Source organism: Balaenoptera musculus, chromosome 12, assembly GCF_009873245.2.
Source record: "Balaenoptera musculus isolate JJ_BM4_2016_0621 chromosome 12, mBalMus1.pri.v3, whole genome shotgun sequence".
Lineage (NCBI taxonomy): Eukaryota > Metazoa > Chordata > Mammalia > Artiodactyla > Balaenopteridae > Balaenoptera > Balaenoptera musculus.
Genome location: NC_045796.1, coordinates 739,886 through 803,330, shown reverse-complemented (window position 1 = coordinate 803,330; position 63,445 = coordinate 739,886). Strand labels below are relative to the sequence as shown.

Genomic DNA, 63,445 nt, shown 5'->3' with positions numbered 1-63,445 from the left:
CCACAGCTGCTGAGCCTGCGCGTCTGGAGCCTGTGCTCCGCAACAAGAGAGGCCGCGGCGGTGGGAGGCACGCGCACCGCGATGAGGAGTGGCCCCCGCTCGCCGCGGCTGGAGAAGGCCCTCGCGCAGAAGCGAAGACCCAACACAGCCATAAATAAATAAATAAATAAATAAATTTATTAAAAAAAAAAAAAAAAAACAACTGAAAACTCCCTTACTGACAATTATACACATATACAGAATTTTTTTCAATGTAAAACTTATATTTAGTACACTGTAATTTGAAACATGACAAACATTGAGAATTAGTATTTTCTTTTAAAAACTTTACCAAGAGTAATTTAAATTGTGCTTGCCTTTTTCTCATCCTGTAACTTATCTTTCCTATGCCTTGATAAATTGTCATACTTCTTTCGAAGTTTGGATGGCTTCCAGCATTTTATCTTTTGCATTTTCAATGTTGTAAGTAATCTCCCAGAGTCTCTTTAATGTGAAGTCTTATTAGCCTCCTTTCCTCTGGACATCTCCATCCTTTTCTCACAACCACTGTCTGTAACTAACCTGTGAAATCTGGGTGCATATTTCACAGCAGATTCACCAGATAGGTCGACATGAATCAGTTCATGTCGACGCCTAAAATGATGGAACCAGCCTTTACTGGCAGAAAAAGGTTGTTTTTCTGTCTCTTTGTAATTACAGTTTTCTTTCAACAGAGTAACTAACTTCAACGCTTTGGCCTGAATGCTAGCCAAACTGATTGAGATTTTTTTAAAATTATTATTACAGTTGATACTTGAACTGTGCAGGTCCACTTACACAGATTGTTTTCACTAAATATATCTACACTACTACACCATCTGCCGTTGGTTAAATCCACGGATGTGGAACAGCAGATACCGTACAGTTTTCTATCCAAAGTAGAAGAAAGTCTTTCACAACCACAAGTGGCTTTCTGTTCCTGGACAATTTAAGCTAAAAGATGTTGATGCAATTTCACCTTACTTTTCTTACTTATTGGACTTTCTCCCCATGATTCCTGCAGTACTTCCATGCGGGCTTAGGTCTCATCCTGTCTTGGTTTTGCTGTTGTCATGTTCAAATTTCCTAACCAATTTCATTTCTAGCATCATCACTTCTTACTTCTTTGATGCACTTTCACCTTTTTTTGCCCAATTTCCTCTTTTGGTGGTCCATTTTTGTAAAACATCATGTGCTTTTGTCACTGGGAGACAAGGAGGCAACACAACTACATGCTTTGCTGTCTTGTGACCTGAAGAGCTGAATACCAGAAGTGCAGTGACCAGTGACTGACGGACTTTGACGAAGGCTCATGACGCCCACCTGCTATTTACGTAGTGACTTGAGGACTGAAGAGCTGGCTGGGGAGTTTGTACCTTATGAAGTTACTCACGGTTAATATACTGTGGTCCCTGAAATGTGAACCATGTTGTTGGGGGACTGGTGTGATTCAACTAAGCTGTAGTAACTACAACTTGTGCAAAGCGAGAGCTGCCTTATTGGATGATTATCTACGTGGATATTGAAGTCACAAAGAATGACAGCAGGAGTTGAGTGGAGATGAAGCTTGCAATCCAGTAGCTCAGGTTTTCAAGAAATGAGAAGGAACAGGCCAGGGGACTAGTAGGCAACAATGACACACAGAATTGAAGAACTGTACATCCGGATTGCATAAATTTCCAGGAGCCAGAGCTTTTTTACAGTCAGTGGGGTTGCCTACCTAGCTCCTGGCTCTGAGGCATTAGCGATGAGGGATGAGAGAAAAAACAGCTTTTACTTGAGAGGGCTGCAGTGGGACTCTTCCTCAGGGAAAAGTCAGGTCCTTGTTAAGGAAAGAAACTCAAAATGCATCTGGAGGAGAGGGTCGGATGAGAGAGGAGTTCTGTGAACCATGTAAACGACGGTCAATAACCTGCTATAAAGCTTTGAGAAGCAGGAAATCAGATTAGGGGGTGTTCAGATTTCTGTGGTGACATATGTTGAACAAAACAATTAACACATGAATAAATAAAAGAAGGACTATCAAAACAGTTGTGAGAGAGTGAGGACCCAGGCAAGAGATATCACAGCAGGTTTTGTTTGTTTGTTTGCTTTTTTTTTGAGGTGGACCATTTTTTAAAGTCTTTATTGAATTTGTTACAATATTGCTTCTGTTTTATGTTTTGGTTTTTTGGCCACGGGGCATGTGGGATCTTAGCTCCCCCACCAGGGATAGAATCCTCACCCCCTGCATTGGAAGGGGGAGTCTTAACCACTGGACCCCCCCGGGGAAGTCCCGAGGGGATGATTTTGAGTCACTTCAAAAAAACAGAATCCATAGAATTTAACAATTAAGTACGAATGGGGGTTGGGACAAGGGCAAGAGAAAGCAGAACTGAAGGTAATTCTGAGCTGTCAAACTGAATGATAACAGGTAACATTTCAGGATTTGGTATGCTCCAGGGTTATGCTAAGTGCTGGGCATAAGTGCCTGACTATATATATTACCTCACTTAATTCACAAACCAACCCTAGGAGGAAGGCATAATTCTCACTTTACAAAGTCACGTTTATAAGCGTCTGCTCAGTACCAGGAAGTGTGTTTATCCTGATGAGGTCATCAGGAAGGAACATTGCTTAACAGAAGCCCTTCTTAGGTTTGTTATTACTGATTTTTCTGTGACCAAAGTTAGCAAACAATAAATCCTGTTTTAAAGATTCTTTGGGCTACAACTATCATGTCTATGCTGTGTAGTATGGAACTGCCAGTCCTGGATTATCCAACGCATTAAAACACACAAGTGAAAAGAAAGCTCTCCTCTTTCTGTTTTCCTGTTTATAGATTATTCAACTAATCAGTATTTTTACTGTCCATTAAGTTTGGCATGTGTTTTCAAGTTCTGACTATAACTTGAAAATAGCATAAATTATCACAGACATTACTGCTTGGCTCCACCAAGCCCCACCCCCTGCCTCCTTGCAGGAGAAGCCCTGATTGACAGTGGTGTCCACTCTCCACATGGCCGTGTGCTTCAGGGAAGGTGAGCTCCAGCCCAGCTCAAGGAGTGAATCATGATGATAAAGCCATGAGAATGTGGTTAAATTCTACCAAGTTAAACTCGTGTACATAGAATCTGAGGGGAGAGCAGGAAGACAGAAAGAACCCGGATCCTTGATCAAATGCCTGGGAAATACAATTTTCCTCTTTTTAAAAAATAATTATGTTAGGTTTTTCGGTTCTTGCAGCTAAAAAGAGCTTAACTAATGGACTAACAAATAGAAAGACTGCACACTTGGAAGTGTTTTGATTGGAGGGAGAGGTGTTAGTTAGGGAAGTATTAAATATATCAACATCTTTCTTTCAAACTTGGTAACTTCTTTCAAAAGAATGCATGTAGGGCTTCCCTGGTGGCACAGTGGTTGAGAATCTGCCTGCCAATGCAGGGGACACGGGTTCGAGCCCTGGTCTGGGAAGACCCCACATGCCGCGGAGCGACTAGGCCCGTGAGCCACAACTACTGAGCCTGCGCGTCTGGAGCCTGTGCTCCGCAACAAGAGAGGCCGCGATAATGAGAGGCCCGTGCACCGCGATGAAGAGTGGCCCCCATTTGCCACAACTAGAGGAAGCCCTCACACAGAAACGAAGACCCAACACAGCCGTAAATAAATAAATAAAATTAAAAACAAAAAAACAAAAAAAACACTAATTCATTTAAAAAAAAAAAAAGAATGCATGTAGTATATTAAGATACCATTCAAAATATCTGCCTTTGGAAGTTTTCCAAAAATCTATCTTAACATTTACTTAATTTGACATTTTACAAGTTTGCATCATAATATCCTGTAGCAAATTCTAATTTTCTTAAATCTAACTAGGATGATAAATAATTCCCCCATATTATAATCCATCATAAGCATTCATGTATTCGTATATATATATGAAAAAGGCATATACATATACCTCTTATACTTTTATACTTTGGGGTAATACAATGTTAATAAATATGATAACTAGTAAGTATAAAGGTAAAAATCCAGCTTTAACTTTGTTGTTAAAAGAATACAATTAAGCTTCAATTGGAGATATAAAAATATAGCTAATCAAAACTACTATGAGGTTCACAAATATAAATTTCATGTATTTTTGAAAAGTTGAGAAGTAAACACTCTTTAGTACATGTAACAAGCTATTCACAGTAAAGAGCAAATACTAAGGCCAATGCCACATAAGTTTCAGTTTCATGTTTCGCAGCAACCCAAGTGTCCCACGCAATATCCCAGATCCATCTGCTGGCAATCTATGAGAGAAATGTTTAGAAGACCCACTTTAGATCGAACATGTTAAGTAGTAATTTTTAAATCTATACAAATTTGATACTGTTTAGAAGATGCATCACTATCTCAGAAAGTTATACTTTAAAAGTAATTTGTCCAATCTTCCCTTTGCTGAAAAGACTTGACAGTGATGCTTCCTGGGTCCATCTTTTCTTTTACTGGAGCTGGTAAATTATCTAACACAGAAAGACGCTCCCTTAGCAGAGCGTGTGGGGGGCAGGAACAGGAGGCACTCTGTAATCTGGGTCTAGTAGTTCTGCGTGCGGTACTACTCTGCGGTGTTATAGTCCATAATAAGGAATTATTCTTCCCACCCTTAAAAGATTTTCGACCGGAAGTTTGTCTTGAAATTAAAAAATGGTATTGACTCTGTGAGCAGGCTGTTAAAAGAGAAACCCTAATTCCTTGTTTCACCTGCAAAGCCACACATCATCTTTTTCTGTGGTGGCTCTAAAATGGTCAAAAATCCTCTGTGGCATCTCCCATCAAGAGGCTGTCTATTTTTCCACCCTGTGAATATGAATTGGCCTAGGGACTTGCTCTGAGCAAAAGAATGTAACACTGTGCAACTTCCAAGAAAGGCCTTAAGAGGTCTTCTGCTCTCACCTCCTGGAATGCTGTGAGGAGCCCCACATGTAAGGAAGCCCGTTCGGTCCACTGGAGGAGGATGGCTCCTGTGCAGGGGGACCCAGGTGCCCCAGCCAACAGCCAGCACCAACTGTCACACCTGTGAGTGAGGCCGCGGTGGAACTCTAGGTCCAGCTGAGTCACTGGATGGCTGCAAGCGCATCCGTGAGACCGGCCGAAAATCCAAACAGCTAATCCAGGCCAAGCTGACCCACAGAATGATGAGCAAATAAATGGCTGGTGTCTTAGGCTGCTAAATTCTGGGGTGGGGCTACCTAAATACACCACAGCCTCTCTGGTTATTAGTCAAGCACAGCGAGTTCGCCCCGCCTTAGCGTCTCTGCGCTCCATGTTTTCCCTGCTTGGACATTCTCCCTGATCTTTGGCACGGCTGGTTCTTTCTTGTCATTCAGACATCAGAGGCCCTTCCCCGTCTCCAGACAATCCCAGGTAGTCACTCCGTCCATGGAGCACTTGTCACCATCTAGAAGCGTCTCGTTCCCCGAGCGTGCACGTAGGCTGTGGTGTAATTCTGTCCTCCCGGGAGCCTTGCTGACCGCCGTGTGGGCGGCAGCCTTCGGCCCAGCCAAATCCTCCCGCCGGGCTTCCTCAGGGGCCCCTCAGACTGTCCCGCCCCGCACAGTTGGCGCTCAACTCGCTAGAAACGCACACAGCTCTCGGGGTATAGCACTCTTACTTGTAAGTAATAGTAATAAGCCTTTCTCATGTAGGAATTGCTCAATAAATATTTATTGAAGTAATAAAAAAAAAAATAAGCCTTTCTGTTTATTGAGGACTCTGGGCTGGGCACTCTGTTAAGGATTTTAATACGGATAATCTCATTAAATCTTCACGTTAACTCTAGCAAGTAGGTTTTATCAGCCCCATTTTACAGAAGAAAAAACTATGTCCAGGCCAGAGGCAGTGTGTGTTGCTGCCAGGATTCATATCCAGGTCAACTGCACGCTAAAACCTAGGCTATTACATTCTCTGCATCATTTTATTTTCTTACACTCAAAATTGTGTTGCTTTATTTTCTTGACTGGAGTAAAAACTCCTTGGCATTCATGGTCCATGTCATATAATTTTCTGTATTTTCCTCAGTACCTATACCCATTATTTAGTGCCCTAAATAAATTTACTGGTTAATCAATTATTAAATGACATTAAATTGTCAAAACTGTTATGGTCAAGGAACAGAATACCCATGCAATTTAATAAATTATTAACAGAAAATTACCATTTCTAGCTTAGTATTTTTCAAATAATTCAAAGTGAAAGAAAATATAGTTCACATAATTATCCTTTCAGTCAAGATGCACCTCAAATGTGCCTTTGAGACATTGCAATAAATATCAAGTCACTTAGAGGGGAGACCTCATAGTTGAACTTGGTAGATGCTGATCAGTGAGGTACTTACATTGATTGCCTGACCCGTCTTTTGAATAAATAATACTTTTATAATGAACTTATAACGGTGGAACCCAAATTCTTTGACTGCTAGCAATATGCGATCTGCTAATTCAAGCGACAAATGAGAGAAGACTTTGTCATCATATTTGACATCTTTAAGATTTTCCTTTAAAAAAATTAAGAAAAATATTTTAATTTTCAAACCAAATATTTTCTAAACAAAAATTGAAGTAGAATATGTGTCTGATTAATACATATAACTTTTTGAAAAATATACATATTTCTAACCAAATAATATTAAATGGTTGATATGTTTACCAATTTATTTCAATAATAATTTTGAAGAAAATTTAGTTTTATTTCTTTATTTATTTTTTAATATTTGGCTGCATTGGGTCTTTGTTGCTGCACGGGCTTGCTCTAGTTGCAGGGAGCAGGGGCTACTCTTCGTTGTGGTGCTCGGGCCTCTCATTGCAGTGGCTTCTCTTGTTGCAGAGCACGGGCTCTAGGCATGCGGGCTTCAGTAGTTGTGGCACGCGGGCTCAGTAATTATGGCTCACGGGCTCAAGAGCACAGGCTCAGTAGTTGTGGCGCATGGGCTTAATTGCTCCGCAGCATGTGGAATCTTCCCAGACCAGGACTCGAACCCGTGTCCCCTGAATTGGCAGGTGGATTCTTAAGCACTGTGCCACCAGGGAGGCCCTAGTTTGGTGTTTTTTTTTTTTTTTTTTTTATGAAAGCTTCTTTCTTTCTTTCTTTCTTTCTTTTTGTCTGTGTTGGGTCTTTGTTTCTGTGCGAGGGCTTTCTCTAGTTGCGGCAAGCGGGGACCACTCTTCATCGCGGTGCGCAGGCCTCTCACTGTCGCAGCCTCTCTTGTTGCGGGGTACGAGCTCCAGACGCGCAGGCTCAGTAGTTGTGGCTCATGGGCCTAATTGCTCCATGGCATGTGGGATCTTCCCAGACCAGGGCTCGAACCCATGTCCCCTGCATTGGCAGGCAGATTCTCAACCACTGCGCCACCAGGGAAGCCTCCTAGTTTGGTTTTTAAATTATGTTCAATTGCCCTTCATTAGCAACCCTTAAGCTTAAGTTTTCCTTTACTAGATTACTGTGCCAAACAGTTATTAGGGAGACACAAGAGGAATTTTAAAACAAAGCTTCTGGGAATTCTTAGGTAGAGAATCTTAAATCTTTTTCAAATTTATATATTTGCTAAAATTCAGGAGCAGAGCCTGCATTATGTTATTCCTGTCTCTTTTTTTGGCCACGTGGCATGTGGGATCTCAGTTCCCCGACCAGGGATTGAACCCACACCCCCTGCATTGGAAGGGTAGAGTCTTAACCACTGGACAACCAGGGAAGTCCCTATTCCTGTCTTCTTGTCTCCACAAATTAAAGGCCACTGCTTTCTAATCCTGTTTCTATGGCTTCTCACTCTACTGCTTTTTTCTGTGGCCTTCAGGAGAGTATCAAGGAAATCAAAGATTTCTCATGTTTCTTACTAAATTAATATATAGCTGGGGGCAGGTGGGGAGACAGATGTGGGCCATGAAGGACTACATTTTCCTACAAACCGTAAGCAGACCTGAACCAGCTGGTGAGCAGGTGGCACCTGGCTTTGATTAACTGACTCAGACCAATGATAAATTAACCAATGTTCTGAGTTCTAATGACAACAAATGGATGCCTACCTGGTAATTTTATAGGCAAGTAAAACCAAATAAATTACCCATTTTTTGGTTTTGGTTCCCTTCTAGAATGCTTCTGGGTCTAAACTGGGTCTAGAAGCATTTAGTTCCCTCAGGCAATTGGCTCAATCTTTTGGACACTTAGCAACATCCATTCTCCCTTCTGAATCTGCCTAAGAGATCCCAGGCTTTATCTACATAAGTGTTCATTTTTAATAATAAAGAGCATGTGCTATAGGAAGATACCTATAAGCTCCATCAGTATATACTGTTTCCGTGTCTAGAACTGTGTTCAATTTTCCCTAAACGCAAAGGAAAATCCCCGGCCTCTCTATGACCCCTAGCCTTCCACCTATATTTCCAATAAGCTGTTCCAGGCCCCATCATGCTCAATGCAATTCTATAAGCTATCATATGCAAATACAATGTGAAATTCTACTATATTCAATAAACTTGAACTCAGTCTATGTGGTAGGGCTGAGTGAGAGACACACCAAAATGTATACTCAATCACAAATGCTTGCTATTAGTGTTTAGATCAGAGAATTAATAATTATTTTATTGTATTGAATTGAATTTATTTCCTGAAGTTATGAGCCATAATATCTTTACCAAATATTATCTGATAATTATTAATTCAGCTTAGAAATGTATCTATGTCTATGGTGGTGGAGGGAGGTTGGAGGGTAGGTTTCCTAAATATTCTTCTGCATTAATAAAGGTTAATTCATTTAAGAATTAACTTTGATACAATTAAAGGGACATTAATCATTTATACAGAATAAACTAAACATATGCTTTCTTCCCAATAGCTAGCTTACACCAGTTATTACTAAAGGAGTGCGTCTTGTAAATTAGAGGTGGGAGAGGGAGATTAGGCTGGGTAGAGTCCCACAAAGGGAATCTGGTCATCAGAAAAATCCTGGGTGCCTGGTGCCCAAAGGTGAAAAGGGGATTCAGAAAGAGTGGTCCCTTAAACAAACATTCTATAATTTAAAAGTTTTTAATTTGGCCCTTTATTAGGAAAGATGGTCAAGGGAATTCTTTCCATCTGAACCATGTAGTCTTCAGATACCAACAGTAGTATAATTAATATTGGTATTAGTATTACAGTATTAATTTTGTAAAATTGAAGAAGCTTTGTTGGACTAGCCTGAAAACATGTGTCTGAGTTTCGAACTGTCTTAAATGAACTTTAGATTCCAGCTGGGAAGAAAACCCATGCATAAATTGGGGATTGCCTGTTCTTAAGATGTTTCAGTGTTGTCATGAATCAATTTTTCACACATATTCAATATGGGTTTTTTTAATTCATTCCTCCAAATATGGGAGACACATGGAACCTGGAGGATAAATAATTTATGGATAATTAAGAGTTAAATGAAATAGCAAAAGAATATTCCTTTTGGTCTAGCTTTAATCATAGCATCAACATGAAGATTATTGTGTATGACTACAAAGTACTTTCATGTTTTCAGAGATAAAAGCTACAAAAAAATCAATCAGGGTAACTATACTGCCATAAATCTTAATACAGTTTATCAAACCCCCAAAGCTAAGATATTGTTATCATATATATCTATCAACCTACCTTTAATATCTGCTGGACTTTCGTTTCTACTGAATGAGCCTGGAATTTTTTCAGTGGCTCCATTCTATATGAATTAGCAAACTTTAGTTTTGCCAGGGCACTCTTCCATTCTTTACCTGTATCAGCAATTGAGTCATCAAATGGTGGCTCTACGTACTGAACATCATGAATTGATTCTCTCAGTCTTTCTCTTAAAATCTGTGCATACTGAAAGGAGGAAGAGAGAGACAGAGAGAGAGAGATTACTTTTTTAATTGTAAAATGAAATTTCGGTTTTAAGAACCCTGGTGCAATGGGACAGGACTGACACAAAGCTTGTAAATCCATTATAAGACTTCTATGATTATGTGGTTGCTAAATCCTAGATTCACTCCTGGCTATCAATTTGGTAAAAGAAGAAAAAAGAATATAGCTATCATCTATCTATTTATCTATAAACACAAATACACACAAACACAAATTTGAATGCATATATTTAGAACATCCATGGAAGATGCAAAAGAACTAGAAACAAGAGTGGCCCCTGAGAGGGCAACTGAGTGGCTAGAAGACTGGTATGTAAGGAAAACCTTTCATGTTCCCTGCCCTGACATTATGAAAATATTATCCTTTATTGTCTTCTTATAATTTTAATTATTTTATCTTTGAATAATACAATTATTTACATAACACATTTGTCTTAAATTGAAAAGATAACAAAAGTGTATTGATTTGGTATATACATCTTTCTGTGCTTTTTACATTCAACATTTATTGTATGACATTCAACCTGTCTTAAAGAACTACTGATTTAGTGGCTACTATGGTTCAGTTAAGTACTCTAGGCTCTGAAGTTACAGCGGTGAACTTCATTATAATAACCAGGAATTAATTGTTTTACTTGTATTAACTCATAATCAAGGACTCTGCACTCATGGAGTTATCCTTCTAGTGGGGAGGAGGACTGATAGACAATAAAAACATATATAGGGAAATGAATAAGCCACTTTAAATAGTGGTAATTGCTATACAAAGAAAATCACATGACTTGATAGAAACTCATCATGAGGGCCTAATTTGGACTGAATAATTGGAGAAGTCCCTTCAGTCTGGTTTGGGCTGAAGTCTAAAAGGAACAGGAAATAGGAAGGACAAAGAACATGTTCTGAGAATAGACGTGTGTTTGGTTGTCTGGATCGTTTAGAGTGAGGAAAATAGTAGTAACAGAATAAGGTTAAAAAGGTATCATGGGGCTTCTCTGGTGGCGCTGTGGTTAAGAATCCACCTGCCACAGGGGAGACGGGTTCGAGCCCTGGTCTGGGAAGATCCCACTTGCCGCGTAGCAACTAAACTCATGAGCCACAACTACTGAGCCCGCGCACCTAGAGCCCGTGCTCCGCAACAAGAGAAGCCACCGCAATGAGAAGCCCGCGCGCCGCAACTAGAGAAAGCCCGCGCACAGCAACGAAGACCCAATGCAGCCAAATATAAATAAAATAAATACATTAAAAACAAAAAGGTATCATGTAGGACTAAGTAGAATTTGAAAAGGAATTTGAAATTTATTCTCAGAACAATGAGGAGCCATTGGAAGGATTTAAACGGGCAAGTGATATTTTCTAATTTACAGTTTTAAAAGACTATTGTGGCTGCTGTATGGTGAATAGGTTATAAGGAGATCAGGGCCTGAGGTAATAATTTATAGTTTAAAATACTTGTTTACAAATAATGTTAATGATAAATAACTTTGTAACTGTACAATAGCTTTTCTTTTTTTTTTTTAATTTGTAATTTATTATTTATTATTTTTATTTTTGGCTGTGTTGGGTCTTCATTTCTGTGCAAGGGCTTTCTCCAGTTGCGGCAAGTGGGGGCCACTCTTCATCGCGGCGCGCGGGCCTCTCACTATCGCGGCCTCTCTTGTTGTGGAGCAGAGGATCCAGACGCTCAGGCTCAGTAGCTGTGGCTCACGGGCCCAGTTGCTCTGCGGCATGTGGGATCTTCCCAGACCAGGGCTCGAACCCGTGTCCCCTGCATTGGCAGGCAGATTCTCAACCACTGTGCCACCAGGGAAGCCCCTACAATAGCTTTTCAAACCAGGAACATGGTTTGCTTCTGCATTTACAGAAGAACTTTTATTTACAATTAATTTTTTATGTTACAAAAATTTCTTTCAATTTATTCTGAAGCATTAATTCCTTTGATATTCTTTCAATGTCCCATTTAAGGTGATTTAAAAACACATTTTATGTTTTTAGCAGTTGTATAACATAAAAATACCATTGTTCCCTACTAAAATTTTATTAATTTTAATGTTTATTACATCTTGATTTTCCTACAGTTCTACGTATTTCTATCACTCCTCTTCATTTTTCACACCTTACTTCATAGACCAGTAGTTTAAAATGTATATATTAAAAATCATATTCCCAGGAATACTATGGGAAAATATTTATTCTCTACCATTGATGTTTCTATGTGGCAGAAACTGTTATTGGAGCAATACTTCCCCTTCTTTGCCCTCTCATTTGTTCCTCTCTGAGGGAGTTTATGTGATAAGCAAGTTAGGGAGAGGAAGAGCATGTTTAGTGCAGAATCTCCCCAGCTCGCCTCTTGACATCTGATTATAAGAAGTACATATTTTCTGTTCCACCACTGCATATGCTTTACAGAGATAGGACATCATCTTAGATATAGGTCATCATCCAGATAGACCCATGACTAGGTGAGCTGCTTTAATTTAGGTAGAAATGTTACCAATTTCCATCCTATTTTTCATCCCTAATGGTTTGTTAATATGGTGAGTTACATTGATTTTTGAATGTTAAACCAACCTTGCATTCCTGGAATAAACCACACTTGAGCATATTATTATTTTACTGAAGTTTGTACCTTTTAACCCCCTTCACCCATTTTGCCCACCCTCCAGCCCTTTCCGCACACCCCCAACCTCTGGCAACCACCAATCTGTTCTGTGCATCTGTGAGCTTCCACATATAAGAGAGATCATATGGCATTTGTCTTTCTCTGACATTTCATTTAACGTAATGCACTTGAGACACATCCATGTTTTTGCAAATGGCAAGATTTCACTCTTTTTTGTATATATACACCATATCTTCTTTATTCATTCATTCATCAATGGACATTCAGGTCATTTCCATATCTTGGCTATTGAAAATAATGCTGCAATGAACATGGGGGTGCATATACCTTTTTGAATTAGTGTTTTTGTTTTCTTCAGATAAATACCCAGAAGTGGAATTACTGGATCACATGATAGTCCTATTTTTAACTTTTTGAGGAACCTCCCTACTGTTTTCCATAGTGGCTGCATGAATTTACATTCCCACCAACAGTGCACAAATGTTCTCTTTTCTCTACATCCTCACCAACACTTATCTCTTGTCTTTTTGATAACAGCCATTCTAACAGTTGTGAGTTTTGATATGAAACTTTCCTGATTAGTAATGTTGAGCATCTTTTCATGTATCTGTTGGCCGTCTGTATGTTTTCTTTGGAAAAATATCTATTCAGATCTTCTGCCCACTTTTTTCATCAGATTTTTTTTGGAATTGGAATTGGAATAGGGATTGGAATTTCAAAAGGGATTGTATTATATTAAATCTGTAGGTCCTTTTGATACTATGGAAATTTTAACAATATTAATTCTTCCAATCCATGAGCATGAAATATATTTCTATTATGTCTTCAATTTTTTCATCAATGTCTTACAGTTTTCAGTGGAGAGGTCTTTCATCTCCTTGGTTAAATTTATTTCTAAGTATTTTATTCTTTTTGATGCAATTGTAAATGAGATTGTTTTCTCTTTCTGTTAGTTCATTATTAGTACATAGAAACTCAACAGAATTTCTTATATTGATTTTGTATCCTGCCACTATACTGGATTTGTTTTTTAATTCTAATAGTTTTTTTTTTTTTGGCAGAGTCTTTAGGATTTTCTATATATAATATCATGTCATATACAAAAAGCAACAATTTTGCTTCTTCCTTTCCAATTTGAATGCCTTCAATTTCTTTTTCTTACCTAACTGTTCTATCTAGAAATTCCAGGACTATGTGAATAAAAACAGCAAAAGTGGGCATCCTTGTCTTTTTCCTGATCTTGCAGGAAAAGCTTAGTTTTTCACTACTGAGTATAATGTTAGCTGTAGGCTTTTGATATACAGCCTTTATTATGTTGAGGTACATTCCCTCTATAACCACCTTGTTGAGAGTTTTTTAAAAAAACCATAAATGGGTGTTAATTTTTGTCAAAGCTTTTTCTGCATCTATTCGAATTATCATGAGATTTTTTTTTTTGATCATGAGATTTTTATCCTTCATTTTGTTAATGTGGTGTATCACACTGATTGATTTGCATATGTTGAACCATCCTTGCATCCCTGGAATAAAATCCCTTTGATCATGGTGTATTATCTCTTTAATGTGCTATTGAATTCAGTTTGCTAATATTTTGTTGAGGATTTTTCCATCTATGTTCATCAGGAATACTGGCCTATAATTTTTTCTTGTGGTGTCCTTGGCTGGTTTTGGTATTAGGGTAATGCTGGCCTTGAAAATGAGTTTGGAAGTGTTCCCTCCTCTTCTATTTTTTTGGAAGAGTTTGAGAAGGACTGGTATTAATTCTTATTTTAATATTTGGTAGAATCCACCAGTGAGGCCATCTGATCCTGGACTTTTGTTTTAGGTAGGTTTTTGATTACTGATTCACTCTCCTCACTAGTAATCAGTCAATTCAGATTTTTTCTTTCTTCATGACTCAGTCTTGGAAGGTTGTATGTTTCTAGGAGTTTATCCATTTCTTCTAGGTTGTCCAACTAGTTGGCATAGTGATCTCTTATGATGTTTTGTATTTCGGTGGTATCAATTTTAATTTCTTCTCTTTAATTTCTGATTTTATTTATTTGAGTTTTCTCTCAAGTCTTGGTCAGTTTGTCCCCTCTCCTCACTTGGGGATCCAAAGATAATAAAAGTTTTGCCTGAAATTTTCCCATAGCTCATTTCAGATTTTCTATTGCTGTCTCTAAATTCACTAAGCCTGCTCTGCAGTGTCAAATCTGCTGTTAATTCCACTCAGTTTATTTTACATTTCCAACATTATATTTTTCATCTGTAGAGGTTTGACCTGGATTTACCACGCTTAATCTTTTCTGATTTTTTAAAAAAAAATTTATTTATTTATTTGGCTGTGCCCAAGTCTTAGTTGCAGCAGGTGGGATCTTTGTTGCCGCAGGCGGGATCTTAGTTGCCACATGCAGGATCTTCAATGAGGCATGCAGAATCCTTAGTTGCAGCTTGCAGGATCCTTAGTTGCGGCATGTGGGATCTAGTTCCCCGATCAGGGATCAAACCCAGGCCCCCTGCATTGGGAGCATGGAGTCTTAACCACTGGACCACCAGGGAAGTCCCTCTCCTCATTCTTGAACAGAACATAATATTAACTCTTTTATAATATCAGTATTTTATAACTGCTTTAATGTGATGAAAACTAATATAACACAATAACTGTTTTATAATAACCACTTTAGTGTCCTTTTACACTATTTCTATCTTTTTATCATTTCTGGGTGTTTTGTTTCTTCTCTCCATTTTGAGTTGTACTTTTCTGCTTCTTAGAAGGTATGCTAATTAAACACCAGATATTGTGAATTTTACCTTCTGTTTTAGCTGTATATTTTTGTATTCCCACATGCATTCTTGAGCTTTCTTCTAGAATGCAGTAACTTGGAAACACTGTAATCCTCTCGAGGCATGTCTTTAAGCTCTGATAGGCCAAACTAGAGAAAACCCTAAGTCTAGGGCTTTTTTCCCCCAATACTGAGACAATACACTTCTTAGCACTCTAACCAATGCCCTATGATTTACATGGTTTTCCACTCTTACTGGTGGGAAAAAAAAAATCTATTTTGTGTGAGTCCAAGGATTTTTTTCTGTTTCTTTTGGGTGGTTCTTTCTCTAGCCACACCTGACTTCCTCACCAGATGCATTGATGTACTAAGCGGAAGACTTGAGGAAAATCCTCTGCAGATCTTGGGAACTGTTTGTACAGCTCCCTCCTCTCTAATACTCTGCTCTTATATCACCCTGACCTACCCTGACTCCCAAATCATTCTCAACTAAGGGAGACACCTCCATAAGGTATGGGCTGGAAGCCCTCACCAGGCAGTACATTAGGGGAAATCTTGGGGCTCACCTTTCTTGTGTCTCATCTCTCAAAGATCACAATCCTGTCTTACCTTACATCCAGCCAGTGGAAATAAGTACTTCATACATTTTGTGTAATTTTCTGTAGTTTCTGGTAGGAGTTACTCCATGTTGGCTTCTAGTAGAAGTCCTTAATCAGAAATACACCTGCTGTTTTAATCATCTGTCAGACTGCTTTATGTTTTAGTTGGGGAAGAAAGGCATTATAGCTCTCCAAACCTCTTAAAAATGAAATTTTTATTTTGTTCTTTTCCATTAATAGAATGCTTCTCCAGGGTACTGCCATCTTCTTTTCCTCTCACAATACACCCAACGGATACAACTATATTATATCATTAACAGTGGCTCTCAACTGCAATGAATTCCTTGGGGATAGGGCATGCATTTGTGGTTTAAAAATAACAATCAGAGATTCTAACATGCTGAAAACTCACATCTCTGCCATTTCTTCCATATATATATATATATTGGCTTTCTGATTTAGTATTCTCTTTATTAAGAGTATTTTATCTCTTAATTAAGGAAGAATCTTTGTAGTCACTTCCAAAAATTAGAAATAGGTTTTAAATATGAAGAACTTTTTGGTATCTGAGTTTAATTATTTAACCTGAGTTAAATCTGAGTTTAATTATTTAACCTATTGATATGGCATTTCCTTATGTTGAGCCTACAATCCTAGAAATAAAAGAGCATGGTCATGAGATGCCATTACATTAAAGTATTTCTAAAAGCTGTTTGCTAGTATTAAAGATTTTCAAATGTACGTAGACAAGTGAGACTAACCAAGTTTTCAATTTTCAGTAATTTGTTTAAGGTTTTGGAATCTTTGGTTGCAAACAATAAGCACGGAATCTTGTTAACCATATACATAACTAATTGGAAAGATATGGAGTAGCTCACAGAATGGAAGAGAAGCCTAAAGAGTCAGACACTTGAGACAGGTCAGTATGCCGCCTTCAATTTAAATTAATCTCAACCATTTTCTTTAATTATTACAGGAAGAGTTCATCTAATCAGCCTAGTTTTGGTCTCATCCTCACCACAAAGTTAAGGAAGGTGACTGACAGTCCCACCAAAACTCTATCCAATAGGGAATTACTTAATTCTCCAAAGGAAAATTGAGTTCCTACTAGTAGAAGAAAATAAATGGATGCAGGAGAGAAAAAATCAAAAGACATTTATAACAATTAAATTGTGTGTCCTAATCTTTCTTATGCTCGGGATCATGAGAATAATCAGCTACCTGAAAGTCAGGAATAACTAATTAGTGACTCACTGCCCTCAGGCACATTTAGTGAGCATTTGTGAAATCTTTTCTCAGTCTCTTCCCAATTCAATTTTCTTACCTGTAGAAGCCCAGATTTTAAAGACAGCTATGGTTAATCACATTCATAGCAAATAAGCAAGAACTGCCTTGGTCCATGTCCCCCTTTCTCCAGATTCTGGCCTATATACCAAGTGAACCTATCTGTCGTCCCCTCCTTTTGGATTCAGACTTCCTCACTTTTCAAGACTTCAGATCTTCAGTAGACAGTAAGTTTATAAAAGGCACCTCAAAATACAAATATTTTTCATTACTGCAGGCGACCTATCTGTTTCTCAGACTTATTACGAGGCAATACAACAAAGTTTCTGGGAGCATGAATTTAAAATCCAATATATTAAGGTTTCTAGCCTTACTGTGCTTTTTCTTGGTTCTGCGAACTTGCCCTATTTATTTTTCCTCCTTTTGTTTCTTTTTCCTCTGTAAAATGCAGACACCAAAGAGCAGTCATTAGAACCTGAAATGCTGCCAGGACTTTTTTTTTGCGGGGGCAGTGGGAAGGATTCTGTTATTTGAAATAAGGATCTTCAAAAATTAGTGTTTTGCCTATTATCTCTCCTTCATCCTGTTGATTATGGGTCCCACGAAGTAGGTATGAAAAGAAACAATTATAGGCAAGTGGACCAGAAGTCCCAGCTCTACCATTACAGTTTTGTACCCTTGGACAAATTATTCTCTCTCTCAAAGTCTCAATAAAAGATGGAGTGTCCATCACAGTAATGGTTTTCACACTATGCTCATACAGAAATCCTGGTGTTATACCACCAATAAAATTGAATATCATTTTGCATTAATTTCAGACAGTAAGTTAATGGACAGAATTATTTTCAATTTAACTTCCTCTCTCGTATGTTCTTCAAATACTGAGGCTGCTGCTGTTTACAAAAACTCAAAACATCTCATTGTTCTGCTTGGTATATCCAATCCAAATATTATTATTATTATTATTATTATTATTTTGAAGCACAGCACACATACACCTACTTCTGGCTAGTAAAGCTGCGGTTTGTGTGGTGGCACTAAACACACTAAAATTACGTTATTTCTGGGGAAAGCGCCTCTTAGGAAACCTGAGCTGAACAAATCTGAAGAGAACTGAAGAAGCTGTTTCAGTCAGTTAGCGCGGTGGTCTAGGGTCTACACCACAAAAGCCGGAGCTCTGCAGCCTAGGGGTTGGCCCTCGTCCCGAGTCTCCTCACTCACTGCCTCCTTCTCGAACATGCTAGGCCTCCTCTCTTTCCGAGGCGTCATCGGCGGCTGCAAAGGCGCCGCAGTAGACGGCAGCTTCCCACCCCGTCCCCGCTTCTCCATCGCCCAGGCTCTCGCGGACGATTCCCGCGAGAGGGTCTGGCTCGCGCCTGCGCCGCGGAAGCCGGAAGTGCGCCGCAGGGAGGGCCGTGACGTGACGTGACGTGGCGTGGCGTGGCTTGCGTCATCCCTCGGCGCCGCGGCCGGGAGCCGTAAGTCATGGAGGTAAAGTTGGTGTCACCGGTACGCCTGAGCGCGCCCCTCGGGGTGCGGCGCGGGAAGCGCCGTCCGGGCCGCAGCGGGTGCCGCGGCGGAGGAGGGCGGCCGTGCCTGCGCTGGGTGGGCGCCTGCTGGACCCGTCCCGCCCGCCCTCCTGCCTCTTGGCGCCGTCCGACCCCACGTCGTTCCTGGGGCCCGAGGTCCCGGCGGCAGTCCGCGAGGACGTGGTGTGGGGGCCGAGGGGATGCCCTGCGCGCGTGTGGAGGCTCTGTTCACCGGGGCCGGGGGCGTGCTCGCACAACGCGCCGTTGGTTATAGTTTCTGTTCTGAGTGGCCTTCGCCCCTAAGGGAGGTTTTCAGTAGGTGGTACCCTGAGCAGTGTGGGAAGTATGTGTAGGAATACTCGCCTCTGGCTCACATTTGCAAGTCAGAATTACATTGGACATTTTTAGGCCATTTTGATAACGTAAAACTAAATCACAAGGGTCTCATTAACTGACCGTAGATCGGATTCAGTGGGGTTGCCTCAAAATAAGGATTTTACTTACATTCCTGTCTCAGGGAGTTCAATGTCAGTCATCTATCAGCAGTTTTAGCACTAGCTGCTACTTTCTGAGTAGTATGTGCTAGGTGCTTTTCAAGTATTATCTCTAATTACTGCAACCAGAGAAGGTGATAATATTTTGCACCGTTTTACAGTTCAAAGCCTCAGGTATGTTAAGTAACGTTTTCAAGGCAAGAGCTAAAGAGTCTGAGGAAGGATTCAAACTCAGATCATTCCAGCTCTCAAGCACAGGCCGTTTGCACTACCGCATGCTGCTCTGGACAAGACACTGAAGTATCAAAAATGGCGTGGGAGGTGCACATACATGCACACAAACATGCAGGGTTTCTGGCTTCTAGTGGGGGACAGGCATGTTCTTGAGTGTAATACACAGGATGATGTATTTATTGTCATGAGTGACAGAGCATTGCAGCATCTAATGTTTGTTGATTTGAGGTTGGATTTTATTGCCTAACAGAGTATGGGCTTAAAAGTTAACATGGAAGCCACCTTGTAGAATTGTATGTGTGTTGGTAGGGATAGAATATAGCCATTCCTCAAATCTGAAGGTCTTGGAGACTTGGAGGGGTGTATTGCAGCTCAGGGTAGGAGGAGCCAATCATTCATGTAACTCTTATTTTTCATTTATTGTGTGCCAGGGTCTATGCTGTATCCTGGGGATACAATGTTGTATAAGACGTGGTCTCTGTGCTCTAAGATCTTACTGTTTGGTTGAGTCTGAGGGACAACTGTGTTGATCCAGTGTCTACAACCAAAAGAGCCCCTTTTTACAACTTCAGGTGCCAAATCCAGGGCCCACTTTGCTAGTGGAGTAGATGGGCTTTTGTGCAGAAATATCATTTCTGCCTGACATCTGTCACTCCAGAACTACAGCTCATTCCTTTAGAGTTCGAATCCTTTTTAAAAATGCAAGGAGTCCCTTTTGATGCGAATGTGACCTTTTAGAGTTATATTTCTGTGTTAGTCCAGAGACAAACCACACTAGTTTTTGCACTAAGATAATTTGATATAAAGAGTTAACTAGGTAAAAATTGTTAACTCGTTATCTGAAAGGATAAAAAGAGATCTCTGCAAGTAGTATTGTGGACACGGCAGCTGCGGGAAGCAGTCACTCCCCCTAGGACTGAGGGAGCTAAGGGAAGTGGTCGGAATTTTAAAGCTTAGAAACTTAGAGGAGGGCCCCTGCATGGCTGAAACTCAGGGGTCTAAGGAGGAAACTGAGCTGCCCAGCTACGTGTAAGGGCCTGGCAAGTCTGGGAAGCAGAGTTCTGAAGGGAAGGCACTGATGCATGGTGTTGTGTCTGTGGTGGGCGTTTGGTGGTAAAGCTGGGCCTACAGGTGTCGGGAAGACTGCAGACTGAGTTCAGCTGCCGCTGCAGGGCAGTGCTCAAAGGAATAGGAAGCGCACAGGAAGCCCCAGGCTGCAGGCGGCGGGAGCAAGTCCCCTCTCCCCCCGCCGTCCCGCAGTGCTGCTAGGGTGTGCACCGACTGGCTGAGCAGGTGTCCCAGAGGACCACTGAATGTTCCACACGAGTCTCTCGGGCAGCACCTCACCTGCTAGGGCCTGAAAGGATTGCTTGACAGCCAGGCCTGAGAGGGGGAAGTGAAGCCTCTGGGGACAGGATGACAGGGTGACGCTGACCAGGATGGAGGAACCGAGGCTGGCTGGCTTCCAGATCAGGGAGCCGCCAGCACGTACTGATGTTAGAACACAGAGACCCCTGAACTTGATACATCACAGAAAGACCCCAGGTCAGTTTCAGACCTAGAATGTGATCTCTTTGCAGGTTTATAAGATGAGCTTCGTGTAATGTCGGGAAAATTTGGTTTTATTTAATCCTTCATGGAAAAGCAGTGTGGTTTGCTGCTTTTTACACCATGTAGGGAGTCAGAGTTGTGCTTTTTGCTTCTCTTTTAACTCATTATGCTTGATTTTCTGTTTTCCCACCCCTCATTAAAAATACTTATTTTGATAACTTTGGGATAGCAAAGGAATGCTGAAAGGAATAAGGCACTATCCATAAAATATATTGAGCTTCTGTAAATTCTTAAATACTATGATTAATAAAGTAATTTAAAATCTTTAAACATTTATTTGGAAATATTTGCATAAGTAATCTTTAGTTAACATTTAATCACAATGTTTTAATCGTATAGTTCTCATGGCATTCGGAAAGCGTGTTAACACAGTAGCTATACCTGAGTATATTCTATACTCAGAATAGAATATACTCAGAACAGACAGAATAGAATTTTCATGTGACTTAAATACATACTAAAATTAATTTTTACTTCCTGTTAAACAGTGTGTTTTATGTTTTATATTTCAGATATTAATAGAGGATCCTATTACCACATGTCTTTCTCCTTCAGTGTATGATATGATTTGTAAACTCGGGTTTGAAGCCAGAGAAAATTGCGATATCAGTAGTATTGTAACTCAAAATGGTGAAGTATGCTGGACAACAATTACAGACTGTATGGTTTATACAGAATCAGGTTTGTACTTTCTCTGAAGCCCAAACGCCCGTCAATACTGTTGCATTTAAAATGTCTTGACCTGTAAAATTTCTCTCTCTGCTCATTGCTTTTTGGGTTAGGAGATGTTATAGTACAGGCTTAATTTGAAAGAGAAAAGGAATCAGTGTGGAAAGAGGGAATGAGGCCAGAGAAGCATAGGAGAGTTAAGGGAAAGCTGGGCTCTGAAAACCAGGTGTGAGAAGGAAGGGGTCGGGAGGCAGTGAGGGCTGAGGGGCTCTCAGCTCACGGCCCGTGATCCAGGTGGAAGAGGGAAGAAGATAGAAGTCATATGAATTAAGGGTATAGAATGACCAGTGATATATGCAATTATTTTAAATGTCTTCCAGGCATTCTTGTATGTCTTTTGAAGTAGGGATGTGGGTTGGGAAAAATAATAATAATTGTAAAAATTATAAGCGAATGTGCTGTGGCCCAGCAATTCCATCCAGGAACATACAAGACAGGCCCAGTCACAGGTATGAACGTGTGTTTGTGCCAAGTTACTGCAGCATTCTGTAATAGAATAGAAAGAAAGAAAGAAAGAAAAAACATTGGAAATAGCCAAATGTCAAACAGTAGTGGATTGATTAAGTAAATTATGGAAAAAAAAAAAATATGCCTGCAAGGGAATATTATGCAGTGGTGAAAAAGAATGAGGAGGCCCATCTTTCTGATCCAGAAATCTCTGAGCTGTATGGCTGAGTGAAAATATAGGAGGAGCCCATATTTGTATTATTTGCTTGTGTATGTATAAATATTTCTAAATACACCCAAGGAATTTATAACAGTAGCTGCTATAGGAAGGAGAACTGGTGGCAGGAGGGAGACTTTCACCCTTTTATATTTTTTGGTCGTGAACCATGTGAATGTTCAACCAAAACTTATCAAAAAAACAAAACCAAAAATTCATATTCTAAATACGTTCCAAAATAATTAATAATAATTATTATTAATAATGTCATTGGAAATCTCATAGTCTAATAATGTTACATTAAAAAGTCAGGTTAAAATATTTTACATAACAACACGAAGCTGATCTTGTACAAACTTATATACAGATAAAGAGATTGAGAAAATGAAAAAATATTTGTTTTCTTCTTTGAACCTTTCTGTATTTTTCAAACTCGCTAATGAGAGTTTTTCTTTTATAATCAGATGAACACTATGTAACTTATTTTCAACAACATGAGTATCTTTATTGTAAGTTCAATTATAAACTGGTTGCCAACTTTATGGAAATTTCATAATTAAAACCCTTTTTCTTTGATGATTTAGGCATTTGCATCACACGATGTGGAGCTGTGGTACTAACTTGCTTTCTTATCCTTGAAGCCCAGGGTCTGGATTACGGGGGAAGCGTGAGGCTGCTGGGCCCTGTGTGCCAGGCTGTCCACTTACATTTGTCGTCTCTGACCAAGGGGCAGTTTGAAACGCGATATTCACCGGGGCTCCAGTGGACAGGTGTTCCAGAGGTTCGGCTTTTGAACAGTCTTCAGAAATAAAAGACTGCAGATTCCACTTAGAGGCCCTTATTACTTGCTGATTTTAAAGGGGTCTCCTCCATCCTCTGGGCCCTCAGCTGTAAGAAGGCTTGAATGTTGCAAGGCAAAGTTGGAGCTGTTTGCAAAGCCTGCAAAGCCTGAGCTGAGAGACATCCTTTGACCAAAGGAAGTTTTTGGATGCAGTGTCAGGATTGGGGTTTAGGGACGTAGTTTGGTGCATGGGTGCTGGTCCTGGGACAGAGAAAAATGGACAGCTCCAGAAAAAAAGAAAGACCTTACAGACCGGTAGTAAGGTGTCCTTGAGGCGGTGGGACCGGGAGACCGGAGGTGGGGGTGCTTGGCTTGTTGAGGGCGAATAGAAGGGAGGAGGAGTAGCTTGGGGCCCAAACCTTGTTTTGGATGGCTTGATGGTTGGTTTGGTGGTTGGTTCAAACCAACCATTTCACTTGGAACATTAAATGATTACAGTAGAGCAGTAACTATAAAAGAGTCTAATTCTAAAATACTTTGGATTTCCTAATGTAGGGTGGAAGGGTGTTCCCTTTTCCCTGTGTAGTAGCTCCCTTAAGTGGCAGGGTGAGCTGCCTTATGTTTATCTATTTTTAAGAACTAATCAAAATGGGAAATAAGATTTAGGTCAAAATATTTGACCTTTCAATTTACAATTATGCCAGATTTATTGCTTTTAATAAGCATTTAAATAAATAAAGAACTTTCCAAAAACTCCTTAGATATTGAACGTCTAAGGAGTTACACACCTCTCTTGATTCTTTGGATATTGCTATATTTATATAGAAAATGTTTACCTATACCAAAAAAGTCATTAAAATATGCTAATTGAAATCATTAGAGGTTTGAACTCCATTAATAGAACTGTGCCTTTGAGAAATAATACTTATTGAACACGAATTCTAACATATGTCTTATTCTAAACAGTTATTTCCTGAAATGTTTGATGCCTTGGGAAGTCTTCAATCTCTTGCTATTTCTCTTAGCTTAATGAAGCTGACATCATGTCTGGAGCGAGCCCTGGCTGACGTAAGTTTGAGGACTCTTTCGTTGTTGGTCCAGTAAAGTATCAGAAAGAACATTAACCTGTTTTGCAGTTTCACTCAGATTTCTTGATTTTAAGTATTGTTTTCCTATACAATCACTTAGCACAGATTTTTAAAATATTTTTCTTTTTGAATGATTATGAGATCAAAAACAGCAGTGTCTTCGGTACTTTTGTCCTCTCATTTGTACAGACGTTTGCTTTATGGGCGATTTTTTTGTTAACATCATCTGACTCATAATACGATTGTTACACAATATTTGTTTGAATTTTAGGTGTATTTACTGATTGGGAAGGAATGCCCCTTTCTTTTAAGAGATCTGATTGCGTCTGAGGAGCTCGCTCAAGTCTTTGGGCAGTCTGTGGTAAGCTTGTTCACCTAAACCTGATGGAGTAGACACAGCGCAAAACAGTCGATGTTAGCTGTACTTCTGTTCCTCAAAAATTGATGCTCTGTTAGGAAAAAATTAATTTCAGTGATTCAAGCATATTTTCCTTTCCCACATCCCCTTTCCAGCCAAAAGACACACCTCCCTCTTGTCCTGAGTGTTAATGTGGTTTGATAACAGCCTCTGGTGTGATGACTGCTGGTGTGAGGGCCTCAGGTGTAAGAGCCTCAGGTGTAGTGGTAACCTTTGATGTGATGACCTCTGGTGGGATAGCCTCTGATATAATAACCTCCGGGGGGCCAGGCAAATGAGCAACTTGAAGTCTTTTGATCCACTGATTACGTATTAATTATCATACTAATTCTGCAAGTTATGAATGATAATACTAACTTATTCTAGAATAAAATTTTAACCCTTTAAAGAGTGATATTATAGTTTTATTATTAAAAAAAATCAATATTTTTAACATGCGAGAAATTATACCTTTTGCAGCTGTTCAAACTTACCGTGGAAAAAAAATTTAGATACCAATTAAAAAACATGCAGAGCTATGTACGTTTTCAGACCTTCTAGAGGCCACATGATCAAGATCGTTTAAGACCAGTGAATAACCTTCAGGCAACTGAATAAGGCCGGGCTGAGGTGAAGGAGGAAGCCAGGGTAGTGCCAAGCCGGGAGGACACTACAAACAAGACATTAAGAAATCCATTGTCAGTAGAGCTTTCCCACTCTTACTGTGGTTCCTTACCCCTTGTCAGCTTAAGGATTGTTTTCTTTGGCGGAAGGTGTGGAGGGAAGTGCAGACTGCTTGGTGTCACGCTGAATTCTTAAGTTCCGTCGTTTTCTTCTGCTCTTTGTTTCCTGCCTGTGTTGTGCAGTGAGCCTTTTGCCTACCCGCAGCCCTTTTAGCTCCCAGATAATTTTCCTAGTTCGTTGGCATATATATTTCTGATTGCCCAGATGGTATGAACAATTAATTTAAAATAATACTAAATTTAAAACAATATTAAATTATTAATATTATAGTCATTAACATTTAATTAAGTTAACAGTAAAGTATTTAAAATTAGTGTGAGAGCCAAGACTTCCCCGAATAGCATCGAAGGACCGGCTGTCAAGCTTTTTGACATTGAGTTGAAACCCCTCTTTATAACTTTCTGCCCTTCGAGGGAAATCCAGAATGCATCTGTCTCCTCTTCCCAGCGAGCCTTTCAGTTGTGTGAAGACAGCTTCTGTCCTCTCCTGAGTCTCCTGGAGGCTCAGCTCTTCTTTCGTATGGCATGGGGTTGAGTTCTTTTTGTCTTTGAACGGCTTCCGTTCTTCTGAATCTCCTCTAAGGTGTGGTGCTCCAGACCCAGAAGTAGCCCATGGAAAGGTATAATTATTGCAGTTTGATAAGCAGGGTCCTTGTATTGGGAGGGTCTTTGCTTTGTAGATGGAGGGACAGAGCAGGTGAACGGTGAGCTTCAAGTCAGAGAAGAGGCTGGAGCCTGTGTGGTCTGGCCCTTCGTCACTGCCCTCTGTATTTTATCACGAGCACACGCTGCTTACTGTGGAGTTTCTGTTTATCACTTTCTGTTTTATTTTATCTAGATACTGGCCATGTTGATGTATGGTATGAAAGCAGTGTAGCCTGGGTGGGATCTCATCCCCCATTGTGGCTTTGTGGCCTCTGAAACCTTGGTCTCACTTCTCCTTGTTTATATTTTTCTCTTCTGCATAGTGGGAATAATAGTACTTTCCTCAGAGGTTGTCCTGAGTGTGAGTGAGTAACAAATAAACACAAAATGTGTCTGATATGTTGAATGCTCAGCAAGTGTTGGTCTATTATTATTGTTATCATTACTGTATACCGTTGGTTCCATTAATTCCAAGAAGAGAGCTCACATAATCCCAGTGTTGTATTGGTTTGCTCAGTGACCCGGTGATCTGCCCCCTCTCCACCTAGATGGACGTGCTCAAGGTCTTTGTGGGCTCTCCGTGCGGACTCAACCTTCGCAACGTCCTGTGGCACGGCTTCGCGGCACCTCAGGAGATTCCTCCAAAGTAAGGTGCTGGGGGAGGGATTCTCTCTCTTTTTTGATATACTTAAGAGTTTGTTTTATTTTGAATTTCACATCAAGGAAAGGTGTATTTTGAGAAGAATGAGAGTTTGGGGACAGGATTTTGAAGATAAAACTGAATGTTAGTGGCAGAATGACTGGTGTGGTGATAGGGTTATGATTTCACTGACTTGCGCCCCAGAAGCGCAAGTGGTGATGGGCACAGCGCCCTGGTGCGTGGGAGACCCGAGGTTCAAGCTCACAGGTTTCTGAGACGTCACTGGTCTTCCTGACAACTGCAGAGCTCCATCCCCACAGCCCGTGGAGTTTTCTGCAATTTAATGCTGTTTTATTTTCTTAATTTTAAACTTTTTTTTTTTGAAAGTAGAGCTTTTTATATGTGTGCTGAGTTCGTTTTTCTAATGGATCTCTATGGTATTTTCCACTAGATACTGTTCAATGATGATATTGTTGACAGCAGGATTGGGTCAACTACTAAAGGGTTACCTTCAACAAACTAAGTTCACATTGGCACATCGACCTTTCATAACTCTTACAAGCTTAGAGGATTTGATCGTTTTCCCTGGTAAGTACCACATTCCACATTTTCCCCTGAATATATTTCTGTAAAGATATTTATAGAGTTATTAAATAGCACTGAGACTTGAACTCTGTAGGTGGAATAGTTATTCTCCAGGGGCAAGATGCCTTTGACAGTTTCATGAAGAACCTCTTAAATTTGGCCACATCAACCTTTACCTCTTCCCACAGTGCCCCCAGGGTTGTCTGAAGGCCACGGCTACGTGACTCAACGTTAATGATAAAGTTAGTTCATCGTGCAGATATGTTGGCATACAAATGGCTTTGGACCAGTTTGTAACGCACTTTCCCTTCTCCTTTTAGCTCTCGTGCCTTTGTACTCATAATCATTATGCCAAAAGTACCAACAGTATAAATGTTCTCCTATATCATCTTTTGTTTTCACGAGAAAGCCATTTACCAAATTAGTGGGACTGGGGGACACAGGACTTTGAAAGAGCAATTAAACCATGTGTTTGCTCCAGGCTCATTCTTTTCCACTTTGGCTGAAGTGTTGTGTCTGTATTTGCTGATGTTAATCCTGGAGGGAACAGTACAGATCATCTTGGTCCCGGCAGTCTTAGCCTTTTTGTATCATGGCTCCTTCTGGTAGTCAGGTGACTGCCAATAATGTATATATTCTTTAAGACTTTATTTTTGTAGAGCAGTTCTAAGTTTACAGCAACATCAAGAGGGAGGTGCGGAGATTTCCCGTCCACACCCCCCCCCATGCACAGCCTCCCCCATTATCAACATCTCCCACCAGAGGGTACATTTTTTACCAAGGATAAACCTACATTGACAAGTCATAATCACCTTAAGTCCATAGTTTACCTTTGGGTTCACACTTGGTTCCTGTATCTTCTGAAGATATATTTAATTTTCTTGGTCAGTGTGATCAGCTTGTTGACCCTGAACTCCTCTACTCAAAGTTGTTGTAGCTTAAATCACTAAAGAGATGTAGTTGCCCACGTTCCGTTTTTCCAAGGGTGCCTGTGGTCACTTGCAACCCTGGCCCTAGTTCAGGTGGTCTCACGCTTAGGTGGCACGCTGCCCGGGGCCCACGGTTTATCTTCCTGAAGAGGTCGGCTCAGTGGCATCACTCCCTAAGTGTGTTCACACCTTTTTTTCAGTTGATTAGTGTGGTCGTGCTTAAAAATATTTGCTATTTTTACAGATGTTACTTATGAGGTGCTTTCAGTATTAGAAGAAGTGATGAAGAAATCCACTTTTATACTAAAAATCATGTTGCCATATTGGGAAGTTGCATTAATCAACTTCAAGTCAAACAGGTACCTGAAGTGTGGCATTACAAAGTGGTCATTGGCAGCTTGGAGGCCAGGCCTTCTTAAAACCCTAACCTTCCTGCTTTGTCGCTGTTGGAGTTGGAGCAGGGAGGAGCGGGACTGACTCAAGAGCAGACCCGAGCATAGAATATCTTCATATAATTAACTAAAAGGCATCTTGTAACTGTGTTTTAAACATTATTTTTTTGTACAGTTTTTGTACAATTAATAAAGATAATTATTTTTTATTTAACTAATAAATTTATTTTTATTTAAAAATTTAAAAAAAATTTTTTGGCTGCACTGTGCAGCTTCTGGGATTTCAGTTCCCCCATCAGGGATTGAACCCGAGCCACAGCAGTGAAAGCCCGGAATCCTAGCCACTAGGCCACCAGGGAACTCCCTGATAATTATTTTTCAGAATCAACTTATTAATATTTTTTTGAGTTCTTATTGTGACTGAAACATGGTGTCCAATGTTAGAGAATCATGAGAGAAAGAAGATGTGAGTTTGTCTCTGTATTTCCTGGGGAGCAAGCCCAGGAGCGTAAGCATCAGGAGGTCAGTGGTCTTCACTTCCTTTCAAGTTACCTGATCCTGATCTGTACATTTGATTGGATACCTTGAGAACCCACTGAAATCCTGGTTTCTGAGTATTTTTTAGAAGTGAGGAAACAAGTTTAGCAGATCTTTGATGACACTTTATTCTACTGCAGCTGCTAAAAATGTTTCATCATACATTAAAACACTAGAAAATAGTTTTGCAGTCACTAGTCTAATGAGACTTCGATTCTGTTTTTGTTTCTCATATTAGTGAGTAATGTCACTCCTCCTTGCTTTGGACACATATTGGTAGTATCTGGAATACAGCACCCTTATTATGGTGTTGGTGCCAGTGTTTACTTTGAAAACATGAAGTTTTGCTTATTTCCTTCAATTTCACAGGTTTGCTGACTGTGCCATCTTGTTATTGGTGCAACTAGAGACTGGACTTAGGAAAGTTTTTGCCACAGTTAACAAATGTCCAAAGAGACTTCTGACTGCTGAGGTACACTGCTTTAAATGGTTGATGGTGACTGTTGTTGCTGTATCGACATTTTTCTGTGCCTAATTAAAAGTTTTTAATATCATATTTTTGCTTATTGTTAAATGAATTTTTTAGCTAAGAACTTTCTTTGGAAGGCTTGACTCATTTTTTGTGGCTTCCTATTGTGATTTTATATGTTATATATTTATTTTATTTGTGATTGTCTTTGAGGGTTCTGTCATATTTCCAAGTAGTCTTTTAAACCTAATGGTGTCATAAAATGAGTTGATGCTTATGCTTTCTCTGTAGCCATATTTACTGGTGTACTACTGTAACCCCATGAGGTGGGCCGTGGGTGGTCTACAGCATGCCCTTCTCGAAGGATACTGCTTCCTTTTGGCCAAAACTGCCAGGGAGGCTTAGCGATGTCTCTGGGTGGCCGTGGGCCTAGTTAGCTATGGGAGAATCCATTAGGTAGGGGAAAGGGAGAATATATATTATGGGACAAACAGCAGCATCTACCATACTTGGTATTCTTGTTTCTTTCACTAGTTCAGCTTCCTCTTTTTGCCCCTTTATATAGGCATTCCTCAGAATTCTGTTCTCAACCCTGTACTCTCTTTATATTTATTCCTTGGGAGACCTCACATAATACCATGCCTTAAGCTGTTACCTGTGTGGGAGCAACACCAATTAGTAAATACTTTGAAACTAATAAAAATGAAAGCACAACATGGCAAAAGTTGTTGATGCAGCTAAAGCAGTGCCAAGAGGGCAATTTATAGCATTAAGTTCCAGCAGTCTCCAAGGCATTGTCTCTAACTCATGGTTCTTTGATTTCCTGAGTTAGGTTTGCACCTGTTTGTTGAATATCTTCATATGAGTTTTCCCCAGCATCTCAAATTTACTTTATTTCAGAAAAGCAAATTTTTTCTTCCACAAATTTGTTCTCTGGTATTCCTTATTATCCTTATCCTCTGAATTGCTCTGCACCAAGCTTTAGCACCATCATATACTCTGCCTGCACTCCATTCTCCTCATGGACCTGCCCTGCTGATCGGTTCTACCCCTGATTTGTCTGTGGTCCTTCAGTGCTGAGGCCTCACCTGGCTCCCCATCACACTCACCTGGTAACTCATCTCCCACAAGTCTTCATGATTCTCCTTCTCTAATCCATTCTTACACTGCCACTAATTATTTTCTAGACTCACGAGTATTCCTGTGTCTTTTATGGTTTCCTCTGCTTAGAAACCTTCCATGGCTCCCAGCGCCTGCCTGCAAGGCTCACGCTTCTGCATGGCTTGTAAGGATGTCAGAGTCTGGCCTCAGCCTTTCTCCAGTTTGTTTTCCCTCTGATTCCCCAGCATAATTTAAGCTCCTCGCCAGTTCCTGAACATGCGTGTCTTTCCTCTCACTTTGCCCACTGTCCCCTGCCTGACCACTCCCGGCCACAGTGGTGACCTCCCAGAGCCACATCTACTCAGATCTAACAGCTGCTTTTCTCTGCGTTCTCTTTCTGTCTTATCTTGAGGCAGTTCCGCTTTGCCTTATGTGCATTTTTGTAGAGCTCTCTGGTGTAGGCCCCTTTGGAGTGGGTCATCCATATTTATGTCCTCTGGTGCCCACACCCGGTGCCTTTCATGTAGGCTCTGCCCAGTCCAGTGTTGTGGAGTGAAGCCTGGGTCTTCCAGCAGAAACTAGAGCCCCAGTTGTCACAGCTCTCACTCGAGTGCTCTTAGAATTGACTTCATGGTAACATGACCAGTCACTGCACGGCTCTGTGGTGTCATGAATTTGGTTATTTAGTTGTCATTTCACTGCACAAATAAATAGTGTGACTGTTTCTACAGAGGATGTAGTTTATCGAAGAATATCTTAAATTTTAGCCCAGGCTTTTATCCAGAATAAACATAGCATCAATTTATTTACAAAGCAATACATACATGAAAATTATAAAGTGCTGTGCAAATGCCGTAATTATTTATTGAATACTTGTTATGGCATAAGGTCTCTTCAGAATCAGTGCAGGATATGAAGATGAGCAAAGACCTAGTGACTTTTAGAAGCTTGTATGTATTAGGGGTGAGAGGTAAGACATTTATACCAACTCCATAAAATAAGGTAGAAGTTGGGCATTCCCTGGCAGTCCAGTGGTTAGGACTACGCAATTTCTGTGCCGTGGCCCGGCTTCAGTCCCTGGTCAGGGAACTAAGATCCCGCAAGCTGCACGGCGTGGCAGAAAAAAAAAAAGGTAGAAGTTAATTCACATCGTTTATGGAGATGAATGAAAAGTTCAGCTTTTTTGAGGAAGTAGTGGGGATATTTAGTAGGCAATTGAGTATTTAGAATAGAGCTTGGAAAAAATTTTAGGGTCAGCAATACATGGGCTTTAGAGTCATCTGCACAGTAATAAATGTTCAGGAGTATTTGATAATATTAAAATGAAAATATGTAAATAAGCATTAATAAGTATAACACATTTCTTGAGCACTTGACTTCCACAAAATACTGATTTTGACACACGGTGTGTAAAATCCTGCTGAATTCCCCAGCAGCCTTTGAGATGGGCATTCCTCACTTCCAGTTTTGCAGAGGAACCTGAGCATGGAGGTGCTCAGGGTTTCACTTGTAGAAGGTGTGGAAGATGGGAATAGAGTGCTGAGGCAGCCTGGCCCTGAGCCGTGTCTATAAAGTCTGGGCTAATTATACCAAGACGCATGAGAAACAAAGGTTATTTGTTGGAGAAAATATTCAGTTGTGCTCACTTGCACACAAATACCAGCCATCAGTAGAAGTGCTCTGTGTGAGTAGTGATTTGTGAAGTTGTGGCATCATAAGTGTTAGAAGTATCTGAAAGATGTTAAAAAAAAAAGAGAAAAAAAATGCTTGGAGGGTAAAATATTTAAGTATGCTAGTCAAATGTATGCTTTAAAAGCCCAGTTTGTATGAAGAAATTGAACAGCCATTTTACCCTTAATTTGCAAAATAAAAATGCTGTTTTCTTATCAAATCCTTAAACTCAATTACAAACTTTAAATTCAAATCTATAAGATCATAAAGACCCCTTAACTGAGATATGCTGATTTAGATCAGACCTCTGGAAATCTGGACTATGATACTTCGGACTTTTATTGTCATTTCTATCCAGTATTTATTACTGCTTTCACTCAGGCCTGATTCTCAAATATTGGCATTAACCTAAAATGTGGAGCTAATAATTGAAGTCACAAATAAGCCAGATGCTTTCTGTCTGTGATCAGTAGTCCATGAACAATAAAAAAACATTTCTCAACAGAAAAGAAAAAAAAAAAAAAAGAAGTATCTGAGCTACAGTACTTGTGAGAGCAGTATTCTAACACGGCTAAACCGCCAGGGTTGCTGTATTTTCATGTCTTTTATATTGTGTTTATGTTGTCAATGACATTCTTCCCAAAGTGTTGCTAGATAAAGATTTATTTACAAAAGAAGGTTTCATATTTGTGGCCCTGTGCTAGAATTTTTTCCTGCTTTGAATAGTGTCACACTACTTGTATTTTGCTTTAATTATTTCTTTTATTTCCTTTTCTGAAGTCAACAGCTCTTTATACTACCTTTGATGAGGTAAGTAAACTTATAAGGTATTTTGAAACGAATAAAACATTGTATTCTTTTAAAATTAAAATTAAAGATCAGCCATAAGTCATATGCTTATAGGAAAATGTTGATAGTCATATAAGCAAAAGAAAAAAGAAAAAGGTGATGATAATGTTGAATATAGTTTTCAGACTAATTGAGACCCAGTCTTATTAACCTAGTTTCTAAAGTTATGGAAAGGCCATAGCATACATATATACATATATACACACATATACACATATACACATACACAGTGTTTGCAAATACACATAAACACACATATACACATACACAGTGTTTGCAAATACACATAAACACACATATACACATATACACATACACAGTGTATGCAAATACACATAAACACACATATACACATATACACATACACAGTGTTAGCAAATACACATAAACACATATATACATATACACATACACAGTGTTTGCAAATACACATAAACACATAAACACATACACAGTGTATGCAAATACACATAAACACACATATATACATATACACATACACAGTGTTTGCAAATACACATAAACACACATATACATATACACATACACAGTGTTTGCAAATACACATAAACACACATATACATGTATACCTGTATATACACACTACACATAAACACACATAAATACACATATACATATATATGCACATAAATGCACACACACATATATACATGAGTATACATAAACACACATATACACACCTATATACATGTAAATATACATAAACACATACAATTAAGAATACATATATATATCTTCTTAAAGTCATTGTATTGATTGAGAAAACCTTTTCTGAACAGGTGGTTGCTACGTTCTTAAGACTGTCCTTATTTCATTTAATCTGCTTTGGACTTACACAGCATGTCGTACCAAATGTACAATATCTTTTGACACTGAAAGTTCTGTATGTGTACCAGCTTACTTCTTTTTGGTGTTCTAGATATTGGCAAAACACTTGAATGATGGTAAAATCAATCAACTTCCTCTTTTCCTTGGAGAGCCTGCAATGGTAAAGTATTAGGCATTTACAATCTAACATCCTTTTATTTATGGATGTGATTAGCACTTCTCAAAAATGATGTTAATTTTGGCTTGTGACGTGCCCATAAGAAATGCTTCTGAAGCATTGCCATGTCTGAACTTCATTGTCTGTGCAACTGTCATTTGCTGGCTCTGAGCCCTGCTCAGGTACTGTGCTTCATGCTTTTTGTTTAAATGTCCTTCTCCTAAGGCCTGATGACTTCGCTGACCTGATTCTGAGCAATATTTGAATTTGTGGCTTTTATATTGCACTGGTAGCAGGGACTGCATCTGCTTCGTGAATGACAGCAAAGTCAGATGCGACTAGTAAGACAGAGTGTTGGATGAGAAGGTGGTTATTTAGAGCCATTTTCTACTTATCACAGTTTTGTATTTTATGAAGTTACTGCAGTGACTACTTTGGACTGTAAATAGAATTTTCATATTTTCTCCTTTTAACTGGGAGTTAGCAACCTAGGTTCCAGTTCCGGCTGTGTGACACTAGTCAGATTCCATATGCTCTCTGGGCATCCTTTCTGCCATCAGGAAATTAGGATGATTGAACTAGTTTGTCTAATTCTGTTTGTCCATCGGCAATTTGCCTGGGTCAGCAAATTGGGCTTTCTGACTCAATTTCCTCTACGTTGTGGAAGAGTCCTTGGATTTCTGCCATTAAGAAAGAAGCAGTGTCTTCATAGGGCTTCAAAAGTAAACAAGTGATGTGAGAGAGGACATGTAAGAAGGAGAACCATGAGGGGAAAGAAAAATGGTGTTGTCCATGCAAGAGCACAGCAGTGGATTCTTTTATTGATTGGAAAGTTGGCTTCCAAATGTGGTCAACTCAGTTCTCGTTTTTCAGGAGGGTGAGAATGAGAAAGGGTGCTTTTACTAAGCACTGGAGCCATGCAAGCAGTTTTGTAGCCCTGGTGGTGCGTTCTACAAACTTCTTAGGTTCTTATCATTTAGCCAAGGAGCAGATACAGAAACAGGGCTCCCCAGGATATCCTGCCTGAGGAGCAGGATGTACAGTTACAGACAACAGGGCTCCCTCAGGGGAGTCCTGCCTGAGGTGGTGGGGTGCAGTTACCGAGGACGGGGTTTCCTCAGGGCCGTCCTGAGCTAGTGGGGTGAGGTCCTGCCTGAGGTAGTCCAGAGCAGTGATAAAGCCAAGAGGTCCCAGGGACTATCGTAACTTGATACTTTTCCGTTGTGTGACCTTGAATGACTTTCTTTTTCAGGCTAACTTTTCTGTAATGAACATTGCAGCTCCTCAGATGTTTCGGGCTTGCCCTTTCTGGGCCTTCGAACTTTCCTTCTTTCTGCTGAGAACACTAACCAAATATTTTCTGTGTCTTTTTTTTGATAGGAATTTCTCTGGGATTTCCTGAACCATCAGGAAGGTCCCCGTCTAAGAGATCGTTTAAGCCATGGGGAAATCAGTTTACCTGAATTTCCGAAAGAAGCAGCCAATCAGTTGCTTGCATTTTCCTTTGTACTTTTACTCAGATTTATTGATGAAGATCTATTATCAATGTTTAAGGTAATGTGTAGGAAAGAAAATTAATTAGATTCACTGTCATTAAGTTATGAAGGAATGTAGTTTATTTTCAAATGTAATTAATTATATTTTAATCATCTTTTGTTTTAATTTATATGAGTACAGTGTGCCTCCGTCTGAACATGTGTACATGTGTACAGGTCTTGTCTATAACAAATAAATCAATATTACTTGATCTCACCTAAAATAATTCACCCTATTTCCTAAGCATACATTTGCTTGTGTTTTTAACAGTGATGGGATATTGCAAACCAGAGAACAAAGTATAAAACAGTATTAACTAAATAAATTGGAAAAATTTACAGAGGACTATTAAATGAGAGAGTAGAATATTTTCATTTGTCAATAAACTGTAATTCTTTTATATTTTAAAAGAAATAATTTAGGTTAGATTGTTAGTTATATTTTAATCTTTTTTTCAGACTGTACATGTAACAATTGTGGTAAAATTTGTTTCAAAAGTCCAACAGGATAGAAAAATTAATACAAAAAGTGAAAGTTCTCAGGAATCCCTTCTCCCAGAGGTGACTGCTGTCAGTAGCTGGGTGTCTCTGCTTCCACATCTTTCCATGAGCCTGCAGTGCGGGTTCCAAAGCAGGACATACTCTGTTTTGTAACTAGCATTTCATTAACAGTTTATTTATGGCAACTTTGTTCTACCTTACTCTATCTCAGCTGCTTGTTACCCCATCTTATCAATGTGTCATTATTTGTCTAAGCTGTCCTTCATTGATGGGTGATTTAGAATTTTCTCTGCTGTGGAAAATGTCTAACTATGATGCTGAAATTCTTTTGTGAACTTCCTGTTAACGTCTTTGCTCTGTTTTATTCAGTTTCATTTTCCTCACTGGTTTATTAGCCTTATTTGCCATTTTCAGAGTATGTGTTGCTTGTTACCGGTCTTTAGGTTTTGATGTTTTTTCTCTCTGACTTATGCATTTGAAGTCGTTCTTAAAAGACCCTTTGCTTTCCAAAATTATAAATGTATTCATATGTTTTCCTGTATAGTTTTATAGCTTTTTTCCTCATTTACATCTATTGATCCAGCTGGAATTTATTTCACCTGGGAGTGAGTTAGAGAATCTAGCTGTACTTTTTTTCTTTTTTTAACAAATTGCTTGCAAGTTGGCTGAACACCATTTAGAGAATAAATATCTCTATACTGTGTGCACTGGACTCCAGACCTGGACTCTCTCTGCCTGTCTTTACTAAGCTTCATGATACAGTTTGATATCTGAGAGATTACTTTCCCACCCCTCTTCTTCTTCAGAATTGTCCTGCCTCTTCTCTAATTGTTATTATTCCAGTGAACCCGTGTAGTTAAAATAAACACAAAGCCCAAGCCCAACTAACCAGCCCATAGGAATGGGCTCCTGATGGATTCATGTGGGGATAATTGACATTTTTGCAAGATTGAACGTTGTCCCCTGACACAAGCCAGTCCCCACTCTTCACTCTCCACGTTCAATCCTCTACCTCAAGCTGATGCCCCAGATCTGCCTCCCCCTCCTCTGCCACCCCCACTGCTCCCCTGAGCCCCTGGGAGGGGTGTGGCCCCCATGTGTCCTCACTGTGCTCTGAGGCCCTCCTGGGGTTCCTGTCTCAGGGGAGAAGCCGCGTGTGCTGTGGTGGCTGCCGGCTTGTCACTGACTTCAGGTGTGAGTCCTGGCGACCCCGCCGGACGTTCACCACACAGTGAGGGCTGGTTCCTCTCTGCTCCATGTAGCACCCGTGTAGGTATCTGCATGAGTGAAAGTTGAGTGCGTCTCTTCTCCAAGTAACGACTAACTATATGAGTTGTTTTGTGCTACTGAGAGTTCTAGGTAGTTACTGCTTATACGTAGGAAAGCTCTTGACTTTTGTGTATTAAATTTGTCCACTCTCAACTCACTGACTTTGTAATAGTCCGCCAACTTGGGTTTTCCAGTTATACAGATGTGTCAGCTGTAAATAATGTTATTTTTACTCTTTTAAAAATGTATGTTTGGCAATTGAGTGTTTATAGTATGTAATCCTCTTTTAGTTATATTGATTTTTAATGTTTAAATTCTTATGTCCTAATTTTTTAGGAGAATCTCTTACATTTTCCAATTGTTTGGCATCTTTTTTCCCCCCATTTATTTATTGTTTTGCTGCATTGTGGACAGAGTGGCCTTTGTAATTTATCATTGTTAATCAGCCTAATTTAAAAATTTTGTTGGTTATGGTTTGACTACTACGTTAGACCTATTTTAATGAAGAGTTTTGCTTTCTTTTAGCTGAGAGAATTATGTGAAGGAAGCTAATTGGAAATCGGGACTCTTAAATGACCTAAGATGCAACAGAAGAAAAGTAGAAGCCTGACCAGAAGTTGTAGTAACAATTGTCTGTTTTCTCTAAAGCAGGAAAAAGCAGCAGTGAGAGCATTGGTGAGTGTTGCAGAAGCCTACGGCGCTCGCTGCCATCCAGTTTCTCAGCTTAAAAAGCAGGTGTGTGGGGAGGGGCGTGTGCAGGTCAGTTGTTGCAGAGATTTGAGAGGTACAGGCCGGCCTTGTCCAGCCGGGCTGCAAGTTCGCAGACCTGGTTTTGTAGCCTGTGCGCCTCCTGGACGCATGGCCTTGGCCAAGCCACTGTGTCTTTCTAAGGTCCAGCAGTTAGGGTTGTGGTGGAGTTTGTGTCCGCGGCGTTCTTGGTACTTGATGGGTGGCTGAGTGCTGTTAACCTGGGACCGGTCATAGGTGTTGCTTTTCGGTGGTGAGGGACGCCAGCTTTATGAGGCCAGCCTTTGTTAACCTGTAAAGTAAACAAGCAAGCAACAAACTTTCTTAAGCATTTCTACCAGGAAGTTACAATTTGGCAAGTAGCTTAGGGACTTTATTTTCTGTATGGTAGGCGGTACGAGGGGGCAAAAATGGGGTCGTCTCCAAGAATATAATAATCACGATAGTTGCTAACTGAGAAATTCTAAAAGGAAGCTGTAAAATCAGCACAGAATGGATTGGGGAGATTTGCAGTGGCGCTGGGGAGAAGCCGAGCCTGGAGAAGACAGGTCCTGAGTAGCATCAGGTGGGAGGGGGTCATCAGCAGATGTGCAGGAGCAGAATCCAGCGGCCTTCTGTCCTTGCTGTTTGAGGGAAGGAATCAGCCTGAGTTCCTGTGTCAGCGGGTCCTGTTTGCGATGGCGCGTCGGGCTGCTCTGGTACCTTTATCCACTCGCATCGCACTGTCTGCCCATCGTGATTCCGAGCTTCCAGAACAAAAGCCGGTAGAAGGAGGACCCAGAAGCATTCAGGGAGGGAGGCTTTAACGAAGGAGGGAAGGTTCTGGAAGGAAGAGAAGCTTCGAGGAGCCAGCCTTCCTGCTCCTTGGCTGCTGCTTCGAGGTCCCTGGTTGACGCCCCTTCCTTTCCCCACGGTGGGCGTTTTGCACCTTCACCTTTTCCGTGGCATCGTACTCCCGCCGCATGTGATTTAGTCACCTTTTATTCTGCAGCCGATCTTGCATCCTGTTCTTTCGAAGTCCGCTGCTCGGGGTATCAGCTGCGTAACAAAGTACCTCGTTTGGTGGCATCACCAACAACCACTTAATTTGCTTGTGCTTTTGTGGGTCATAAATTTGGGACGGGCTCTGCCGGGCAGGAGCCCATCTGAGGAGTGGAAGTCTGTGCTGGGTGCTCGGCCAGCTGCACCCGAGCGGAGGTGGGGACGAGGGGAGGGGCCCGTCTCCGACCTGCTTCTCCCTGTGTTCTCAAGGCCACGGCCATTCGCCACGGCTGGCCCCAACCAGGGGCGGGGATACGGACCAACTCTCACCAGGAGGCGTCAGAAGACTTTTGGACACTTCCTTGGAATCCCATATTTCACCTGCCTCCCTTTACCTGATTTGATTGAGTAACAGACCCATCACCGAGTTTTAAAGTGTGGCATCTGTAACAGTTTTACAGATGTGTCTTTTCTTGGAAGTGATGACAACATCTGTAACAACTTAAAAACATATTTTCTAGAACGTTATTTAAAAATCTTGAAAAGCAGTTGTACATTGTGCTGTCAGGTGCTGAGCTGTGAGAGGAGCATCGGAGTTTGGCCTCTGCTGCCTTTGCCTGAAGGATCCGAAAGGGAGGCTCAGCGGTGAGTGCCCTCCAAGTCACGCAGGCCTCGTGGGGGTCCGAGAACGTCAGCCTCTGAACGGTTTTTTTTCTCTGGCAAGCCCGTCGGGAGACAGATCCCGAGGAGGGGTTGCTAGGTGTTGGTGACTGGAGGGCCAAGACTGGGGGTTCAGGGCCCGGTCGTGGGGGAACCGTTTGCAGAGACCAAGGGCACAGGGACGAGAGGCAGGCCTCGTGGGGAGGAGGGTGGCATCTGGCAGAAATGGTTAGTGGACGGTGTGACAGCGGGTCTGAAGCTCAGGAGAGGAGTGGGCGTGGACACACTGCAGAGTCAGCTCGAGGGAGGACTCTCGCGGGTCACGGCATCTTCTGACAGCACGTGCATCGCCCACAGTGTGTTGTGTCGTTTATTTTTACCTCTCCCTCTGATGGTGGCTTTTTCATTTTATTTTTGGGGAAAGCAAGTTGCAGATTGAGTGCTTTGCTCAGTGAACCACTGAAATAAATATTATTCTGCACTGGCACTAATTAGGCATCTTGCTCATTGTCATGTATCTTTAAATGTTTTCTGTTTTTCAGATCAGAAGGTAATTCTGAAATAAATGCCTGCTGCTCTTTAATCACAGAAATCGTGGCTGAGCTGTGTCACCATGTGCCCGAGACCCACCGCGTTCCTCACGACTCGGAGCACCTTCCTCCTGAGAAGTAAGTTCAGGGTATCCTGGGTGAAGTATATTGGGGTCACCGACTTCGCAGTTTTCTGTGTTTGAAGTCTTACACGTTGAAGGTAGTGTTAGAATCCCACTGTGTCCCAGGAGGAATTATTAGATAAGCCCTGATGGTGCGTGCGTTGGTCTGTCTGACGGACGTTACAACACACGATCTGTTCTCACCATCAACACCCGCCCAGTGTAACGATTGCAGCAGGAAACCGAGACCGCGTTGGAGGCCGCGGCAGGTATGCGGGCCGTGGAGGACCGGCGACCATAGGCCCTCGGGACTCTCGCTCTGCCCTGCAGGTGGCCCCAGCTGCTCCGTGAGCTCTGCAGCATCCCTGTCCGGACCCTCTTCTGCCCCAGAGCCGTCCTGGAGGTGCTGGCCGTGCTCCGGAAGGTCGGCGCCCACTGCCGCCGCGTGTGTGGCCAGGTGGCCGCCTGCGCGGAGCTGAGGCGCCGGCAGTGGGAGGACAGGAGCCTGCGCTCCCGGCAGCGGCGGAACTACCTGCGCCTGGTTCACAGGTGCGCGGCTCGCGGGTCTCGTTTAGAGGAGCTCCTCTGGGCAGCTCTTAACCTCTGGGTACACTTCTACCCCTGACTTCAGAGAAATACTTATTTTCAGGAAAAGTTACATATGTGTCACTTTAAAATACCATTTATAATTTTGGGATATGGGTTCTACGGACCCAAATGAATATTTGGATTTAAAATATAACAGCAGATTTACCTGGGGATGCCAGCGTTGTGTATTTTAGAATGTGCTACATTCTCACGAAATTACCATTTTGGACAAATTCCTAGAATTTTTGGGTTGAATGGTATCTGTGTTTATGAAACTTTTAGTAAGTATTCCTTTGCTTTCGGAAGGTTACAGCCTGTTTACACCCTCAGCGGCGGCTGATGAGATGATGCTGTGACATCACATCCTTCCCGAAAACGGGATATGTTTTAAAATTCCTCCCGGGAAGACTGGAGTCTGACTTTAACTGGAATTTGGTCCCAGAGGCGTGGAACCCATTCTCACGTTTAAGCCATTTGCATTTCTCCTCTTGGGAGAGTCCTTTGCTGAATGTTGACTTGTAAGGAAGGAGCCGCCGCTGGGCAAAGGGACCGGGAGCCGAGCGGCGGGACCGGGTGCCGAGCGGTGGAGCCCGGTCCTCAGAGCAGGCAGGGCGCCGCGGGCTCAGAACCGGGCGAGGAGCTCAGGCCCAAGGGTGGGGGGCATCCCGCACGGCCTGCAGGGGCCGGGGCCACGGCCCCTGGGAAAACGGCCGTCCACACAAGAGTGTTCTTTTGAGAAGTTTGGATTTAAGGACTTTTGGAAGAAGGAGTGGTTAGGGGAAACATTTTTCTCCTTATAAAGGTGATAAATACTTACGTTTATTAACTTTTAACTTACTTTATCTATTTTTAGTATTAAGCTTCTGTCTCCTATGCTTTACCTGATTTTATTGCTGATTGCACTGGAATCGGTCAACATTCATGTGGTTCTTGGGAAAAATACTTCAGAATATCAGCAGTATCTAAGGTCAGTGTCCTCACTTACAGAAGATGAAGCTGTGTTTTGGTAATTCTGAATCATGTTCACTCCTGTTGGTTATTTTCTTGGTGATTTTTTTCAACCCCACAGTCTGGTCCTGAACTGTTCTTCTCTGTGGACTTCAGTGCAAATTTGTGAGCCTTTAAAACTGACACGTTTCAGAAAATTTAATGTGATTTACATGTGAATGATTTCGGAATTCCTCCCTCTGGTGTAAGAATAACGTCCAGACAGTGTTATCGGGAGGAAGCTGGAGAGGCTGCCACCGTCTCGTCTCGGGCAGCTGTGCGGATGCCTGGGGCCAGGCCGCGGCTCAAAACCGTGGACTGTCTCTGCCGCGGGGCCACCCCGGGTACTGTAGGGTGGTGCCCTCCACCCACTAGACGCCAGTAGCCCCCAGTTGTGACGACTAAAAATGGCTCAGATATTGCCACAGTCCTCTGGGGGCAAAATCACCCTAAGTGAAAGCTACGCCTCTAGACAAAGGGTCTGTGGATTTTCATCGTATTATTCTTTTAACTTCTCCCTAAGTGTGAAAATTTCAAAAATTCATAGTTGGAGAAAATTTTAGGCTACCTGGGAAACTTTGAGGAGAACTTGGAAAATGTGAAAATGGCACTTCTTCCCATCAGTCAGAGGTAATTCCCCTGTGAACTTTCTGACGAATTATCTTTCAGGAAAAGCCTTTCAACAGCAATAGCTGCTCCAGGTGGGACGTGTCTCCTTTGAAGGGGTGGCCCCTCTCTCCATCAGGGCGGGTGAGGCTGGTTATCAGGGTGGGAACAGGAGGCACAGCCCCCGAGGTCCTGTGTCCTGTGGGTTTACTACGCGTGAGTGTGGTCCAGACGGCCTCTAAGGTCCTTTCTGGAACCGAGCCCCATCAGCTAAGAGCATCCGTCGTATGTGGATTTGGGAGAGAAAGATGGAGGGTGTGTGAGCTGTGTGGAGTCTGGGCGTCCACCCCCTCCAGTGACACTCTAGTTCGGCATTCTTCTCCTTCATCCAATTTGTATTCTCTCGTTGCTGTTTTGAATGTATTTCTTTTTCTTGAATCCTCAGACAAAAATTAACTACAGAACTTTAGTTGTAATTTCAAAATGAAGGGGATACCTTTAAATCATTATTGCATTTTACAAGGGAATAGATAAAGAAATTGATTTCTTTCTTTTAAACAGGTTCTTAAAGTCCGTCTTGCAGTACACAGAGAACCTGGCGGCTTACACCAGCCAAGACAAGAACAAGTGGGATGAAGCTGTCAATCTCACACAGGCGGCCTTGTTGAAAATTTGGACTTTTAGTGAGAAGAAACAAATGTTAATACATTTAGCCAAGAAATCCACGAGTAAAGTAGTCTAATAAGTCAGGATGCTTTGGGATCTATCAGAAAACCCGACCTGGGTAGACTTCACAGCATGTGAGTTGAAAATCCAAAGGCAGGGTGGATTCCAGGTACTGCTTGATCAGGGCACAAGGTCCGTTGCTCTGCAGTTTCCTGATTTGCTTTTCGCAAGTTGTTGGTGTGAACCTCAGGCTGAATCCTTGGGAACCAAATGGCCGTAGCAGTTTTGGACCTCATCTCCCAATGCATACTGTCCAGAGGAGAGATTTTTCTCACCCAGGTGTCACCCAGGAATGGGCAGCTTCATCTTACTGGCCACAGGACTAATCTTGAAACGATGGCTGTGGCCAAGACCCTGCCCTGCACTCACCGGTCAGGCTGGGTGGACGTCTACTCCTGGACCGGCCACTGGGGCGTAGAGGGAGGGCTTGAGCTGGTCACCCTTGTCCCTGGAGCTGAGAGTAAGGTTGATATGATTCAGATCTCGAGGGAGAGGGTTGGGGAGGAACAGCTCCTGGAAGGCGCTGGGCAGCAAGCCTAACGGTCAGCACGTCCCGGGGTTTCCAGGTTTGGTGGGTTTAGTGCAGGAACCAGGAAGGCAGAGGAGTGAGGGCCAGGGCTGCAGCCGGAAGAGCCAGGTCAGCCCTCGCAGGAGGCCCTGGGTGGCCACTGCAGGAAGCTCCTCGTCCGCTTAGGTGGCAGCAGCAAGGCTGTGGTTCTCCAGGAACCCCTGCAGGGCTGCCCCCAACCCCAGTCTGTGTGTGCTCGGCTGCACCCACCTGCCGTGATGCACGGCCTCCTCCAGCCTTGCTGGCAGGTCTGGCCTCCCAGGAAGGACTTCCCGCAGCCTGTTCTGGCTTCTCAGCTGTCAGAGATGAGCGTGGAGGCCGCCGTGGGGGAGGTGGGGCCGTGTGACAACAGCCATCCGTGTTCCATCTGTCGCTTCACCAGCCCAGTACCTGCAACCCCCTAGTAAAGTGAGCTTGTGGGTAAAGACAGTGAACCCTGCTTCTGCCTGATGTGATGCCAGACGCCCACGTCGAGTGTCCACCTCTGGAGGAGGCGCTCCTATGGTCGGTCACGGCCTCCTGGGTGTGGGCTCGAAGGCTTAACCACTCCTAACCCTCCTGGTGGTGGCGCTGGAACAGGCAAGGGGGAAAATGGACTGACCTGTACTATCACCAGGCCAGTGCAGGGTGTGTAGAGCCCAGCGGCCGCTAGGCTGGCGGGAGCTCGTGTTAAATGCTGCCGCTCGGCAGCTCATCGCGTTCCTTTGCCCTCAGCTGCCCACCTCGTTGGCTGTGGGTCTTCACCTGGTAGGTTGACCCAAACCTCATTCCTGAAAGGGCTTTCCCGCGAGAAATCTTCCTAGTTTTGGCAACTAGTTTTCTGTTGGCTTTTATCCCTGGAAATGGGCATCCTTTCCCATGGGCCCCCAAGTCCCCGCCTGTGGCCGCAGCCCTGTCCCCAGGGGCGTGGGGGGCGGTCACCCCCATTACAGTCGGCCCCTCTCGGTCCTTTGGTTCCCTGGCGCAAGGCCAGCGCTGCGGGCGCGCCCTCAGTCCGTCTGTGTAAGGGCTGCCTTGGGGGCCTAGCCTCCCCACAAGCCGTGGCTCCGAGGGGGTCACAGTGCTGCTCCCCCCTCACCTGCTTCCTTGATCGACCACGTGTCCTGGTGGCTCAGAGAGGACGGTGCCTGTCGGGTGGACAGCAGCCCCAGGTGTCCCCGTCTCCGCCACGTCCTCCAGGGGCTGCTCGCAGGGCTGGAGCGCGTGCTGAGGAAGTGGTGCTGGGAGAGCCACCCAGTGGATGAGGCTTCTGCGCCGTGGTGATGGGGGGTGGGGGTCACTGACGTCCACAGTCAGGTCACCGTGTCACCTGACGCCAGCAGTGGGCGCTCTCGTGGGACAGACGTCAGCATGCTGTGCACTCACCTCCTCCTCACACCCACGAACCACTCTGATACCTCTGGCCCTCGACTTCCGGTCTCCTTGCTTCCAGGCCCCTGACCACCTGGCCACACTTACCAGTTGCTTCCTCCGTGAAGACCCACCCTCACGGCCATGGGTCCTTCCCGGCGCTTGACCTGCCCCCCGAGACAGTGGGGGGCTGCCCTTGAGGCTGTAACACTACAACTTTCTCCTTTAGGTGGTGTCAGTGGATTTTGCAGAAATAAACAACTCGTACTTGGGGCAGCCGGCCGTGGGAAGCTCTCCTAAAGCCTGTGGGCACACGGCGAGGAGGCGTGGGCATGAGAGCCTTTTGTCTCCGACCTGGGCCTTGGAACGTGCGCAGCCTGGTCCTGCGAGGGCGTCTGGGGTTTCAGGAGATGCTCCAGCAGGCGCCGACCCGATGCCGCGGCGGCTCAGACGACACCTCCCACCGTCTCGGTCACGAGGAAACGAGGAGCCTCGGGGGAGCCGGGCTTCTAGCCGGTACACGGGTCCGGAGGGCAGCTAGGAGAGGTACTGTCGTGGTCGTGTCCCGGAACCCTCGGGTCTGTGCTGTGGGCCTGTTCGTGGCTCAGCCCCAGCCCCGCACAGGCCGCGCCCGCTCACCAAGAGCCTCCGCGAAGGCTCAGCACCCACACCCCAGACGCCGCTGCTGGCAACTTCAGAGGCACGTTCGGCCGCCACTTCGCCGTCGGTTTTCCGTCCATCCTGCCCCAAGGTGGTCTCCTGGCTGCCCAGGACTCTCGCCGGTCTTGGTCTGGGCTTCGAGGTGGGGGAGCTGTCTTCCTGTGCGCCTGGGCGCAGGCCTCCGTGGGTGCTGCCCCCGTGGTCCCAGGACCCCGGCGTGGGCTCCCACAGGGAGCGGCGTGCATCCTTTTGGTGTCGCGCTGCGTCTGCAGGCCCTTCCCGCGGCAACGTGACACCCGTGCCAAGCGCCGCCCTTGCTGGGGTGCCGGGCACTAGGGCGGTGTGGCTGGTGCCTGCCCGCCCTCGGGGAGGCCACGCCGCTCCCGGCCGGTGCTGGGCTGGGCGCTGCCCGCGGGCTTCCTCCTCTCCGTCCGCTCTGTTTTCTCTGTCCGCCCTGCGACTGCAGAGCCCCTGCCTTGATCGGATGCTTCCCTGCGGCCACGCGGGTGGCAGCGCAGCAGAGGGGCTGAAGCTCGTTGTTTTCCTCAGACAATGTCACACGTCTCTGGTGAGCTGCTCTTCACCGTCGAGCTGATGTGGAACTTCACTCCGCGGGGCAGGCGTCCTGAGGGCTGAGCCACACCGGCCGTCTTGCCAGCGGGAGTCGCCAGGGTAACGGGCGCCGGCGTCTGAGGTCCACGACTCGATGGGCACCGTCCGTCACGGCTGAGGAGGCCAAGCGACTGAGAAGCGGCCCGAGGCGCCTGATGTTAGCGAGTCGGCCTCAGGCTCCCCCCGGACGCTTTTTATTTTCTCTGCTGGCCGAATACCTTCAGCAGATGGAAACTGCTGGCGAAAAGGAAAGAAGTGAAGATGAGCTGAATTTGTTCTCCATCAGAAGCTCTCCAAGCCAGTCAAGAGCGAGCCCGAGAGGGAGCCAGCTCGTGCCGGCCTCAGGAGCGCGGCCGCGGAGGTCAGAGGCCACGGGCTCGGACGCGGGACGCGGGACACGGGCTGGACCCCGGCTGCGTCACGCTCCTTCGCGGGCTCGGCCCCTCGCGCCCTGGTTTCTCGTGGGTGACGTGTGGAGGAGACGTCCCGCCCCGATTAGGCTGGCGTGACGACCACGTGCGGGCAGCCCCCAGCCCCTTCCTGACCCGGGCGTCGGTGGCCCTGCCGGGAGGAAGGACGCGGGTGCCGCCGTGTGGCAGCCGCGCTGCGGGCGGGCGGAACGTCCCGGCCTAAGCCCGAGGTCCCCTCCCGCACCGGCGTCTCCGGATCTCTGCGGGGTTTTCGGTGAGGGAGGGGCGGGGAGCCGGCCGCCTCGGCCCGAGCGGCGCCGCGGGACTGCACTGGAGCCACGGGAGGCGCCCCTCAAGGTGGGTGTCGGGGGAGCCCAGACGCGCGCACACCCGGAGGAGGCTCGCTGGGTCGCGTCCCTCGGCCGCTCCTGCCTCGCTCCGGGGCTCCGTCAGCGCTGTCGGGCGGGCGGGGCCGCGCCTCACGGCGTTGCGCTTCTCTGTCGGGTCGCGGGGCGGCGCTCTTCAGCAAAGCACGGCCGCGGCGGCCGCGGGAGGCGCTGGGAGCCTCTGAGGGGAGGGGCTGGGGGATCATGGATGCAGGCGGCACCTGCTCCTTCCTTCGGCCTTGCCTGCAGCGGGCAGAGCCCGGGCTGCCCGGGAGGGTGAAGGGCGGCCGCCAGCTTGTCGGCAGCGCCCACGGGGCTTTCCCCGGAAACGAGCTTTCACTCCGGCCCGGCGAGGCAGGAGCTCCGTCCTCAGGGAGGAAAGCCCGGGCGGGACCGACCCTGTAGCTCAGAGAACGAACCGCAGGGGAGAAGCTCTTTGTTTGAGGACTGGGGTTGATTTCCTGCGGAGGACGGCGTTCGGCGCGGAGTCGCCGTGGAAGGGGCCTCCCGCCGGCTCCCCTTTACTGCGAGTTCCCGGCGGGCGTTGCGGCGTCTGGGGGCGGCCGAGAGGAGCCGCGGGGCGCAGGCCTCCGCAGGGCGTGGCTGCGGCCAGCCTGCGGCCACACTGCGCAGTTCCAGGAAGACGACGTCGCTGTGTTGGTGCCCGTGCCCCCGAGTCTTCGAGGCAGACATAACCTGCAGCTGGACCCCTCCGGGCCCCCGGGGCCCTGGATAATGTGGCACCAGAGTGAATCGATTTGGGACCGTTCACAGCCCATCTAAGATCAGTTCTTAAGCTTTTCCAAAGAAGACCCTGGATGATGCAGGAAGTTCTTTTGACACGTCATTCAGTTCCTTTAAGACAAGAGTGTTTTAGGGTACATTCAAAAAAGCCCGTCACGCGCTGAGCCCCGCAGCACTGGTTACAGTCGGGGCGGGCGGTGGCACAGGTGCGTCTGTGTAAGTACCGGGTGGGCGCCTTGTTCCCCGAGTACCTCGAGGTCCTAATTGTTCACGCCCGCCCCCTCTCCACCCGCACCCACCCCGGAGCACAGCTCCTTCAGGAGCGAGGGGCCCCGGGAAGCCATCTCCTCGGGGGAGGAGGGCGGGGCCGGGGTGGGGCTGGTCCTCTCCCCGCAGGGGGCGTGGCCAGCGTGGCCCGTGCCACCTGGCATCTCCTCTCCATCTCATCACAGCCCCGTTTCTACAAGGCTTTGCAGGTGGGTTCTCCCGAGGGCGAATCCCCACAGCAGCACTGTGAAGGCGCAATCCCGCCCGCTTTACAGGGAGAGAGCAAGGACCCGAGAGAGGGGCTCCCAGCGTCGCGGAGGGGAGGGTCTTGATGCAGGCCTGCGTTCTGGGCCGGGGACTCATCCAAACGGAGGCAGGGCCTGTTGGGTGGCGGCACCGAGTTTGACCTCCTTTCAGCCCGCCTAAGCGTGTTCTCTGTTCTACTACGAGACCCCTGAGGGTGCTCAGGAGTCTTCCTGGGCCTCCCTGCAGCTCTGCGTGGGAATTTAACTTGGCAGCTGCAGCCCATGAATAACTGTATTTCACAAAACCTTGCCCCTGAGTTACTGCGACTCTCCCCTCCCATTTGTAAGACGTGACACGGCTTTGAGTGTCAGTGAGGAAATGTCACGAGCCTGCCCTTCCTGTGAACGTGTGTTAGCGCTGTCAGCGCTCTGGAGGGGCCCAGTTTCTTGCTGGGATCAGATTCCTGTATTTCAGCTCATTTCTTTCTTTTTCTTCCCTGTAGTAGTTGATAATTCCGATTTCTCTGGCTTGGATGAAAGTTACATAATAAATAGACATAACTAATCAGAAAATAAGTACTTCATTCCACCGTGGGCAAGGCATTCTGCCAGGGATGCTGAAGGGTCCCAAGAGGCCGCAGAGGGAAGAGGCCGTCGCCGTGGATGGCAGGGATGGATGGCAGGAAGTGCCATCCGAGAGGCGCTGGGTCTGGGGTCAGCAGGGGCCCCAGGTGCCATAAGGTCCTGCTGTTTCCCTCTCCATCCGTAGTCTGGGTTGGAGTCATCAGATTGGCCTTGGGGGGTATGCCAGGTGAGGAGAGAGGTGAGGACGGACCCTTGGGAGGAATGATGGTTAGAACAAAGCACAACCAGGAAGGCCGAGAAGGATCCAGCCGAGTGCAGGAGGGAGGCCCCGGGGGTTCAGAGGAAGACATGACCCCAGAAATGTCTCGGGACGAGGCTGGGGAACGTCCACGTCTCTGGCAATCGGGGTCAGGTGGGCGGGAGGGGGCAGGAGGCAGGAACCACGGACTGTGTCCCCGTGGGTTCACAGAGAAGGGGAGGGGCCTGGCAGGGGCTCTGCTGGAGAGCCCAGCGGGCCGGGGAGACCAGTGCATCTCAGGACTCAGAGTGTCTGAAGGAGGAGAAGATCCTGGAGCAGGTGAGATGGTCAGGTGTGCGGAGCCCTGCGTGAGGCCGCCTGACCTCAGAGAAGAGGGAGGGAAAACATGCTGCAGAGGGTTTCAGGGAGGAAAGAAGCTGAAGAAACGGACACAAAGCAGCTAAATGCCCTCGGTGCAGCAGGAAGTGAATGGGTCTTACGGGACCGGAGAGGTCGGAGGAGGGGCTGAGGGTGGGAATGTGGGACGAGGGCTTGGAGGAGGTGAGGGCGTCGGTCAGCGGAGGACAGCACTGCCCGGGAGCCGGGGGGCGAGGAAACCTGCCACCATGCCTCTCAGGACACGGGAGCAAGCTGGCTCCAACCTCCCGTTCTTTCTCTACGGATGGTCGACCTCGGTTACTTACAGGTCGGGGGAGCCCTGTGGCCCTTTTAGCCTGGCCATCGCGTCCACGAGCGGGGATGCAGGACGGACTGGTGCTGGGGGCGCCTGGGAACCAGTCGAGGCCCATTTGCTTCGTACTGTTTATCGTGGCGCGGCAGGAACGCAGGAAGGTGTGAGAGCGACCCCGGTGGGGCTGCGGCGGCGAGACAAACGCTGGGGTGTCACTGCCTGTAAAGCCTGTTGTGTCCAGATGGCTGCCGCCCGTCCAGCCCCGTCGCTGTGTTTGTAACGCGTCCTCAGGGCCCCCCCGCTGTCCCCCCGCCGCCTCCCGGGGCCACCGAGGCCCTGCCTGCCCGGCTCTGCTCGCCCGAGTCCCCGCGGCTTCCTCCACCTTCTGCCGGCGCCCGACGAGCATCCGAGGGCCGAGGCCCCAGGGACTGACGAGAGGGCGTCTCCATCCCGAGAGGGACGCCCCCCGGCGGCCGGCGCCGGCACTGCCGACTCCACGGTGTTCGTCGCCACAGAGGTCGCCACGTTCTCAGCTGTCACTCGTGCAGAGCAGGTGCTCTGTGAACCCAGCCGTCCAGGCACGCCCTCCGCCCGCGTGGCAGCTCCGCCGTGGCTCCCAGGACGCCGCCCGGCGGGTCCGAGAAGAAGCGGCCAACTTACCCCCCACCGTCCCGTCTTTTCTGGAGCATTCGTAACAGGTGGTCTGATTGCTGAGGATGTGGTGGGGGGGCAGTTTTCACACCAACTTTCGGACCAATCAGCCGCTCGCTGAGGCAGCGTCTCCCCAGACTGCTTGCTCACCCTGCGAGCACCCGTGGGGCCGCCGCGTCCTCGGGTCCAGGTGGACGCTGAAGTGGGTGGAGGACAGCTCAGGCCCTGCTGCTCCCTCTGTGCGGGGGCACCGCGCCCACAAGGCCTCAGTGGGCAGGAGGGGAGCCGGCGGGGACACCCTGCAGAGGGCTGGCAGCGGTCAGCCAGAGCCGGGGTGTTTCAACCCCAGAGAGTGGGCCGAGCACGACCCCAAAGTGAAGGACAAGGGCAGAAGATGCTGCAGGTGCCAGAGGGACCCCACGCGGGGTGAGCGCGTGTGAGACAGGAATGGGACCCAGCGGACAAAGGCAGCAGCACGGTCACCGTGGCCGAGGTGGCCGGACGGGAGGCTCCTGTCGGACCCGAGCGCTCGGCCTGGACTGGATGCTGAGTGAGGCCTGCGGGTCCACCTGAGGATGGAGGAACCGAGCGTGGCCAGGCTGTGGGCTGTGGCCCGTCAGCCCTGTAGGGTTTGGAACTTCAGCCTCTGTGGGACCAACACAAAGTTCCCAGGTCCACTGGGTTCGACTGACAGCTCTGATCTCTTCTCTGGCTGGCTCCGGGAAAGGACTTTTGCCAATCTAATAGGTTTTCTATTATAATAAGTTTGAGCATCTGTTTGTATTTTTTCCCGCTGGAATATCTAGAGGTTTTGCCCATTTATCTATTGGGTTGCAGATCTTTGTCTTTCTTGTTGATTTCTAGGAGCTCTTTATATACTAAGGATATAGCTTGTGATAGGAGGTGAATATATATATACATATATATATACACACACACACACATATATATTTTTTTCTCATTGTCTTCCTTATTTCTTAATTTGATGATGGCAGTTTTTTTATGCAGAAGTTTTTATTTTTGTGTAGTTAAATTTATAAATCCTTCTTTTACTGCTTTTGGATTTTCAGTTTTAATTAGAAGAGTCTTTGCTTGACTACAAAGTTATAAAGGAATTTGCCCATGATTTCTGTTAGTACTTTTCTGAGTTTATGTTTAACATTTAAATATTTGACTCATTTGGAACTCATTTTGACGTACAGTGTGACACATGGTTGCAGCTTTTATCTTTTCTTATTTATTTTGTTGGTAGCTACTCTGTTGTCCTAATGCTGTTTATCCCATGGTTGCTTTTTCACTACTGATCTGAGATGTCACCTTTACTACATACTAATTTACCACATACTTCCAGCACAGCAATGGTCTAATGATTAACACTGGATTTTCCTACCTATTCTTGTTTCTTTTTCTATTTGAACTTTCGAATCAAATTGTCTAGTCATCTTCTCACAATAAAAAATTCAAAATCAAATATCCAGAAAAACCTCAATCCATCCTTATTTTTGTTGTGGTTACGTTAATTTATGAAACAGGTTGGGGAGACTGTGTCCTGTGATGTTGAGTCTTCCTGGTGAAGAACGTGGTAACCTCTCCAATTGTTCAAGTTTTCTTATATGAATTTTTTAAGGTATTTAAAAATGTTTCTCAAATAGATCTTAATTTCTTAGGTTTATTCCTAGAAACTTTATCTTTGTTTTTTGGATAATTAAATGAGGGTGATTTCTTCCATTATAGCTTTTAAAGCTATTGGTTTCTCTATTTTAATTTTATACCCTGATATCTTACTAAATTTTCTTATTATTTGTAGAAGGTTTTCACTTCGTGTTGTCTTTGGGCTGAGATTGATGTATTTTGCCATGTTAAGGAAATATTTAATCCTATTTTATTGAGGTTTTTAATGCTGAATTTTATCAAATACTTTTTCAGCTTCTCTGAAGATGATCCTATTATTTTTAAAATCTTTAGATCTGTTAAGAGATAAAACAAATTACCTATAACCACTTTTGCAACCAGCTTTTTAAAAGTTTTGAATTTTATTTTGACATGTAAGTATGTTTAGCTGAGCTCTATAGCATGTATTATTGAAAACCCAATTTTCCATAAGGACATACTATTTTCTCAAGCATCTGGAGTTCAACAGCATCTTGAATTCATTTAACAAAGCCTCACGGCAAAAAAACAGAGCTGTGCAGTCATGCCATTATTTAAAAGCTGACATTCGTTCTCTGACTTTGAAAAATAATAGATATATATTTTTTAATGAAGAAAGTGACATACAGTATGCTCGTCTTAAACAAAGCAAGCGTCTTAAAGCAAGAGTGCACAGAAGTAGGTATGTAGGAAGCTAGAAGGATTAGATAAACATTGTCAATAAATTTAAATTGACGGGATACACACTTTTAAATTGCCTTTTAAAAATAACATAAGAAATAAGTTAGAAAGCAAATAAGTAGGAAATCTAAGTTCACAGATGCCTGCTATCAGACGGACCTGCCTGCACGCCGGTCTCCATGGCAACAGCAGAGTGAGGGACCGGAGACTGAGGAGCTGCCACAGTAAACCCATTGATCCCCTGAACACCTTCATTTCGGAAGCTTGCTTGTTGCCTTTCAATTTTACAGAATCACATTACAATTTTGTGGTGACTGGAAACCAAGAGGAGAAAAGATTTCTACCTCCAAGATGGAGCAGGCATTCACCACTAAAGGGGAGCGATCTTGAGGCTTTTTACAAAATATTTATCCCCCGGGACTTTGGTCAGGTGCAAGGAGCCCAAGCCCTGGGTCTGGATGCGTAAACCTCCAGCATCACACGCAGGACCCAGTTTTTGATGTTATGTGTGTCGTGGAGGTGCCTGTAAATGGGCTACAGACCCTGACTTATGGGTTATTTATTTGTCGCCTCTGCAGTGCAGGTGGCAATAAACACACCACCTTGAGGTAGGGGCGTTGGGAAAGGCTCATCAAGTCGAGAGCTGTTAACCTGCTGGCATTTCCTCCTCCTGGACCTCCTCCTTAAACAACTGGGCAGGGACCGCATCCGCCTCTGCGACGGCTGTAACGCTGGGTGATGGGTCTCACGCGGCTGCCATTGCGGGTGGAGCCCAGCACCTGCGTGCTGTCCGATCCAAGGCTCCTGGAACATGTTTGTTTAAACCAATCAACGCTTTCTGATGATGGCACGAGCCTTAAAGCCTTGACGCTGCCATTTTTCAAAAGGGGCAAAGCATGGCTGAAAATAACAGAACTCATCCCCACAGCAGCAGCGCTGGGAGATGAACCAAGGGTTTCCCCGCGTGCTGTCCGTGCCGCCGCCTCTCACCTGCACGTGGGGTAAAAGCCGCACAAGAGACTAACCAGAAGCGAAAGACTGGAAACGAATGAGAAGGCACCGGGCAGGCTCCCGCTCAAAAGGCCCCACCAGCCAGCCGGATCTCGGCCCACTGAGGTCACGTGTGCAGAGGGGCCTTGGGCGGCGGGTAAACTGCGGGAGGGGTGATCCGGGGGTGGGCGGCCGAGCAGAGGAGCAGAACGGCTTCTTCAACGTTGTAAAGGTTGCTTAACGAAGAAGCCGCTGTAAGGGGGCCTACGGCCCGTGGGTATCTGCTGACTAACTGGCGTTACACGGCCGTCTGTGTGCTCAGCTCTGCCCCAGGGCTCCTGTGCCTGGAAAGCCTCCTGTTCCATCAGGAGGACCTGTCATCCACGCACAGGACAAAATAGCCGAGGCTCACGTGCCCCCAGGCAGCGCTGGTGAACAGCGCACCCTGGACGGAGGGGCTGGCGTGATGTGACATTTTACATACGTGAGCAGGCATCAGATAAGCAGGAAGGCTTATTCCATCATCCAAGTCCATCCTGCGGACTCAGCTTCCGGGAGCACAATATAATATCTCAGTCAAAAGTTAAATCCTTCCTTGGCCTGGATTTCTTTAGGGATAATCCTGACTAGAGCATTCACACCGAGAGAAGACCCGTGTTTGTCAGAAGTACCTCCTAGCAAGCTCCCTGGTGAGGGCCAAGCCATTATGCAAAGCGAGTGTTATTTATTTATCTTTCCCGGAGAACAGAAAACACACTGTACACACACTTGCCATTCAGTTTGGCAGAGGCTGAGACGAGGTGGTGACACGTTCATGTATCAGGAAGGAGTTTGAAAACATTAGTGGCGAATTAAAACCAAGCTCCCGACAGAGATGCCCGCCCAGGGGTTCCTGCTGTCCTGAGTCAGCCGGGCCCCATGAGGTTGCCAGACGGTAGGGGCAGGTCTCCCTCCTCCGACAGCCCCTACCCCCGCCCCACTGCCCAGCTCGGCAAAGGAATGTTTGAACAAGATAACACGCCCCCAAAAGCCCAAGTAAAGTGTTAGGAGGAGCACAGGTGGGCCTGTTTGAAAGGTAAACTACTCCCGAAGCAGCAATCAGACAAATGATCCGACTCCGGCGATTTGGTTAATGTTTCTCCCGCTCGCCTGCTGTGCACACGGCTCCTGCTGGCGGGGCCCCGGGCGTGCTCTGTGCGGATGGCCTCCCCACTGCCCGGGGGTCCCTTCTTTCACCTGGGGCCGCAGCCAGGCGGCTTCTAATCACACACCTCATCCGGCTGTGCTGCGCAGAGGGTCTCCCACCTCCCCGCCAGGCGTTACCTCGGCTGCCAAAACACAATCTGTCCTGACGGCCCTGAAACCGGCCCCCCGCCCCTCGCTCCTCCGCTGATGCCTGGGTCTCCATCTGACTTGGGCTTGGTGTGCTCGGCGGCACTTAATCCACTTTTCCCTCCAGCTCACGGCAACAGTGGCTCCTGCCAGGCCGGGCTGGCAGCGGCTCCGACAGTGGGACGTAAGCCCAGCTGGTGCCCGGAACTTCCGTGTTCACGTTCACAGCTGCCCCGGTGCCAGGAGAGTGGTTCCCGTGCATCCCGAACGGACGGGGGGCTCTTCCTGTGGCCCCTGCTCTGCATTTGGGGCCGCACCGCTGGTTACCCGGCGGCATCTCTTTGTCTCAGTCCTGGTGAGACCAACAGAGAAACAAAAGCCAGCCCTGCGGGGCTCAGGAGGCAGCAAACGGTGTGAACAGGAGGCCACGCTGGGCATCGAGGGGCAGGATGCTGGGGCGGTGAGGAGCAGCCCAGTGGCCGGGACAACGGCGAGAGGGGCTGGGTCCCAGGTCCTGGGATGGGGCCGGTTGGGGCGCTCCTGGGAGAGTCTTTCCACGAAGCACCACGGGCCGGGTTCCCGGGGCGCAGGTTGTCTGCACGTCCGTCTGCACACAGGCTGGCGTCCGTGGGGCCAGCAGCCTGGCCCTGGCCCGCTGACCGTGGCATTCAGTCCTCAGACGGAAAAGCCGTTGTCGCGGCCCCAGTGGGGGGCATCGTACTGGTTCGGGGAGACTCTGGGTTATTTCACCATTTCCTACAAATGACCTCAAGCCGTTGGCCGGAGCCACTCCAAACGGACTATTTGTCTACTTTCTCTCGAAGGCTGGGACGGGGCCCCCGCACGGCCTCGGCTGTAAAGCCGTTAAGCTTCCTGAGTAGCTTCCCAGCGACAACCCGCTGTCCCGCTTGGGACCCTGGCTTCCTGGTCAGCTGCCTGGAAGGAGGGACACCGGCCTCTGGCCAACGGCCCGAGTGGAGCCCACCGCCCGGGGACCCTGGACTGGAGCGGCGGCCCCGGAAACACGGGCTGGGCTGCAGGAGCTTTAAGATGCGCTTGGAGGCTGGCATTTCTGTCAGCAAGATTCTAAATTCTGCGCCATCCGTGGTCACCTTAAGGTCACGACCTTCAGTTACGCTCCAGCCACTCGCCCAAGGAACCCAGCAGACCCGTCCCCTGGGTCACGCCCGGGCTGGTTTGCTGTCGTCAGCGGCGTGGCCAGGAGGGAACGTTGACCCGGCGTCCCCTGGAGCTGCCAGGCCCCGCTCCCGCCGTCGTGCTTCTCAGGTGAGCGTTGCCCGTCACAGCCGCCCTCCGCCCGCTGGCCGCCCCGCCGTCGGCGTGTGTGACGTTCCCATGCTGGCCCTGCAGCTCTGGGTCCACCGTCAGCCAGACACGGCGTGGCAGCCCTGGGAGGTGACCGTCAGGGGAGCGAAGGGTGCAGCTCAGTGGAGGAGCTGAGCCCACGCCAGCCCTGGTGGTCCCGGGCGGACCCCTCGAGGGGTGCACGCTCACGGTGGCGCCCGTGTTGCCCAGAGTAGGTGTGCCCGCAGGGTGGGACGGCCACTCCCAGGGGCTCATCCCCCTCCCACCCCAGGCGCTGTGGCTCCCATGCCCGTGGACATCCAGGGACCCAGGCTTCTTCCGTCTCACGGCTCCACCCTCCTCTGGGGCAGGGGCCAGATCAGCCGGGGGCGGGGGGGGGGGGTGGGCAGTCTCGGCCCAGCTCCCCGTCCGCCTGCAGCGGAGAAGTGGATGGCGGGGCTGCCAGCTGCTGACCCTGCTCGGCCAGCACGGGGTGGGGACGGGAGGGTGGGGAGGGCCGGCTTGCTCTCCCTGCCCGGAGGTGGCAGGTCCTCTCCCCGCCGACCCCGGTGCCAGTGGCAGGGGACGGAGGCCGGGCTCCCCCAGGGCGACGCTGCCCATGGAGGGGGCGCGTGCGGCTGGGCTGACGGCCCGCTGACGCTGCCCCCGGCTTCTGTCCTTAGTGTACAGGTGAGGTTGTGCGGGCTCCCGGGTCCTGCAGCCAGCAGAGGTCGTGCTGGAACCCAGCCTGTCCGGCCTCAGGTCTGCGCTTTCTCCGCCGAGTCTGAGTTCAAGGCTGCTCACAAGCTGCAGGACCCTGGGCGAGTCACACCTTCTCTGTGGGCAGCTTCTCGTGTCCAGCAACATGGATTCTGCCTAACCTTTCTTCTAATGCTGAAAAACCAGGGAATGCCTGGCGGCAACACAGACTTGGAGTCAATCACAATTCTCTCGCTCACTTCTGAGGATGTTTGCTGTAAAATATACATACCATACTATTGATCATTTAACCATTTGTATAAATGTACCATTCAGAGGCATTAAACACATTCACAGTATTGTGTAACCATCACCACTCTCTTTACCTAAAGCTTCTTCCTCATCCCCGACATCAGCTCTGTGCCCACGCATCAGTAACTCCTCGCCCCACCCCACCCTGGTAACTCGCTTTGACTTTCTGTCTCTGAATTTGCTAATTCTGGTATGTCCTATAACTGGTATCGTACAATGGTTGCCCTTCTGTGTCTGGTTTATTTTACTAATCATAATGTTTTCAAGGTCTGTCTATGATGTAGCATGTATCAACTTTTCCTTCCTTTTTAACCACTGAATAATATTCTGTGTGTGCGCGTGCGTGTGTGTGCGTGAGACATCATCTTTATCCTTCATGTGCTGGTGGACACTGGTGTTGTTTCCACCGTTTGGCTGCTGTGAACATGACTGTGCAAATACTTGTTCGAGTTCTTGCTTTCAGTTCTTTCGCGTATATACCCAGGAGGGAATTGCTGGGCCACATAGCACTGAGCTGTTCTCCACTGGACGTTCTCACCCGCCATGCGTGCGTGAGGCTCCAGGCTCTCCACATCTTCACCAGCATACGTTGTTTTGCATTTTTCAACAATGATTACAGCCGTCCGATTAGGTGTGAGGTGACACATCTCAGCTGTGGTTTTGGCTTGTCTCACCCACTGACTAAGGATGTGGAACATCTCTTCATTTGCTTGTTGGCCATTTGCATATCATCTTTGGAGAAATGACACTTCAAGTCATTTGCCCATTTTTAATTTTTTTTTTTTTGTTTAGCTGTAGGAGTTCTTTATATATTCTGGATATTAATCCCTTATCAGATAGAGGATTTGCAAATATTTTCTCCCATTCTGTAGGTTGTCTTTTTGCTTTCTTGATACTGTTCTTTATGCACAGAATTATTAATTTTGATGTAGTCTGATGCATCTATTTTTCCTTTTGTTGCCTGTGCTTTTGGTGTCACATTTTTACATTTTAACAGTGCGTTCTTTCCTTACTCATTCTTACTGCTACCTCTGTCATACGTCAAAATTCTCGAAACGTGCGTATCTGTTTCTGGGTTCTCTGTCCTGTCCCGTGGCCTCTGCTTCTCCTGACACCACTGCCTCATTACCGCCTTAGAGTCAGTCTTGAGACCCAGCAGGGCAGGTACCACCGTCTCCTCCTCCTCCTTTGAAATGTTCTTTGCTATTGTTAGCTCTTTGCTTTAATAAACTTTACCATCAGCTTACTAAGTTCCATGATAAATATAGCAGGAATTCTGATTGAAATGGCATCTAACTCACAGCTTTTAAGGGGGAGGGTCACCATATTCACAATATTAGTCTTAACATCCCTCAACACAGTATATTTTCCCTGTGTTCAAATCTTTTTATGTTCCTCAATATTTTAATATTTCCCCACCAAAGATTGTGGATGTCCTTTTTAGACAAATATCTGTAGCGATGTTTTAAAAATAGCTTTCATGCTGTTGTTTATGATGTCTTCTTTCCTATTATATTTTCTAATTCATAATTTTTGGGTATACGAGTGCTACTGGTTTTGGTAAATAGATCTAAATAACTTCCTCCTCTTTTCCTCTTTTTTAGTTTTAATTTCTCTTTTTAAAATTACCCTAAGATTTTAATACCTATATCTTACTGTATTTTTATTTTTAACAGACCCAAAATTGTTCAGTATTTCTACCCCTCCAAACAGGAAAATGATTTTAGCATTTTTAACCACCTACATTTAAACATGAAATTAGTTATTGATTTTTTAAAATATAAGTTTCAAGTACAGCATTGTACTATGACATCTGTATACACTGCAGGGTGACCCCCCCCCCCAAGCCTGGTCACCGTCCATCACCAGACGGTAGACCCCCTTCACCCAAGTCATCCCTCCCCCAACCCCCTTCTCCTCTGATAACAACCAATCTGTTCTTTACACCCACGGACTTGGATTTTTTGTTTGGTGGTTTGTTCCTCAGATTCCACATACAAGTGAGATTATACCGTATCTTTCTCTGTCTGACTTATTTCACTTAGAATAATACCCTCCAGGTTCATCCATGTTGCCACAAATGGCAAGATTTTTTTTAATGACTGAATAACATTTCTGTATATATACATAATATAATATTCCATTATGCATATATCACATCCTTTTTATCCATTCATCCATGGATGGACACTTAGGTGGCTTCCATGTCTTGGCTATTGTGAACAGGGCTGCTGTGAACATTGGGGTGCATGTGTCTTTTTGAATACACTGGTTTAATGAAATATACTGTGGAGACTGACCTCTCCGTTCCTTGTTATGTTTTGCTGTGGCTCTCATAGCATCTCTGTTGATGGTGCTGGCCTGTAGCGCGGGGCTCTCCTAGGGCAGCCGGCCTGGAGCAGATCATTTGGCCACCCCTGGACAGAAGGTGCATGACGGTGCTGGGTCCACGGCGCGTGAGGGGAGGGAGGGGCGCGGCTCTGGGGAGGGTGCATTTCACCTGTGGCCGATTTCGTCTCTGGAGCCGGTGGTCCGTCCTCCAGGCCGGCCGAGCACCCGCCAGCCCGGCACCCAGTCCGGAGTCTGAGCCCTGTCTGCCACGCCGTGCACTCTGGTTTCCTGGCTCTGGCTTCTGTTCAGATGAGTTGCGGGAACCCCGCAGAGCGTTAAACTCTCGTCCTGATCCCCCCCTTCGCGGTACAGCGGCCACGAGACGCAGGGTTTCCCTGTTTCCAAGGTGTGGGAGAGGCGTGTGCAGCCAAGGGGAGGCCGTGGTTGTTAGGGACCAGGACAGCGTTTCCTGCAGGGAATTAATCCTGGGGCCTCAGGTCCTGCTATGATTTACTCACTGCAGAGTTGAAAGGCCCGGATTCAAAGGCCCAGCGCAAACCTTTGCCCCCTGGGAACAAAGGCGGGAGATTAGCTCCATGTTATCAATCAGCATTGTCAGGATGGGATAGAAACGCTTCACCTGTTGACGCCTTAGTGTGGCCTCCAGAGGGGGTCAGAGGTCATTCCTGCCCAAGGTTTTGTGTCTCAGTTCCCCTGGCCCCGAATTACCTTTAAAAATGGCCTCAAAGGACCGGAGATGAACGTGGATTAGTGTCTTAATCTTACAGCAGAGCCTGTAGTTAGGGTCCGGGGACGGAGGGGCTGGTGGCATTGTCTGGGGCTGTCCCTGGCACGCGGCCCTGGGGGTGAGGCCGGCTTTGAGCCTCTGGACACGACCCTTTACCAGCTCGGGGGTGGCTCACGGGGCTTTGCCAGCTGACTCAGTGGGACAGTGAGGTTTGTCAAGAGCCAAATAAGCGAACTCTTGGGCTCCGAGGGGATGGGAGCAACCTGCTCCGGGGGTCCTGTTGGGAAACGGAGGTGGAGCTCATGCTCCAGGGACCGGGAGAGACCCCCGCCCCCCACCCCCCACCCGTCAGAGTCCCCCGGAGGGTAACCTCATCGGATCGAAATTGCCTTTCTTCCGGCTGCACACGCTGCAGACGCAGCCCTGCCGCGACGGGCTTCCACCTCCACGTGGCCTGCGGGCCCCAAAGCCCCTCTGCAAAGCGGGGCCCCCAGGAGGCAGGGGTGAGGCCCTGTGAGTGTCCCCCGCAGCCAGCAGGGAGCCTGCATGGGGGTCGGGATTGGCGGGGGGCCGTGGGTGCCCGCTGGCCTTTCCCTGCAAGGGCGCCCGGGTCACTGAGTTGTCTCTGCAGAGAGTCTGTGGGGCGAGGCGGGGCCCTGCCTGTCCCTCCTGTCGCCCTCCTTCCCTCCCCCAGGAAATGCTGCTCTGCTGGGCCCTGCTTCCGGGGCTGCCCGTCACCCCTCCTCCCAGCTCTCCCCTCCCTCCCTCCTCCCCACCAGTGTCCCTGGGGGCCGTCCTCTGTCCAGACTCCTCTGCTGAATCCCAGCCCCCAGCCCCCAGCCCCGCCGGAGCCTCTGTGTGCCGTGTAGACAAGTGGCTTCTCCCGACTTTCCTCCATAAGCACCCCTGCACCCACCTTCCCAGGCCCTTCTGCCTGCTCCTCGGCCCCTAACCCTGCTGGCCCAGCGGCTGCCGGGTAGGCTCGCCTTCCTGCACCTCCCCTCCTCCGCCCCTCTGGGGGCGGCCAGGCCGCAAGCATCATGGGGTCCAGCTGCTTTGCGCCGCTGCCCGGGGCCGGAAGGCCTTCCAGGACGAGGTGCTCCTCTAAGAGTTTAGACCAATGACAAGATATGAAGCTGCAAGACTGTTCTGAGCCGTTCATAGTAAAAACAACTCTGTATACAACATTGGAAAGGAAAGGCTGAAATCTCTCTTTATGGAAAATATGTGAAAACTGTTCTCACGTGACGACGCAAAGACAGGAAGCCGAGAAAATGGAGGAGGAGGAACACTTAGAGGAGTGCCCGGCAGTTGATTAGAAACATCGTTATTTTGGATGTTGTGACGTGTGTGGTGTTCGCGGGGGTCTCCTGCCGCATTCTAAGTGGGCGCTAGTGGGTTCTTCTCTCGCGTGGCCTCCCTCCCCCCTCCGCTCCCTCTCCCCTCCCTCTCCCCTCCCCTCCCCTCCCCTCCCCCTCCCCTCCCCCCTCCCCCTCCCCTCCCCTCCCCCTCCCCTCCCTCTCCCCTCCCCTCCCCCCCCCCCCCCCTCCTCCCCCCCCCCCCCCCCCCCCCCTCCCCTCCCCCTCCCCTCCCCCTCCCCTCCCCCTCCCTCCTGCCTCCCCCTCCCCTGCCCCTCCCCTCCCTCTCCCCTTCCCTCCCCCCCCCCCTCCCCCCCCCCCTCCCCCCCCCCCCCCCTCCTCCCCCCCCCTCCCCCCCCCCCTCCCCCCCTCCCCTCCCTTCCCCCTCCCCTCCCTCTCCCCTCCCTCCCCTCCCCTCCCCTCCCCTCCCCCTCCCCCTCCCCCCTCCCCTCCCCCTCCCCCTGGGCTGTGAGGCCGGCGCCTCACCTCCTGCTGTGTGGGAGCCCTTCTTCTGCTCTTGGCCCCTCCTGACGCCTGGGCTGTGCCTCCGGACTCAGCGTCTCACGGGTGATTCGTCTTTTATTTCCCATTTTCTACCCAGGGCGCAGGACGTTCTGACCGAATATGTAGCTCCATCGGTCTAGTGACGTCTGACAGCTTGTGAAACCGACGTTTTAAGTAGAAATTCAGCAGTTCCAGGAGCGCTGCTCTATTTTTCACTCACGGATTTGGGAAGCGTCTTCACAAAAATGAGCTTTGAGAAATTTTTCTGAATTTTATTTGTGACCGCGTGTGGGGTGGCGGCCGGTGGAGGTGGCTCCCCGTGACCCTCGGAAACGCCGTTCTCTGTCGCGGATGCCGGACGGCTGACCCCAGGGGATGTCTGAACCTGGAGCTGAGAAGAGGGCGTCGGAGGTGGGAAAGGCTGGCGCTCAGCGCCTTCTGGGGACTTCGGGAGGATTCTGTGCATGTGGGGATCTGGGGCCACGAGCGAGCGGGAGGCCCAGAGCCACAGTGGGTGCGCGGCGAGGCCGCCGGCGCTCCTGCAGCAGCTCTGCCATGGGGCGCCCTCGTCGGCCACTCACAGCGCCCCCGGCGCGGGCCGCGGGGCCTTCCTGCTCG

At 46.4% G+C, this 63,445-nt stretch overlaps 2 protein-coding genes across 13 annotated transcripts; one reads left to right on the top strand and one right to left on the bottom strand.

The window, feature by feature from the left end:
- Positions 1 to 3,668: 3,668 nt before the first annotated feature.
- DYNLT2 (dynein light chain Tctex-type 2) lies at positions 3,669 to 18,506 on the bottom strand. Of its 3 annotated transcripts, XM_036870912.1 has the most exons (4): positions 18,386 to 18,506; positions 9,652 to 9,858; positions 6,380 to 6,538; positions 3,669 to 4,295 (listed from the first exon to the last, which is right to left on the bottom strand). In XM_036870912.1, the coding sequence occupies exons 1-4, from the start codon at positions 18,491 to 18,493 to the stop codon at positions 4,185 to 4,187; spliced, it is 585 nt and encodes a 194-aa protein (XP_036726807.1). In that variant the 5' UTR covers positions 18,494 to 18,506; the 3' UTR covers positions 3,669 to 4,184. The 3 variants fall into 3 exon arrangements, with proteins under 3 accessions (XP_036726807.1, XP_036726808.1, XP_036726809.1); XM_036870913.1 differs by lacking the exon at positions 6,380 to 6,538; XM_036870914.1 differs by lacking the exon at positions 6,380 to 6,538 and having other exon boundaries at positions 4,213 to 4,295; positions 9,768 to 9,858.
- A 68-nt stretch (positions 18,507 to 18,574) lies between these two features.
- On the top strand, positions 18,575 to 44,512 carry ERMARD (ER membrane associated RNA degradation). 10 transcript variants are annotated; one of them, XM_036871067.1, is made up of 18 exons: positions 18,575 to 18,655; positions 21,545 to 21,713; positions 23,067 to 23,206; positions 24,173 to 24,274; positions 24,566 to 24,655; positions 26,628 to 26,725; positions 27,171 to 27,307; positions 28,478 to 28,592; positions 29,532 to 29,634; positions 33,184 to 33,213; positions 34,193 to 34,261; positions 35,639 to 35,812; positions 38,215 to 38,298; positions 39,860 to 39,936; positions 40,494 to 40,619; positions 40,934 to 41,152; positions 42,045 to 42,158; positions 43,346 to 44,512. In XM_036871067.1, exons 1-18 carry the CDS (start codon positions 18,650 to 18,652, stop codon positions 43,524 to 43,526), a joined length of 2,034 nt encoding a protein of 677 aa, XP_036726962.1. In that variant the 5' UTR covers positions 18,575 to 18,649; the 3' UTR covers positions 43,527 to 44,512. The 10 variants fall into 10 exon arrangements, with proteins under 10 accessions (XP_036726962.1, XP_036726960.1, XP_036726959.1 ...); XM_036871065.1 differs by having other exon boundaries at positions 38,212 to 38,298; XM_036871064.1 differs by having other exon boundaries at positions 23,010 to 23,206.
- Positions 44,513 to 63,445: the final 18,933 nt, after the last annotated feature.

Coding starts and splice junctions, on each gene's coding strand:
- ERMARD (XM_036871063.1), top strand. Junction 23,207..24,172: donor AGTGGACAGGTGTTCCAGAG/GTTCGGCTTTTG, acceptor TATTCTAAACAG/TTATTTCCTGAAATGTTTGA. Junction 24,656..26,627: donor AAGTCTTTGGGCAGTCTGTG/GTAAGCTTGTTC, acceptor CTCTCCACCTAG/ATGGACGTGCTCAAGGTCTT.
- DYNLT2 (XM_036870912.1), bottom strand. CDS start 18,493: ATGGAGAAGCGGGGACGGGGTGGGAAGCTGCCGTCTACTGCGGCGCCT. Junction 6,539..9,651: donor AAGTCCAGCAGATATTAAAG/GTAGGTTGATAG, acceptor ATTTTTTTAAAG/GAAAATCTTAAAGATGTCAA. Junction 4,296..6,379: donor AGACGGGTCAGGCAATCAAT/GTAAGTACCTCA, acceptor TTTCTCTCATAG/ATTGCCAGCAGATGGATCTG.